The 72,089-nt window shown below is 38.9% G+C and overlaps 1 pseudogene; it reads left to right on the top strand.

The window, feature by feature from the left end:
* Window positions 1–17,929: 17,929 nt before the first annotated feature.
* On the top strand, window positions 17,930–44,871 carry LOC120225440 (annotated as a pseudogene).
* Window positions 44,872–72,089: the final 27,218 nt, after the last annotated feature.

Below are 72,089 nucleotides of genomic sequence, written 5' to 3' on the forward strand. Positions count from 1 at the left end.
TCGTGCTGGTATCAGAGCTACACTCATGAACGTGATCAATGCCAGTTCTATCAGAACCAAATATGGCCTCATGCTTGTTGACATATTTGAAGTAAAAAACTGAACAAGAATTCAAAAATATTTCTACTCAAGATTTTTTTAAAAAAATCCTTCTATTTTTCTTTCCTTTTGCACCTAAAACTACTCTGAAGGTACGAGAGCCATTTAGGTAAAAGTAAAGTTTATAAAATTCTTAATTTTCTGTATTAATATTTTTCCCCAATGGCTTGACACACAATAAATGCATATGACCAGGCAAATTTCCAGGGGAGGTGTGCTCCTTGTGGTGGCTCAGCAATTCACATTGCTTTAATATTGTCTACCAACTCCATACAGGACCGTCACATTCTTGGATGGAGACACAAAGAAGCAAATGGGATGTGAAGAGGTTTTTCATGGCATTAGCCTGAAAGTGACACATATCATTTCTGCTGCCATTTCTTTAGCTAGAAATTTCCGTGTGACTCTGTGTAGGAGTCTGGGGAGCACAGTCTTCATGTGCCCAGAAAGAAGAAGAGGACTAGGTATTGGTGAACACTAAAATGGCAGCCATATACCTGATATCCAATCAAGGTCACCAGACATCAGCATAATCCAAACGGTACATAGTCCAAATGAACATATTAAACCCTCAAGGTTGCTGCCATCCAAACTAACAAAGTGAAACTCCTCCCATTTGTGAAGTCCACTTCTTGTTTCTATGAAGCCTTTGAGGTTCTCCAAATGAATTTCCTCTCCCACAGAATTTTTTCTCTTTCCCATTTTTCTCCTCTCCTATATTTCAGCCAGAGGAATGTTGCTCAGGTCCTTGGGTAGAATCTGAATTCCTGTAGCCCCAGGAACTGATGTATTTGTCGGTACCTCTAGATATGAATTACTTCAATTCTGATCTTCCATGTACTATTGTAAAGGCATCTAATGTTGTAAAATGCAGTTGGCCTCAATGCCATTAGAAAACTTTTCTAGGCTCCCTGACATGATTGTAGGACTGACCCTTTCCCCATATACCCATTAGGGTGACTGGCTACTTAGTCTCCCAAGGGAAGTGACAAATTTAGGGATGATTGGGGTAAGTACTGGTATTCAAGAGATCTAACATTTACTTATTCCATTTCTAACACACTGTGTTGTTTTGTGTAAATACAGTTTCTGTCTGCTATCGTATTCCTTCCTTGTGAATAATTCTTTTAATATATCTTACAGTGTAGATTTGCTGGCAATGAGTTCTTTCAGTTTTTGTTTGTCTGAGAAAGTCTTTATTTCTCCTTCATCTTTTGAAAGACACCTTTACAGAGACTAGAGAGAGTACTGAGTTGACAGCTTTTTCTTTCAGTACTTTTAAGATATTACCCCCATTGTATTCTGTGTTGCATGTTTTCTGATGAGAAGTCTACTGTAATTTTTTCTTGCTATAAAGAACTGTAAAGGGTCTAAGATTTTACCCTACTTGCTGGATAAAAGTTGAGCCTGCTATAGGTTCATGAAGCTGGCAGAGGATAAAAGACTCCTGAATGAGAAACAAAGAATTGTATTATTTATGGCACAGAAAGCAGCATAAATACCAGCATATTTGCATGTGTTCAGCTTGCTCCCAAGTCCTACAGGACTGAGGCAAATGGTTCCGGATTGCATTGTAGCAGAGGAAGCCTGAGCTCAGGGGAACCAAATCTTTTATAATGAGCAGTAAGCATGGCTGCCCTTTGTTCTGGAGACAGACATTGTTTCTACTATAACTGTAGGCAGACCTGCTCTTTGCCCAGGCAGGAGACAGCAATTCTATCTTTTAGCTGTTTTATACACAATTATATGTGTATAGATAGTCTATAACAATAGGCAATCACTGTCTCCCTTTGTGAGACGTTCAGAAATGTGAGAGACACATGGAGACTTGTCTCCCAATAGAAAGTATCTCTCCCTTTTTTTTTCTGATTGTCATTAAGATTTCCTATTTGTGTTTCGTTTTTAGCAGTTTGAATACGAAGCACCTCGGTGTGCTTTGTGTGTACACCCATGTATGTTTTGTTATTTATTTATTTATTCCTTCTTAGTGTTCGCTGAGCTATTTAGATCTGAGGTTTGGGGTCTGTCAGTGATTCTGTGACACTCTTGGTTATCATTTTGTCAAATATTTCTTCTATATTGTTTTTTCTCTCTCTTCTTCTGGGATTCCAGTGGTACATACCTTAGATTATTTGATATTATCTCAAAGCTCCTGGATGCTCTTTTCTTCCTCTCCCTGTTCCAACCTTTTTTATTTTGTGTTTTGGCATAGGTAATTTCTATCGACCTGTCTTTAAGTTCACTGATCCTTTTCCTTTTGTTGAGTCTTGATAAGGCTGTACAACATATTCTTCATCTTTAATCCTGTGTTTTTACTATCTAGGATTTGAATTTGATTGCTTTTGCCCCCACCCCTACTGCCTGAGATATAATTGACATATAACATTGAGTTTAAGGTGTATAATGTGATGATTTGATACATGTATGTATTGTGAAATGATTACCACAGTAGGGTTAATTAACACCTTTATCATCTCACATAGTTACCATCTGTGTGTGTGTGTGTGTGTGTATGTGTTGGAAAAGAACATTTAAGACCTACTTGCTTAGGAATGTCAAGTATACAATATAGTATAGTTAACTTTAGTCACCATGCTGTACATTAGATCCTCAGAATTTATAAATCTTGTACTGGATGTGTATACCCTTTGACCACTATCTCCCCACTTCCCTTACCTCTCAGCTTTTAGTAACCACCATTCTACCCTTTTTCTGTAACTCTGGCTTTTTTACCTTCCAAATAGAAGTGATATTACACAGTATTTTTCTTTCTTTATCTCATTATTTTATATAGCTTAGTACCCTCAAGATTCATCCATGGTTCAACATTTATGCACACATACACCCTATATACATGTACATAGATATGTACGTAGATATATACATGTACATAAATATACATGTACATTGGACAAAGATGAAATTTTGTCCAATAATCTTGTTAAGTAATTTCTTTCACTGCCTCAGAGGTACCTTTATATATAATGTAGATGCCTTTATATACAATGCCATATGTAAATTGCCTTTGGGCCTGTCATGGATTGAAATAGTATGTACTTCAATAATTCATATGTTAAAATCTCAACCTCTACTACCTCTGAATGTGGCTGTATTTGGAGACAGGTCTTTATAGAGGTAATCATGTTACAATGAGCTCGTTAAGATGGACCCTATTACAATATGACTAATGTCCTCATATAAAGGGAAGATTTAAGCAAGGACAGGCAGGGAGGAAAAATAATGTAAAGACTCAGGCAGGAGACAGGCATCTTTAAGCCAAAGAGGCCTGATATAGATCCTTTCTTGACATTCAGAAGGAAACAACCCTGCTGATACCTTGATCTTGGACTTCTGAAACACCAGAACTGTGAGACATGGATTTCATCCACCCAGTTTATGGTGCTTTTTTATAGCATCCCTAGAACACTAATGTAGGAGCTGTAGGCATAGACTTTTTTTTTAGTTACTAGTGCTGCATAACAAATTATTTTCAAAGTTGGAAGCTTAGAATAACGATTTATTATGTTTATTGATTCCTTAGGCTAAACATTCAGACTGGAAAATGAAGATGGCTTGTCTCTACTGCATGATACCTGGGTCTTCAGCCGGGAAGACTAAAAAGATAGGTGCATGGAGTCATCTGAGGACTACTTCCTTCACATGTCTGATCCAGGGCTGGGACAATGGAAACATTGGAGCTACTCAGTGAAGCTCATACAAGTGGCCTTTCCATGTGGTTTGGTTTCCTCCTCCATATGGCCTTTCTGCATCCTAAAGCCATCATGGTTGCCCTTCTCACATGGTGGCTCCGACTTCAAGCATGCATGTTCCAGTGTATGAGAAATTGCATTACCTTTCATGATCCATTTTGAGAGCCATCCAGTCACTTCAGCCACACCCCTTTGGTCTAAGTAGTCATAGACCTGTCCAGGCTCAAGGTTGGATGGGGAGGAGGGTGATGTGAACAATTTTTTAAAACCTTCAAAATTTCCCGGAACTGTTTCTTCTGGAGGACAGGTATGTTTAATCCAAAACATTTTATTCCCTAATAGTTGTCTTTGCAAATCTTACTCCACATGAGGTTAGAGAAATAGGGTAAGGTCAGATTAAGTCATGTTTAAAAGCCAAGTGGAGAAATCTAGATGTGATTAGCTAAGAAAATAAAGATTGGTTTAGCTTTTTAGAAATAATATGTAAAGTGCAGTGAATGGAACACTCCATCTCCTTTTTAAGAAGAAGATCAAATACACCAAAGCTATTCTCTGAGAATGCTAAGGTGGGAGAGATTTCAGATCAACATGTTAATCAAAGCCTCATGCGCTAATCTAAGTGAGAGTTTGCCTGAGCCAGAAGCTCACTTGACAGAATCCGAAATACTGAAACTCAATGTCAAAAATATGGTTACATCTTGCAGTTTTATATGAAAGTCAATGCCAGACAGATGCAGTCTTTTCTTTCTGATGAAAATGAATACGTGATATACCCAACATGAGAAAAAGGACTCCTAATGTAGCTGTAAATCAACTGAACACCTGGTAGGTTGCTATGCTAGGTGTTATTGGAGGTATTGAGATAGGTTAGGGTGTTTATTTTGTTATAACTTAGCTGGGACAATTCGCATAGAAAGCTGAAATAAAAGTACAGAAAGGTGAAGTATTTTAGCTAATATAAAGGCTAGAGCTACATTCAGATTCTTCTGTTTATTCTAAGCAAGAGCTCTTTCTTGTGCTAATTAATGCCTCTTTAATGAGAAATCAAAATTTACTTTGGACTTTTCTTTGAAAGACAAGAATCAATTTTATCAATGGCTTTTGATTGGAAAGCCAGGAGGCAGGTACAAAGAGGAAGAGTTTTCATGGGAGGCCATCTCTCTAAAGTTGGAATGTACCAACCCCGATTTTGAGTGAGATTAGTGTGAGAGTTTCTGACCTTCAGAAAAAGGATCTCAGGCATACCAGAGACATTTAATGCTCTTTACGTACTCACAGGTCACAGTTTCCGTTCCAGTTAGATTGAAGCTACGTCATTTGTACTGGCTGAGGCTAAATGTACAAGCCATTCATGTGACCTCTGAGATGAAGCATAGGCTGATTCTTGTTTGCTCTTCCCCTCTTTTAATAGTGAAGTCACATGTTGAGGTATGACAAAGATTGTCTTCCTGAGTAACTAGATCAAGTAGAGCCCCCACAAACCTATACTGGATTTAAGTGAGAAATACATCTTTAGTGTGTTAAGCCCCTGTGATTTCAGGGGGTAATTTGCTATCATAGGAAAACATGGCTTATCATGACTAAATATACCAAAGATTTCTACGAAAGGTCTGAGGAGCAAAACTAGGGTTGAGAATAAGTGGTGACCAACAGCTATATGTATCTACCTCTAACTAGATTAAACAATATCTTTCAAGTTATAATTTATTATAAGATAATATAAAATTATAAGTGGTTAACAGTTAATCAATATGATATATTTCAAATAAAGAACTTGGTTTTTATAGATGAACCTCAGGGAAATGTCTGGTTCTTGTGTTTCAGCTCATCTCTCAAATTTTCTCTTTTCCCTACAAAGTAGACATTATTGGGCTCTTGTTGTATAACCCAAAGCATAAGGACCTGGCTGGTGCAGCCCCCTGACTTGCAGGAACACAAAGAGGAGAGTCTAATCAGCCCCAAAGAGTGTGCCTTGTTAATTCAACCTAATTTTTAGGGAAGGAACATTCACAATTTCAGGGGAAAAAATTTTAAATGATTCATGCAGCTCTGCTTTTCAGAATTTCTTTCCCAGACTATTTCCACATTCCTATTACGAATAAAAGTTTAGTGCATTTAAAAATAAGTGAAGGAAAAAGAATAGCTTTCTTTCCCATTGAAGGGTAGTCAAAAGTCCATTTCCCTGCCTTTCTATTCTACCAAGAAAGAATACAAGACATAAATGTATTCCAATTTTGCAAATTTGCTGTACAGTGCAATTTGATGTTTGAAAGGTCTTCCTTGGGATTGCATCCAAAGGGCTGAGTGACTATTTTATTAAAATGATCTCTTCTCTCAGGTGGTCTTTTGAGTGGATCTTGAGGACACTGGGGCATTGTAAGTCTCTTTTTATAAAAGTCCTGGATTGGCACACCCATATTTTCCTACTTCTAGGGATTATCAGAAGCTTGAAAATAAGCCTTTCTCTATATAGACAGATATACAAATGCATACGCCATTAAATTATAAGTAATGTAGAAATGTTGCCTGGCTGTTTATGAACTTCTCCAACAGGGCTGACTTCTGGATTTATAATTTAAGGAGAGATATGCATCAAATATATGTTAACTCAGGTAGATAAAAGGAAAGTTTAGATTTGTGTTTATGTATTATTCTCTGTGGTGAAATATTTCTTTTCAACATATGTTTTGTTAGTACTTGAAAATGCTGGGTTTGTACAGTGGTATATTGACAAGTCAATACTCCTAAAAATATTATATTACCATTTGCTCAGAAAAACACATGGACACAAGATGCTCCCCCCAAAAAAATATTGTCAGTCTTTGAAAGGCAATGTGTCTTTGTTCATAATGTTATGTATGTGAAGGCATGACACCAAAGATGTCACAGTAATAATTTCTGTTTGCTAATGCAAATGCCTGGTGCTGCTGCTGTCGCATTGGCAAGTAAATAAATCAGCACTAGCAAATCCAAAATCATTCTCCAGGCAGGGATTCTACTAAACTAATCACCTGGGAAAACAAACAAACACACGACAAAGAGTAATGAAGAAGCCCCTGAAATCTGGGGGAGTTGGGAGTGTTTTCTGGGAAGCAGGGAGGGAAGCAAAATCGACACATGATAGGTCACCCTTTATTAAACATGGAAGATAGGTCAAAGCTCCGTTCCAGCCTCATTAGATCAAACAAGGTGCTATTTGTATTCGTTTCTGAAAGACAACTAAGTTTATGCTGAAATATCTTGGTAATATATTTGGAGAGACAGGATGCTTCGGATGCTGAATGTTGGCAAGGACTAAGTTGTGGTAATATTACATTATCGATCTTGGGCAGGGCTTTTTAATACTATAATGAATTCAGGAAAGAATAAAATGAGATTGCCTTCTACAACGCATGATGTGACTGGGTGAGCATTACTTCAGCGTTCCAAAGATGGGGGACACGTAGCCAAGGATAAGCCAAGAGATGGAACAATTTCTGTGGTTAAACATCATCTCTTTCTCACTTGCGCCAATGGCAATTCTTCTCTCTCCTTCAGACCCCGTGGTTTTATTTATTTAGTTAGTTTTACAGTAATGTGCTCAGCAGCAGTTTTTGGTGATGTATTCACATTCTTTACACAGAATATAAATCCTGCAGGTTTTAAAAAACTGTGTTTAATACTACAGACTTATTTCTATCCAGATAAAAATATCAATGTTCATTTAAGGCATTCCTTTGTCAGCTGGTGCTTGATTTTTATCCTACCTTTTGAGATATGAGGGGTGGCTCAACTACAGAGCCCATATTATTAGTCAGCCTGACCAGCAATGGGTGCTCTAGTGAGATTTGGCTATGTTTGGGTGAAAGCAGTATCATGATGTCTTTCGAAGCCCACTGGGGATTCTAGTCTTGGCTGTTTCTTGAGGCAAATAGACCTGGCTGAGGTTTCTTATATCTAAAGTAAGGACACTGAACTAGGTGTTCTTAAAGCTTCTTTCATCTCCTATAACCATGCTGGGATCATGACAGTGACCTCCTGTTTATTTCCCCTTATGTCCTAACCACTTAGAAAAGGCTTACATAATAATGGTTTTAAAAGTGTGGGACTGGAAGGGACCTGGGGAAGAATCTAGTCCTGAATTTAAGCACTTCAGATAGATGAAGTATTGATCACATTTCAGGGTAATGGGGGAGATAGAAATTACTGAACACTTACCACACCAGTTGATCCTCAGAACAACAGTGGGTTGGTTCTGCTCTTTGGCCCCAGGAATCTCGGGGTTGGAGCTGTGCAGGATTATTTAGTGGGCAAGGGGCAGACCTGGGGTATGTAACCAGCTCCGTCTACTTCTAGGGTCAGAGCTCTTTACCCTAAACAGCCCCTTAAAAAATACTAATTGAAATAAGTTCTTCTCGGTACCGAAACTTTGCTAATAAATATACTTCATTTGAATGACTATGAAGTGAGAAATATGTGGGACTGATGCTGTTTCCATTGTACAGATGTAGAAACTGAGGCTTGGAAAGGTTATGATTTGTCCCAGGTTACACGTAAATCAGTGACTACATGGAGGGTGAAGCTCCATATATTTTCTCCTTGACTTTCCTTTCTCTACTGAGTGTAGAGGAGTCTATACACTAAGCAGACTCTGAAGCCTGAGTTGGAAGGGTCCAGTGGCAAATGCCAGCAGTCCTTTCTATATGTGTGCTTTGGGACACTCCTCTCAGCTCTGAGTTGTATGTAGCAATGTGCCCTTCATTGTATCGCTGTGAGATTCTGTGAGATAATGCTTGGGCAGAGAAGAGGCACAGTAAATGTTTCCCTCATTTTCCAAATCTGCTGGGTTCGGATGGAAACAGACATCAGTGGCTCATCTTTGTAGTGATGTTATTATGGCTGGAAATTGGATACACGGATTCTTCAGTTTATTGAATACAGAAGGTCTTCACAGGGCTGCATTTTGGGTTTCCGGGCCACTGTCATTGTATAGCCATGATCACAGACCCAATATGATTTTCAAAATAATTCAACACCATTGAATTTAAAAAAATGTTAACATACAGTGTTATATTAGTTCCAGGCATACAATATAGTGATTTGGCAATTCTAGTGATTTGGCAATTCTGTACATTACTCAGTGCTCATCATGGTAAGTGTGCTCTTAATCCCCTTCTACTTCATCCACCTGCCCCACTCCCCTCAGATAACCATCAATTATCTATAGTTAAGAGTCATTCTTTTCTTTTTGTTTGTTTGCACCTTTTTATCTTCATTTGCTTTATTTCTTAAATTCCACATGAGTGGAATTTGTCTTTTTCTAACTGACTTATTTCACTTAGCATTATATTCTCTAACTCCATCCATGTTGCTGCAAATGGCAAGAGATTATTCTTTTTTATGGCTGAGTAGTATTGCATTATATATATATACCATACCTATATCACATCTTCTTTACCCATTCATCTATTGATGGCATATGGGCAGCTTCAATAATTTGGCTATTGTAAAAAAATGCTGCAATAAACATAGGGGTGCATATATCTATTCAAATTAGTGTTTTCATATACTTTGAGTAAATACCCAGTAGTGGAATTGCTGGATCATATGGTAATTCTGTTTAAAAATTTTTCAGAAGCCTCTGTACTATTTTCCAGTGTGGCTGTACCAGTTTGTATTCCCACCAACAATGCATGAGGGTTCCTTTTTCTTGACATCCTTGCCAATAATTGTTTCTTGTGTATGGTTTTTAAGAGACTCTTTTTTCAAGTTTGTTTATTTATTTTTGAGAGAGAGAGAGAGAAAATGCATCTGAGTGGGGGAAGGATGGAGAGAATGAGAGGGAGAGAGAGAGAGAATCCTAAGAAGGTTTTATCGTGTCAGCACAGAGTCTGATGTGGGGCTCAATCTCATGAACCCTGAGATCATGACCTGAACCAAAATCAAGAGTCAGACACTTAACTGACAGAACCACCCAGGTGCCCCTGTTTCTTGTGTTTTTGACTTCAGCCATTCTGACAGATGTGAGGTGCTTTCTCATTGTGTTTGGTTTGCATTTCCCTGATTGTAAGTGAGTTGAGCATCTTTTCATGTGTCTCTTGGCCTCCTGTATGGAGGAGAGACATTTCTTTCCAGAAATGTCTTTCAGCCCCATTGAAATTTAAGCATAAAAAAAAACATTTAAAGAAAGTTTTAGTTTCAAAAACAACAATGACTCAAAATCTGTAAACAGCAAACACAAATAAATGTCCTTAATGGTTTGTATAATGTTGCTGACCTGTGAAATAGAAGTGTTAGCATTCTTGGCATTCATGCTGGTGTCTCCATTTCTTTTGACATATGGTGGTGGTGATTATTTCATACTGAGCATAAATGTCAATAGGCACCTTTCACCTTGACAAAAATTTTTCTTAAATGTATAAGAACCACTTAAGATGAACAAGTTAAATATTTTAAAAATCACTCCTTGAAGAGCCTAAGTGTCCATCAACTGATGAATGGATCAAGATGTGGTTTATCTATACAATGAAATTACTACATGGCAATGAGAAAGAATGAAATCTGGCATTTGTAGCAACATGGATGGAACTTGAGGGTGTTATGTTCAGCAAAATAAGTCAGGCAAAGAAGGACAGATACCATATGTTTGCACATATAGGTGGATTGGGAGGAACTTAACAGAGGACCATGGGGGAGGAAAGGGGGAAAATAGTTGGGGAGAGGGAGGGAGGCAAACCATGAGAGACTCTGAGAACAAACTGAGGGGTGATGGGGGTGGGGGAGAGGGGAAGGGGGGGTGATGGGCACAGAGGAAGGCACTTGTGGGGATGAGGACTGGGTGTTATGTGGAAACCAACTTGACCATAAACTAAGAAAAAAAGAGAAAAAAAAATCACTCCTTGATTTTAATAGTAACTTGGTTTGATGTAGCTGAATGTCCACTGGATTATTCAATCTGTCAAAAGGGTGATGCATACATGTCATGAATTAAGCATTGTGTGCTCACGATTGCTCATTTTAAGGAAAGTGCCCCCAGCCACATACTATACACAGTACTTCCCAAAAATCTTCTAAAGATAATGCAAAGATTGTCCTTAGCCTGGGTATCCAGCAGAGGACAGTAGAGTCCCAGTTTTCTTTTCTGACTGATCATTCCTTTCAGATGACTCCACTTGTATAGTGTTCTGAAGCTCTCAGGTGGCTGACATGTAATTGCAGACATTAAACATTTCAGAGGAGAAACATAAAATGTATTGTGAGGTCAATGAAATTCTTTGTCAAGATTTCTCTGCAGATCTGACCCCTAACATGACAGTGCAGAACTGGAAGATCTGCCCAGCACTCATTGGCTGGCAGTATCATGCATACAGTGAACTTCATGGGTCAAACATTTTTGTGTTATGTTAATAACAACAGCATTCTCTGTGACTGTATTAGGGTAAGATCTTACCTGGCTGCCTATAAAGGAGTTATGTCATTTTCATATTTTTTCCCATTGCTTTTGAGCTTTGACTTTCTCTTGAGCAACAGAGTCCTGGGATTTTATAAGCCAGAAGGAGGTTTATGTTCTTTCTCCTTAGACCTCCAATTTCCTTTCTCCCTCCCAGTTTTTCCTGGAAGTTGCCTGGCATTTTGGCTTAAATGCAAAACAAAGATCTTTTTTCTTTTTTGCAAGAGAAATCCTCAAAGGTCAGAAAGGAAAATAGAGAATCTTGGTGGGTGTCTGGAGGTGCATTCTCTTGGTGTTTTACGTGTCAGTCTGGGTAGATGGAAATGCTATGTGTTATTTATCAAAGAGGTGCTGTCTAATTCAGGCACCATAATAAACTATTTGTATAGTCAAGTTGAAATAAGATGTTATGGGCATAAGTAGTTCAGAACCACTAATTCATATGGTTTGGTTTGGTTTTGTTTTAGAGAAAATCATGAAAAATCTTGGGCAGTAACAGAGTGTGGCTTTCTGCAGTCATTCTACTGTTTATGGTCTGTGCTGCAGCTGACCAGGAGGCAGTCACATTACAGAACATACCAAACACCTAGTAAATAAACGGAGAAAAATGCACAAAGGACTACACACACACACACACACACACACACACACACACTCTTAATTTAGAAATTCTTTAAATGACCTGTTATGGATTGTAGCACCAACTCAGTGACCACATGGTTCTATGGCATCAGGAAACCCTTGAAAGTTACGGTTAAGGATTTTGTTCCTCTTGGAGACTTCCTCAAACAGAAGCTCTTCAAACCAGACTTACTTCATGAAGGAAATACTAGCACTTAGCCCATAGTAGGTCCTCAGTACAAAATCATTGCATGAATGAATGGCATGGATAATTATTTTTTTAAAAATCAGGACCAAATGAATTGATTATTTTCACTAGACATATGAGACCTATTTTTTCCCATTGCACACTACACTTTTTTTTACTGTTTAAAATCATATTTCAGTCCATTGATTAAGTTTTCATATCAGTCTTTCAGAAATGATTGAAATCTAATCTTTATGACATGAGTATATTATACTATAAGATTAAATAAAATACAAATGTCTTTATTAATCACATGCTATGCTAGGTAAGGTGAAATAAGCAAAGAAACCGGAACACATTATCCTTGCCCTTGAACTTTACAATATAAACAGGGAGATGAGGCCATCTCACGTGGACATACAAGGATAGTATGAAGACAGTTTATCATTCAGAGTTGGATTTCTTTATTGTAGCAATTCTTATAATTTACATTAGGAGTAGAGAACACTGGAGACAGATGTGGTTGAGGATAACTACATGAATGAGGTAGGACTTGAACCAGATATTGAAAGTGGAATGCCATGGGGCAGGAAGGTGAAGGGTATTCAAGGCAGTAACTCTACTTGGACCCTGAAACAGACTTTGCTTATATCCTTTTTAGAGTGCCTGTTGTACTCTCATAATTATTTCCATGGATGTCCCATCTCCTCTATTAGAAGTATGAGCTACTGAGGGGCAGGGACCCTGTCTTAAATATCTGAGAGTCTTCCACTTTGCCTGGCCCATAGTAGAAAGTTAAAAAGCACTGACTGCATGAAAGAACAAGGTTGAGAGCTGGAAGTGAGCTTGGCATGTGTGTAAGATGTAAGATGTGCAAGGTGTAAAGTGAAGAAGAGAAAATGGGCTCAGTAAGAAAATTCCATTGGTTGGAGCAGAGAGTTTGTGTGAAGTGTATTAGAAATAAGTTCAAGGCATCAGTGGATAGTACCATCAGGGTAATCAAGGAAGACTTTCAATGAAATATGGTAGGAATAGGGAACCACTTAAGCAGGAATGTGATATAAAGGTAGTGCTATAGGAAATTTTTCTGGCTGTGATGCACAAATTATCATCAAAACTGTAAAGCAATAGAATTTGACAATACAAATGCTTCTAAATCAGCCATTCTTTTTCTCTAATCTAAAATGACGGGAAGGCATCTGGGTGGCTCAGTCCGTTAAGCATATGACTTTGGCTCAAGTCGTGATCTCACAGTTTATGGGTTCCATCCCTGCATCAGGCTCTGTGCTGACAGTTCAAAGCCTGGGGGCTGCTTCAAATTCTGTGTCTCCCTCTCTCTCTTCCCTTTTCCAACTTACACTCTTTCTCTCTCTCAAAAATAAATATTAAAAAAATTTTAAATGATGCAGATACACGTGTAAGTGATTGGTCAACACAGAGACAAAGCAGAAGAAAAAAATGATCCCTAAAAGACACAATAAAGTCAGAAGAGGAACCTTGAAACAATGTAGAACTTCTTTCTTGAGCATGTTCCAAGTAGATTCATATTTCTTTACTATTCCTAATTTTAGCAGTGAACTAGGGGGTAATAAATGACAGTCATTAACATGTAATGAATAGACTTATGTGGAACATGGGGGAAGTTTTGTCTGAAGCAAGAGCTGGTTATCCTAACAGGGTGATATTGAAAGTTCAGGGGGAAAGTTCCTTTGATATGAAGATGTTCTTACTAGGAACAGCTCCTACTGCCTGGAGAAAAGCATTTTTTTTTTTTCCCCAGAGGGATGTATTGTAAACAGGAAGTGTTAGAGAATGAGATTAGCAAATTACCTGTTTGACTTGTGACATGTGTGTATAATGTTGCTCAAAATGAGCAAAGCAGCCACAGGTATGGGGGGTTAGGCACTGAAACGGGGGTTAGGCACTTGACTTCAGGCATCAGGAACTGTAGTGGAAAGACATGTGTTTGGTTGGCAAGGGCTTATTAGTTTAGCCTTTTCACTTCATTTGTAAATGTGGGGAAAAATCATCATTCAAGTCACATTTGGGGATTATTCATTCTTTAAGGTCAATTCAGATATTCTATCCCCAGGTGTAATTTTCTCTCTGTTCCTTTGACTGCCCCTCCTCTGTGTTCCTGTGGATTTTATATCTATCCTATTTATACTGATCATATTGTATTTTTAGTACATCCAATTTTAATGGCTTTTATGCCTCTCTCCTACTACTAGAGCCTGGTTTTATTTTTTTGGGGAGGGGGGAGGTCTACATTTCATTATAATTATTTTTGTATGCTCAGAACAACTACCCTGGCAATGGACAAAAATGAGTACTTTACTGGTGCACCTGGGTGGCTCAGTTGGTGAAGCATCTGACTGCAGCTCAGGTCATGATCCCTTGGTTCATGGGTTTGAGCCCTGCATTGGACTCTGTGCTGAGCTTAGAGCCTGGAATCTGCTTCAGATTCTGTGTCTCTGTCCCTCCCCCACTCTCTCTGTCTCAAAAATAAATAAATATTAAAAATTTTTTAAATGAACACTTTACTGAGGACAGCACGGTGTGGTGGCCAGAATGTAAGCTTTGGGCTCAGATTTATGTTTAAATGTCAACCTAGACAAGAGTTGAGAATTTAGGCAAATAACATAACATTAAACAAATTTTTTAATGTTTTATTTATTTTTGAGAGAGAGATAGAGACAGCATGAGCAGGGGAGGGTCATAGAGAGAGGGAGACACAGAATCGAAAGACAAGCTCCAAGCTCTGAGCCAGCTGTCAGCACAAAGCCTGACACGGGGATCAAACCCACAAACCGTGAGATCATGACCTGAGCTGAAGTTGAACGCCTGAATGACTGAGCCACCCAGGTGCCCCCAACATAACATTTTAGAGCCTTGTTTTTCATCTCTGAAAAATGAGGTTAACAATACATACCGCACACACCTGAAAAGAATTAGAAGAGATGATGGTGTGTAATCATTGCAAAGATTAGGGCCACCAAAATGATCTCTGTTTTTTTATAATTTATTTTTTTAATGTATTTTTTATTTTTGAGAGGGCGGGAGAGAGAGAGAGAGAGAGAGAGAATGAACCGGGTAGGGTCAGAGAGAGGAAGATACAGAATCTGAAGACAGGCTCCAGGCTCTGAACTGGCTGTCAGCACAGAGCCCAACAAGGGGCTTGAACCCACGAACCGTGAGATCATGACCTGAGCCAAAGTCGGCTGCTTAACAGAATGAGCCAGAGGCACCCCAGATCTCTGATTTTTTCTGAGCCCTCAGTGTGGTCCAAAAATTCTTTGTTTTCCTAATAACATCTCTTTCCCCATTACTACAGCCGTCCTACATCTTCACATGCTCATTGCTTATTTATAGCGAGGTGGCATATATACATGTAAAGCTCATGTGTCTAAGGTAGAACTCATTATCCTAAACCTGTTCTTCTTCTTGTGTCCTCCACCTCAGTAAATGAAATTGCCATCCACTCAGTAGGTCAGTCTATGGTCTGGGAATTCGTTCTTGATTTCTTACCCCTCTTTGCTCTCCACTCCTTATTAACCACTGAGCCTTGTCAATTAATCCACTACTCCAGCCTGTACTGTCAACATTCTTGAATTGTTCTCCATGATAATCTGTAAATGGGAATCCCACCTCCACAGCTGTATCCCTTTCTCATCGATTCATATTTACAACACATTAATGTGAAGACTTCCAGACCATCCATGTTTGACTGTGTCTGTCTACTTGTGTTTATCTACTTGTGTTTCCTTATCATAGTACTTATTGTGCTATATTAGGATACACGCTTATTTGTAATTATTCCTACCCTGTGAACTCTCTGATGAGAGGGAAATCATGTTTGCCTTGATAGCACTGTATACAAACAGTATACATGTTTGTATACAAACTGTATACAAACAGTAGATGGTAAGGATGCTTGAAACATTTATTGAAAGAATCAAGGAACAAGGCTACTAGCCTAGCTACTAGTATATCATAACTCTTCTTCTTCTGCTCTTTACTTTCACTCTGTTTTCTCTTCTACTTATTATAGTTACTGGATATAATTGCCATCATTATTATCAGCATCATCACCATCATAATTACAACCATCAAACATCACCTAATATTACCTCTAGAATAGCAGGGAAGTGCTAGTAACAATTGCAACCTGGATGGTAGACCAGAAGAAGAGGCTTCAGGGGCACGAGGAAAGTTATTCGGAAGACTTTGGGATAAAGAAGGGCATTTAGGACTCCTCTCAGACCTCTTGTTTCATTAATTTCTTTTTGAAGGAATCTTTGGGAGGAAGAGTAGCAGGTACTCTTCTCACACTGATCTTCCTGGATCACTAGCCTGACTGCTCTCAGTGGAAACAGAAATGTTGACCACATCTCTAGCAGCCTAGCCAGTGGACTCCATCTAGGCTAGAGTTTTGAATGAATTAAATGAACTTCATTCTTCATTTCTATACTTTGGTTCTCATTTTTTTCTCTTTCAGTGTTTTCTTGCTCTCTTTGTCCCCAGAGACCCAGGACTATCATGCCTGGAAGTGTTTAGGTCTTCACCCTTAAATACAGAGATTAAGTGAAGAAAGATTAGGCAAGTTGCTAAAAGTCACATACAACTAGCTGTTTGCACAATCAAGGTTAGAATTTCAGTTTTCTGAATTCCAGGCTAGTCTTTTCTACCATATTTATTTGCCCACTGATAATTCACTGGCTGAAATATATAAATGAGTTTGGAAAGGAGCAAGAAGATTGTGTGTGTGTGTGTGTGTGTGTGTGTGTGTGTGTGCGCGCGTGCGTGTGTGTGTGTATGTGAGTGGGAATGTGAACATATGTGTTTTGCAGGTGAGCAAGTGTCTTCTGTTGCTTATTCCCTTCTTTTTGCCATCTCGCACCGTCATGACTCTTCGTATTCTCTTCCATTTTCCTATCTTCTCCTCCATTTGCTCCATTCTCTGCCTATATTCTTCTCTCTCCATAAATTGCCCCTTTTGTAAAACACCCTTCACTCCTCCCCAAATTCTTATCCCCTTCATCTTTTGACTTCTTATTTCTCCTTCCCCTGACTCTGATGGCTCTGAAGCTTCCATGGATCCCTAAAAAATGTAAAATGCTGGATTTTTAAAGGACATTAAAGATATATAATCTTGATTCATTTATACTATAGCCAGTTTTATAAGGACTATTTGATGGCCAATGAGCCTTTGAAAAGCCTTAACACCTTTTTTTTTTTCCTGAAGTGGTAATGTTACATTTTTTGAGCAAAATTATCTCAAACACCGGAAGAATAAACTTTTCTCGGGAACTCTATTTCTTTGCTCACAAAAAGGTACACATGCCTATCTTTGTGTTATGGAAGCTACATGAAATTTGTAAATTTGTGAAGCAGGAGAAAACTTTATAGTGTGTATCTATTTCCTGTCCTTGAGGAGCACTGGCAGGTTTGGGAGGGCAAGAATTTGAACATGAATTAAGTAGACTGTTGTCAAGGTAGAGTCTGATAATGGCAGGAATCTGGAAAGGCAAGATAGCTGGATGGAGGGAAACTTAAGGAATGGCCGAGGGGCTTGGGATCTTGGTTGACCACTATGGGCCGAGATGAAGGCTGGTGCAGCTGTGGGGCAGGGTGTCCTGCTGAGGTTCAAGGTCGACTACGAGTAAGGCATCTTCCTCTCCTGGCATCCTGGAGCGCTTGTTGCCCCATTAACATGGGCAGTTCATGTCTTCCTCCACTCCTCATGGTAGAGCCTCCTAAAGGGCCAGTCTTAGAAAAGCAGAATCTGAACATGTGTAAAAGTCAACTTGTTCTTTATGGTGGACCACTGATTGTCAATTGTGGATGGCTATACATCCAAGGAAATTAATGCTCCCGGTCCTCATGTTCTCTTTTAGTAATCCATCCACCCTGATCATCCAGCTATCAACATCCTCTTTTAGCAATCCATCATCTTCTGGGGTCCAGCACTTTCCGGGAACCAGGAGGAAGGACATGGACAGGAAGCCCTTACTTTTCCCTCTATCTTGGTTCCCTTTTGGCAGGAGATTAAGGTACTGGGCTTAGTGAGATATCAGAACATCTGAATTGGAGGACACCTGGCTAAGGGTAAACATTCTAGGCCTGCCTGCATCTTCTGGTCTGGACAGTCTGGAGTGCAGGTTTTTCTGTGATTTCCATTTATAATACATAGAAATTAATATCACAAATTGTGGAGGCAGATTATTCTACCACTTTCTCACTGTGTCATCTGGGACACATTATTTCACCTCTCTGTTTCTTAGTTTCTTCAACTTTAAAATTAGAATAATAATAGCAAAAGTAAGTGCATGTTAATATTAGCCATTTATATTTGCTGTGTTTACAGCTTGGGTACAGTTTTGTTTTCAGGCTGGCACAGGGAAGATAGTTTTTGTGGAGTATTGAATATACTTTGAGGCTGTTGGGAAAATAATGTTTTCAGGCCCATGTGGTAAATTAGATAAATTAGATTAATGATCTAATCTGAGGTAGATTAAGGTTGAGCACACATTCCTTCCTTCTACTGTGCTTTCCTATACTATAGAGACTGCAAAACCCAAAACTACGTTTCTCAGGTATCTTTCTGTCTGAAGGCCTAGATGCAAATTGGCCTTCCCAATTGGGTTTTCTCATGTAAAGTTTGGAAGGCAGAAATGGGAAGGAGGTCATCACCCTGCTAGGAAGCTCACTGTCGGAGAGAAGGTTTTTCTGTGGCAGTATTTGAGAGTCTGGTCACTAGCTACAATGGGTATCCAATGGCACTTGCTTCCTCATTCCCTAACTTCCCTGATTGGGCTGCTCCCAGTGGATCGCCATCTCTGCAGGGCTGTTCTGGGAGTCCTTTCTGGAGACTCAGCACTGAACTCCTTTCAATGTTGTTAGTACCCAGTTTCTTATATCTCACTCTTTCTGCTGATTGGTTGTGGTTTATGTTTTCTACAACTGAGCATTAATTTTAGTCTAGAGAAGCATAAAGGAAAGGGCAATCTTGTCTGATTTTCCAAAGCTGGAAGAGCACAGCTTTTTAATTATATGGTTTCATTTGATGCCCTATATGCAAGTACTTTGCTAAGGCTCTTCATTTTTATCAACTAGGGCTCTGAGGACTTCCTTAGCTCTTGTAAGGTATGTTTAGAGGTTTTCCTGTATTTACTCATATTTTTCTCAAGTTGACTACAAGAGAGATAGCTGACTCTTAATCATGGTATTGCTAAGACCTGTAATCGTGTGATGGGACTTGGGTGTTGTGTCAGGTAATAATTTACTTCAACGTGGAAAGATTAAGGTCTAATTGTTCTGCTGAAACAATATATCCTGTCTAATGTTTTACGGTTGCCATATTAAGTGAATTGAATGAATTTATAGGGTGGTAATGGAGGAGTTACTTAGATTGGGACTATGTTTTGTCTTTATATTCTGAGAAGTTGTCAACTTTGATCTTGAGTGGTGGGGAAGAGATTATGCTAGAAGGGTTAAATGAATAGATGCCCATGGTTGAAAATCTGGCTGAGGATTAAAATATTAGATAGAATTTGAAAGGCTACTCCTGCTATGGGGTTCCTATGTAATAGAACATGGTGAGCACAGCTCTGCTGATTCCTTGCAGGCTTGAGTCTGATTATCCATCCTGACTGTGCGGAGGGCTCTTTTCTTTTTCTTTTTAATAATGTTTTATTTATTTCTAGGAGAGAGAGAGAGACAGAGAGAGACAGCGTGAGCAGGGGAGGGTCAGAGAGAGAGGGAGTCACAGACTCTGAAACAGGCTCCAGGCTCTGAGCTGGCAATCAGCACAGAGCCCGACGCGGGGCTCGAACCCACGAACCGCGAGATTATGACCTAAGCGAAAGTCGGATGCTTAACCGACTAAGCCACCCAGGCGGCGGAGGGCTCTTTTCCATAGTGTATGTCAATGGTAGCTTAGAGTAGTCCAAATGTACAAGCTAAACAATGAGCATATGTATTTGTATCTTCAAAATCTAGGCTCAATAGTAGTGCTTAAATAGAATAAGGCCCTGCAAAATGTTAAAAGCTAACTGCTGGTCCAAGAGGAGGGAGGGGATTGAATGTAGAGAAATGTGCTATGAAATTACAAGACATCTTCACAAATTGAGGTTCAAAGTCCTGTGGGTCTCCTTGTTGGAAGGCTAATTAGTGTCTATATGTGAGGGGGAGGATTAGGTGGCCAAGACTTTTAGTTATACACACTGGGTTTGTGTGGGAGTTGCCAGAACCCAGCTTAGCAGAGTCTATTCCTGTTGTGGTTTGTTGGTTTTGTTTTTTAGATTCCTCATGTAAGTGAGATATTATGGTATTTGTCTTTCTCTGACTTGTTTCACTTAGCATAATACACTCTAGATCTATCCATGCAGTTGTGAATAGCAAGATTTTATTTTTTTATGGCTGAGTAATATTCCATTGTCTGTACATACATACAATATCTTCCATATCCATTCATGTCAGAAGATTCTTAGGTTGCTTCCATATCTTGGCTATTATAAATAATGCTGTGATTAACACAGGGGTGCATATAACTATTTGAATTAGTGTTTTCATTTTCTTTTGGGTAAATACCCAGAAATGGAATTGCTAGGTTATATAGTACTTCTTTTTTAAATTTTTGAGGAATTTCCATAAGTTTTTCATAGTGGTGTACAAATTTACACTTCTACCAACAGAGTATAAAGGTTCCTTTTTCTCTATGTCCTCATCAAGACTTGTCATTTCTTGTCTTTTATCTACTCAGTCTGATAGGCATGAGGTAGTATCTCATTGCAGTTTTATTCTATTATTATTTTTTTCTTTCTATATTTTACTTATTTATTTAATTTTAATTTTAATTTTTTTTTACAAATAGTTTATTGTCAAGTTGGTTTCCATGTAACACCCAGTGCTCATCCCCACAGGTGCCCTCCCCCATGCCCATCTCCCCCCTCCCCCCACACCCATCAGTCCTCAGTTTGTTCTCATCATTCAAGAGTCTCTCATGGTTTGCCTCTTTCCCTTTCCCCCACTATTTCCCCCCTTCTTCTCCCCCACGGTCCTCCGTTAAGTTCCTCCTAATCCTCCTATATGTGCAAACATATGATATTTGTCCTTCTCTGCCTGACTTATTTCGCTCAGTATAACACCCTCAAGGTCCATCCATGTTGGTACACGTGGCCAGAATTCATTCTTTCTCATTTTCGTTGCAGTTTTAATTTGCATTTCCCTGATGATTAGTGATGTTGAATAGATTTCATTCTTTCTCATGGCCATGTAGTATTCCATCATATAGATAAACCACATCTTCTTGATCCATTCGTCCATTGATGGACACTTAAGCTCTTTCCATGTTTTGGCTATTGTTGAGAGTGCTGCCATGAACATTGGGGTACATGTGCTCCTGTGCATCAACACTCAGCAATAGCACTGCTAGGAATTTACTCAAGGGATATTATTATTTTTTACAGTTCATTGTCAAGTTGGTTTCCATATAACACCCAGTGCTCATCCCAACAAGTGCCCTTCTTCATGCCCATCACCGTCTTTCCCTCTCCCCCACCCCCATCAGCCTTCAGTTTATTCTCAGTATTCAAGAGTCTCTTCCTCCCCCCAACTATGTTTCCCCTTCTCCTTCCCCTCCCCCATGGTCCTCTGTTAAGTTTCTCCTGTTCCACTTATAAGTGAAAACATATGGTATCTGTCCTTCTCTGCCTGACTTATTTCACTTAGCATAACACCCTTGAGTTCCTTCCATGTTGGTACAAATGGCCAGAATTCATTCTTTCTCATTTTCGTTGCAGTTTAAATTTGCATTTCCCCGATGATTAGTGACGTTGAATATCTTGTGCCTTTTGGCTATCTGTATGTCTTTGCTTTGGAAAAATGTCTATTAAGGTCCTCTACCCACTTTTTAATTGGATGTTTTATTTTGTGTTATTGAGTTGTAGGAGTTCTTTATGTATATTGGATATCAACCCCTTATCAGTTATATTATTTGCAACTATCATCTCCCATTCAGTGGTTGGCATTTTAGTTTTGTTGATTTCCTTCACTGTGCAAAGGCTTTTTAGTTTGATATAGTCTTTTTTGTTTATTTTTGCTTTTGCTTTAGGAGACATATCCAAAAAATATGGCTAACATAGATATCAGAGACCTTATTACTTTTGTTTTCTCCTTGGAGTTTCACAGTTTCAGGTCTTACATTTAGGTCTTTAATACATTGTAAGTTTATTTTTGTATTTACTATAAACAAGTGGTCCAGTTTCACTGTTTTCCATGTAGCTATCTAGTTTTCCAAACAGTATTTATTGAAGTGATTATTTCCATTGTATTTCATGTCTCCTTTATCATAGATTAATTGGCCATTTAAATGTGGGTTTATTTCTAAACTCTCTATTCTGTTCCAATGATCTATGTATATGGTTTAGTGCCAGTACCATATTGTTTTGATTACTATAGCTTTGTTGAAATCGGATTATGATACCTCCAGATTTGTTCTTTCTCAAGATTGCTTTGGCTATTTAGAGTCTTTTGTGGTTCCATACAAATTTTAGGATTATTTATTGTAGTGAAAAGTGTCATTGGTATTCTAATAGGGATTGTATTGAATCTGTAGGTTGCTTTGGGTAGTATGAACATTTTAACAATATTATTTCTTCCAATCCATTAGCTTGGTATGTCTTTCCATTTATTTGTGTTGTATTCAATTTCCTTCATCAGTGTCCTCTGGTTTTCAGAGCACAGGTCTTTTGCCACCTTATTTATATTTATTACTAAGTAATTTAATTCTTTTTGGTACAATCATATATGGGATTGTTTTCTTAAATTTCCTTTTTGATAGCTCATTATTAGTGAGACAACATATTTCTATAAATTGATTTTGTATTTTATAATTTTAATGAATTCATTTATTAGTGCTAATAGTTTTTTTTTCATAGTCTTTAGACCTTTCTACATATAGTATCATATAATCTGCAAGTAGTGACAGTTTTACTTCTCTTTTACCAATTTGGATGTCTTTAATTTATTTTTCTTGCCTAATTGTTGAGGCTAGGATTGTCAATTCTATGTTGAGTTACAGTAGTGAGAGTGGGGATCTTTATCTTTTTCCTAATCTTAGGAGAAAGGATTTTAGATTTTCACAATTGAGTATGATGTTAGCTGTGTGTTGGTCATAAATGACCTTTATTATGTTGAGGCACATTCCTTCTATATCCACTTTAAGAGTTCTTGAATGGATTTCGAATAGTTTCAAATACTTTTTCTAAATCTATTGAGATGATTATATGATTTTTATCCTTTGTTTTTTTTAAGTGGTATATCATATTGATTGATATGCAGATGTTAAACCTCCTTGCATTCCTGGAATGAATTCACTTGGTCATAATGTTTGATCCTTTTAATGTATTCTGAGTTTGGTTTGGTAATTTTTTATTTTATTTTATTTTTTTCTGAGGATTTTTGCATTTGTATTCATCAGTGATAATGGCCTATAACTTTTCCTTCTTTGCTTTCTTTTTCTTCCTTCCTTCCTTCCTTCCTTCCTTTTTTCTTTCTTTCTTTCTCTTTCTTTCTTTCTTTCTTTCTTTCTTTCTTTCTTTCTTTCTTTCTTTCCTTTTTTCTTTCTTTCCTTTCTTTCTTTGCTTTATGATTTCTTGATATGATTTCAATTGCTTTTAATTTATTGAGACCTGTTTTGTGGCCTAATATATCAACTATCCTGGAGTGTGTTTCTTGTGCACTTGAAAAGAATATATTCTGCGGTTTTTAGATGGGGTGTCCTGTATGTATCTCTTAAGTCCATTGGTATAATGAGTTGTTTAAGGCCAATGTTTCCTTACTGATTTTCTCTCTAGACGATCCACCCATTGATGTAAGTTAGGTATTGAAGTCCCTAGTATTATTGTATTGCTTTTTATTTCACTCTTTATTTTTGTTATTATTTGTTTTATATATTTAGTTGCTGGCATGTTGTATGCATAAATGCTACAATTGTTATATCTACTTGTTGAATTCACACCTTTATCATTGTTATATTCTTTGTTTTAAAGTGTGTTTGATATAAGTATTGATATCCCAGCTTTCTTTTAATTTTTATTTGTGTTGTATATCTTTTCCATTCCTTCACATTCAGCCTGTGAATGTCTTTAAGTTTGAAGTAAGTCTATTGTAAGATTTTTAAAAAATTTTTGTTTACTTGTTTATTTTTAAAGCTTATTTATTTATTTTGAGACAGAGACAGCATGAGGGGGTGTAGACAGAGATCGAGAAAGAGAGAGAGAGAGAGAGAGAGAATAGCAAGCATGTTCTGCACTGACACTGCAGAACTGGATGCGGGGCTTGAACCCACGAACTGTGAGATTATGACCTGAGCCAAAACCAAGAGTTGGATACTCAACTGAATGAGCCACCCAGGTGCCCCAGTTTTTTTTTTAAATCTATTCATCTTTCCTGTGTCTTTTAATGGGAGCATTTAGTTCACTTACATTTAAAGTAATTTTTGATAGGTATGTGCTTTTATTGCCATTTCGTTTATTGTTTTCTGACTATTTTGTAGTTCTTCTCTGTTCCTTTATTCTTCTCTTTGTCTCTTTCCTTGTGGTTTGATTGTGTTTTCTTTAGTGATTAATTTAGATTCCTTTTTCTTTTTCTTTTGTGTATTTAGTATAAGCTTTTTCATTGTGCTTACCATGTGGCTCACATATAATATTTTATGTATGTACTGCTCTCTTTTAAGTTGATAGTAACTTAATTTTGGAAACATTCCAAAGCTTTAGATTTTGACTTCTCCCTGTTTTATATTTTTGATGACACATTTTGCACCTTTAATTTCATATATTCCTTAATAATTATTCTATTTTTAACTAATTTTCCACTTTTGTCTTTTACCCTTCCATATTTGCTTTCTAAGTTGTTGATCCACTACCTTTATGGTGAGATTTTTAATTTTATATGTTTTCTTATTATTAATCAGTAGCTTTTCTTTTTAATGTAGAGAAATCTCTTTAATATTTCTTGTGAGGCAGGTTTAGTGGTGATAAACTATTTTAGCTTTTGCTTATCTGGAAAACTCTTACTCTCTACTTCAATTCTGAATGATAACCTTGCTGAATAGAGATTCCTTGGTTTTTCCTTTTACCACTTTAAATAAGTCATGCCGTTCCTTTATGGCCTATAAAGTTTCTGCTGTGAAATCTGCCTATAGCCTCATAGGGTTTCCTTTTATGTAATATGTTGATCTTCTCTTGCATTTGAAATTCTTTTTACCCTTAACTTCTATCATTTTGTTTTATTTTTAATTTTTAACAATTATTTATTTATTTATTTATTTGAGAGAAAGAGAGAGAGCACACAAACAGAGCAGAAGGGCAGAGGGAGACAGATAGAAAATCTTAAGAAGTCTCCATGCCCAGCATGAAGGCTGATGTGGGGCTCAATCTCATGACTCAAAGATCATGACCTGAGCCAAAATCAAGAGTTGGACATTCAACTGACTAAGCCACCCAGGGTCCCCCTTAATATTTTAATTATGATGTTTTTCAGTGTCTGTCTTTTTGGGGCCATCTTATTTAGAACTCTTTGGGATTCCTGGATCTAGATGTTTGTTCCCTTTTCCAGATTAGAAAAAGGATCAACCATTATATTTTCTAATAACTTGTCTGGCCTTTTCTCTCTCTCTTTTTTATGACCACTATAATGTGGAAGTTAGTTCACTGTTGTCCCACAGGTCCCCTAAGGTATTCTTAATTCTTTTAATTCTTTTTTTCTTTTGCTACTGAGTGTTTTCTATTGTTGTGTCTTCCAACTCACTGATTTGTGTTTCTATTTCATCTATTCTGCTGTTGAACCCCTCTAGTGTATGTTTCAGTCCGATTATAATTTCTGTTTGGTACTTTCTTATATATTCTACCTCTATGTTGAAGTTCTTACTGTGTTCATCCATTCTTCTTCAAGATCAGTAAGCATCTTTATGACCATTACTTGTAGCTTTTATACAGGCTGGTTGCTTATCTCATTTCATTAAGAGTTTATTTGTTTGTTTCTTTTCTTCAGGGAATTTGCCTATTCTTTGGCTTGGAACATATTCTTCTGTCTCCTCATTTTGCATGTCTCTCTGTTTGTCTATATGTATTAGGTAAAGCAGCTATCTCCCTCAGTCTTGAAACAGTCTTGTGTAGAAGCTTTTATGTGTGCACAATCTCCCTGGCCACCAGAGCTAGGCATTCGATAAGAGTCCTTTGGGTTCATGTGCTCACCAGGCTGTGATAGCACTGTGGCTAGTATACTGGGCAGTATACTGGCTTGGAGTGCTCATCTGTTTCAGTTGTGGCTTGGGTGCTGTGTAGTGTTGGCACAATGCAGAGTGCTCAGTCAGCCCAGTTATGGAATGGGGTATGCAGAGCATGCCTGCCCTCTAGCCTGCTAGAGTGGCACTCATTTGCTCTGTCACCAACAAGTTAGGATAAGATTGCAAAAATGGCATCTACCAGTGCTTTTGTCCCCATGTTAAGTCCCTGTAGGTTCCTATCCCTCTGGCAGCCACTTTAAAATAAGTTAAGTGGGTCTCCTGTGATTATGATTAGGTGCTTTTCAGTCTATTGCTTTTGTACTAGATCCAAGGGTAAATGGGTTTGTGCTTGAGCCTTTTAAGGATAGAGTCTTCATTCCCTGTGATTCTGTTGGTCTTCATCCTATTGATTTTCAAAAGCAGACATTTTGGGCACTTGTCTTTTCAGTGCTGACCACCAGTATGAGGTGCTTATTAGAGCACAATCTCTTTGTTCCTTGAGGGAAAGTTCTATATTTTGAGATCTCTTTCGATTGTAAAGGTTACCACATCTGGAGTAAAGTCCTGGGCAAGCCTGTGTCTCTGCCTCTCCTACGCTTCTTGATGAGTCTCCTTTGTCTTTTGTTGTGGAGAGATGGTTACCTAGTTCTTAGATCCTTTTCAGAGGAAAACTATTGTATGTAACTATAGATTTGTTGTATCTGTGGGACGAGGTGAGTTTAGCATTTCCCCATGCTGCCATCTTGAACCCCCTACTATCACATTTGTATATTTGGTTTTCTCAAAAGACTGAATTACCGTTTTCTTGTTTGAGTGAGACTCTAGACATCTATCTGTTTTTAGATAGGCTTCCAAACATTCCTTCATCTTCCCTTCTCTTCAGAGGTATTTGGGAACTTTAAGGATATTGCAGTTTTTCTGATGAGGAGGGATGCTGAGCATCATTTCATGTGTTTGTTGGCCATCTGGATGTCCTCTTTGGAGAAGTGTCTGTTCATATCTTCTGCCCATTTCTTCACTGGGTTGTGTGTTATTCGGGTGTGGAGTTTGGTGAGTTCCTTATAGATTTTGGATATTAACCCTTTATCTGATATGTCATTTGCAACTATCTTTTCCCATTCCATTGGTTCCTTAGGAAAATAACAATAGAACTCCCCTATGACCCAGCAATAACACTGCTAGGAATTTACCCAAGGGATACAGAAATGTTGATGCATAGGAGCACATGTACCCCAATGTTCATAGCAGTACTCTCAACAATAGCTAAAACATGGAAAGAGCCTAAGTGTCCATCAACGGACGAATGGATCAAGAAGATGTGGTTTATCTATACCATGGAATACTCCATGGCAGTGAGAAAGAATGAAATCTGGCCATGTGTAGCAACATGGATGGACCTTGAGGGTGTTATGCTGAGCAAAATAAGTCAGGCAGAGAAGGACAAATATCATATGTGTGCACGTATAGGAGGATTAGGAGGAACTTAACGGAGGACCATGGGGGGAGAAGATGGGGAGAAATTGTGGGAGAGAGGGAGGGAGACAAACCATGAGAGACTCTTGAATGCTGAGAAACAAACTGAGGACTGATGGGTGTGGGGGGGAGGGGGGAGATGGGCATGGAGGAGGGCACTTGTGGGGATGAGCACTGGGTGTTATATGGAAACCAACTTGACAATAAACTATTTGTAAAAAATAAAAAAAAAGAATGTTTATTTATTTTTGAGAGACAGATAGAGAGACAGAGCATAAGCAAGGGAGGGGCAGAGAGAGAGGGAGACACAGAATTTGAACCAGGCTCCAGGCCCTGAGCTGTTAGCACAGAGCCCGATGTGGGGCTTGAACCCGTGAACCAGGAAATCATGACTTGAGCTGAAGTCAGGCACTTAACTGACTGAGCCACCACGCACCCTAAGGATATTGCAGTTTTAATCAAGTTGTTTATTGGCTTTTTAAAATATTACTGACTGAGGAATTGTCTTTCTTTGGTCCACCAAGCAATAACCACATGTCTTTCTGCTTTGAAGCTCTGGTTTCTTTGCCCATTCTCTCCATCCTTGTGGGTTTCAGCCCTGAAAAGTTCCTGTTGTGATATTTTAGTGGAATTTTGCAAGAGAATGAAATTAGATGTGTGGAAGTCTTAGTCTCTTTCCTAAGGCAGTTTTCACGTCCTGAAAGGAGGTGGCTACATCTTCTTTCACTCAGAAAACCTCCTTTCCATCCTGGGGAATGTGGGGTTCCTATAAGGATTTGGCTACCTTTCAGTTGGTGAAGAATCAGGTAGTTGTTCACAGCTCTATTGTTCTCTGAGGTGTAGTGTACCTTCTGGGCACAAGACAAAGTTTCCAACAACACGGGCCCTGCCCCAAACCTTGGCACTGTCTTCTCTTTCTCTTTTTTTCAGTATCCCACCCTTTATTCTATGACCACGTGCAACCCCAGTAAGTTCCCTGTCTCAGATAACCTGAGTTAAGTGCATGCCTCCCTGAGTCCTCAGAGCTCATTTTCTGGAGGGCCTCATTGGGGCTAGAACTCCCAGAAATTTTCTTATGCCACTATCATATTTCTCATTCTTTTACTGCCCCTCCAGATGATGGATTAGCTACTTTGCTAGGTATTTGTCAAAAACTAATAATGGCGCAATGCATTCATTATACCTTAAAACCGTTTTGCTTTCAAGCACTAGCTCTCTGACACCTTAGCTCATAGAGTACTAAAGGTAGGATATTCAGGCAGTATTTTTGACTGAGTTTTTTTTTTGTTAGAATCTGTTTATGTAAAGCCACCCTAGTGAAAACATTTTTGTGTCTTTGTTTTCATTGGGAGCTAACCTGACTAACTCTACTAGCGGTAAAGTAAGGTAAGAATAGAGTCTTTTTGTGTTCCAAAGAGAAGATGCTGCCTGGACCATTTGTTTCTGGAGGGTTCAATGTACAAATATTCCAATCTTGCAGAAATCAACTGGATTTCATGGAATTTGAAGTCAATTGAAAAACAATCAGACAGAATCATTTCAAGAATTCAAAGCATTCAAAGAAAAAGTGTTTGCTCAGCTACGGTGATTGAGAAATTGAAGGAAGGTAGAATGATATGTCATGGTTGGTTATGTGCTGCTCTGATGCCAGTTTGGAATAAAAGCTGAACTTTGTTGTTGAAAGCCACCGTGGAAAGTGGAAACATTGATTGTGGATTGCTGAGTGGTGGAGTATTATTTTCTTATCCAGAAATAGGAGCTTCCTTGCTTCAATGGGATGGAGAGATAGCATCAATCCTTACTACTGCAATAGAGCCCAGTTGCTTTCTTTTTAATTTCGAAAGAGTAAATATTTAAATAGGTAATACAGAAAAGTTATTGCCAGTTTTCCTCCGTGGGTCATGGCTAGGAGTTAAAAGAGAGAGTCAGGCAGAATTCACATATGGAGAAAAAAATATTAGAGAAATTATATGTAATCCTTTTGCAGCAAGGACATCAGAATTCTTGATTTGCAATTGGCCAAATTGAGCAAATTTTTCTCTGGAAAGCCATCTTAAGAGAAAAAAAAATTATGAATTTTCTTAAGCCCTGTGATTAGAATGTAATATGTATTTATGTTCCCCCCCAGGCACCACACAATAAAAATGGTTAAAACCTTTAGTCCTTTTAGTAGTTCACAGTTTTATTGCCAAAGTTATTTTGTAGATTTTATGCTTAAAGCAAGGTCAGTGTATTGCACTGTATAAATTATTCTAAGTAATTGCTCAGTTATTTTATAGCTTAGTCACAGGATTTTTTCATTATTAAATGTAGCCTTTCCTTTAAAGTTGGGATGAGAAGGGCAATATAAATCACAGGGCCGCTTGCCATTGGGGGTTTCAGCTTTACCTGTGATAAGAGTTTAATAACAATCTGGCCCAGACACCAGTTCCCTCTCAATTACCTTTCCACATGGGCATTAGTTCACACTGTTTATTAAAAACTCCCCTTGTAGTTTTTAAATGGAGTGTTTCAGATTAATGGCCCTCATGGAGTTTAACTTCATTGCACTTCATTAAAGCTAGATTGTACAAAAGGTTACTTCAATTAAATCCAGAACACGACCTTAAATCTGTATAGATTTTTTCAGAAAATGTGATAAAATTGCTCTGCCAATCCTTGGAGATTAACAAGGCAACATCCCTTTCAGTAAGTGAAGTGCAAAACTTGTGAGCCTGTTCTGAATTTTCATATTGCTGTGCATTTGGATTTTACAAAATTAGAAGCCAATCCATGGAAAGAGTCTGGAGTTATAAATGGATCAAGTTACTGGAGAACAGACCCACCACGTTGGACTAGAGAGTTTGTGAAACCTTTAGTATAGCATCTACTGGAGTAGATGCTATAAGTTTGGTACGTTAGAAAAAAAGATTTTTGTTTTCCATGTAATAAAAATATCTTTCTGAATAGCTTGGTTTATGTCTTCCAGCACGGAAAGTGGTACAAAATTTTCTGAGATGTTTTCCCCCTTGGCTACTCCAAACTGTAAAGCATAGCTTGTGGCAGTTCCTAACCATTGTTTCCTCTGAAAACTCATGATAATTGGAAGCATTAATTACCAACCCTACACCCTGAGAATGTAGCCTCATTATCTTGAGGCAATGCGTGAATTGATGCTCATTAACACTGTAAGTCAATAGCTCAGTTTTATCTTTTTGTGAGTTTCAAGTGACTCAGTGAAACCAATCCAGATCTATTTTCTCCTCTTTTTGGATAGATGAGATGTCAAAGCAGTACATTCTCCCAGCCAGTAGTTGTATCTTGTTTATAACCTTAAGAGCTCTTATGTTGTAAATATTTTTTTTAGCTGCTATTGATTTTTATTCTTATAAAAAAGGTTAAGCTGAAAATTGTTAAGTGTTTAAGTACCCGATACTATTATTCTTTGTCTCTGTATGTCAGAGCTTCAGCATTTCTTCCATCTGAATGTGTATTTTTGTTGTTGTCCTGCTTTATGAAGCTGGTATCTTTATCTTTTTGTCTAGGTTTTGTCTACTTTCTATGACCAAAAGTAGCACTTACAAAGGGATGCAAAAATAATCTAAGCATTTATTCAAAAAGCTCACATATACACCTGACAATATTCATAGCACACTTGTGCACAAGGTCAGTACAAAGCATAAGGAGAAGAGGTGATAGAATCTGAAGAAAGTGACACCCAAGCCCTCCCACCAGATACACTCACATAGAAGTAACTTCTCTGGGTCAAGACACTGAAGCCCTGAGTTTAAATATGATAGTTTATGAAGGATGGCTAAGCCATTGTATGATTACCACTAATTAAAAACTTAATTAAACTAGCATGTTACCTGTTTGGACCCTCAGGGAATAATCAGATAATTGAATATATATATATTAAAAAATTTTTTTTACATTTTATTTATTTTTTAGAGACAGAGAGAGACTGAGCACAAGTCAGGGAGGGGCAGAGAGAGGAGACACAGAATGTGAAACAGGCTCCAGGCTCTGAGCTGTGAGCACAGACCCTGACTCGGGGCTCGAACCCACAAACTGTGAGATCATGACCTGAACCAAAGTCAGAGCCTGACTTTGACTGACTGAGCCACCCAGGTGCCCCGAGAATTGAATATATTTTGAGTTAAAGAAATTGACAAGTCAACAACATGGAGTACTACAGAAAGAGAAGTCCCACCTTATATCACAGTGGGATAAGGATTTCTGAGCAACCAAAAGATACATGAGGACCTTGCGTACCAGGTATTTGAAGTACTTAAGTAATGGTTAGGAATTTGAGCTGAAAGGAAACCTTTCTTCTTTTAGAATTTGGTTATGCTTAAGTAGATGCTGTAAGTGTGGTGTGTGTGGGTTGTCCACACATACTATTAGTTGGCTATTCTTAAAGTTGAAGAACCTTGGAAATTCTTTTTTGAAAAAAATTTTTAATAGTTTTTATTTATTTTTGAGACAGAGAGAGACAGAGCATGAGCAAGGGAGGGGCAAAGAGAGAGGGAGACAGAATCTGAAACGGGCTCCAGGCTCTGAGCTGCCAGCACAGAACCCCATGCGAGGCTCAAACCTGCTAACCGTGAGATCATGACCTGAGCCAAAGTTGGACACTTAACCAACTGAGCCACCCAGGCGCTCTAGAACCTTGGAAATTCTTTTTTTTTTTTTAATTAATTTTTTTTTTTTAAATTTCTAGGAGAGAGAGAGAGACAGCGTGAGCAGAGAGACAGCGTGAGCAGAGGAGGGTCAGAGAGGGAGGGATTCACAGACTGAAACAGGCTCCAGGCTCCGAGGTGGCAGTCAGCACAGAGCCCGACGCGGGGCTCGAACCCACAAACCGCGAGATCATGACCTAAGCGAAAGTCGGACGCTTAAACGACTAAGCCACCCAAGCGGCCCTAGAACCTTGGAAAGTCTTGAGACCCTTTCAGTTGATCCAATAAGTCAAAATTTTCACAATAACATCTAAAGTTGATTTGCCTTTTTTTGTTTTACTCTGGTTCTCTTCCAAGTATACAGTGGAGTGGTAGCATAACAGACTGAATGGAGAAGCAGATAGGAGGGTCTAGATGTCTTCTGCTAAGAAAGATATTAAAGAAATGTGGAAAATGTGAAAATAATGGGCTCCTCTCACTACACTCCTTTTGTTTTGGAATATATTTTTCATAAAAATATGTTGCTTGTATTAATATGTAATGAATTTATTATTGTTACAAACTGAATATTTAAAAAGTTATTAATTTTATTTATTTCTATTATTTGAGAGAGAGAGAGACCATGAGCAGGGAAGAGGGGCAGAGGGAGAAAATTAGAGGATCTTAAGCAGGCTCCATGCTGTGTGGAGATTGACATGGAGTTTGATCCAATGATCATGACCTGAGCTGAAATCAAAAGTTGTATGCTCAACTGACCGAGCCATCCAGGCACCCTTAGCTTTAGTTTTTAATTTTAATTTTTAATATGGTAAATACAATAGGTATAAGTCAAATAAACAAAGGCTCTTGAAAAGTACTTAACTTTTGAGCATAATGGGCTTCTGTCCAAAATGTTTGTGAGACTCTCTTATAGGTGTAAGTAGACACCTGCATACCATAGCTTGTCATGGATTCAGGAACTTCCTGTGTGGAACGCTGGCACTCAGAATTTTGAAGTCCCAGAATATCTCTATCTGTGTATTTCTCCAAATGTGGCTGGGGAGGAAAAAAATTGCTAAACAGCTTTCTCTCATCATTAGAGCAAATACAAAGAAAGATGTTTGTCGCTGTGGGAGTGGTAGTGAATAAGTTAAGAAATAGAACAAACAGGAAGAATTCGAGGGTGTCAAAACAAGCTTACTCCTCACTTTCCTTTGGCGTCATAATTAGAATATTTAGACACTGGAAAGATTGTATAATGAAATATCAATTTCTTGTAGACCGAACTGAACCTGGGAAGGAATCTTTGGAACTATCGTCTCTCAAATGAGTATGGATGAGTAGTTGCAAGTTGTGACCTGTCCGGTGAGAACTGGAATTCCCTGTATTAGGATGAGGCAAGGAGGGGGGAGTTGTGTAATGATGTGCGCAGTAATTGGAGCAGACAGCAAATGGATGAAAAACAGCTCATACAATGGAGGATTAGAATTCAGCAGTACTATCAAGAAAATTTTGCCATATGATTAAGCTGCCCCATTCCACTATCACTAGGAGATGACTGGCTATATTTTAGGTAGGAATCATTTGGAAAATCCCACTGAAGGACTCTGAATGCCTTCGTCAGGATCATATGCCCAGCCCTTGACCAATGGGCAGAAACCAGGGATGGAGTACCACTAAAACAACCTACTAGGCATACAGGATGGAGAGGCAGGAGAAATAGTTCTCCACATGAAGTGATAACCTGATTCCCAGAAGAAAGAAGAAGCACTGGGCAGAAAACGAACAGCCTTAGTCAAGTCCTGAATAACTTTGTGACTGAATTCTTACAATATCTTCCTCAGTGGTCTCTTCTCTTTAGTTATTCCCATCACTGCCAGATCAATAATCTTTCTAAACCCATGAAGTCATAACAACTTTGAGGTTTATATGGTGTACATTAGATCTCCAGGGCTTATCAATCATCTATCTACTGGCTGTAAGTCTGTACCCATAAACAACATCTCTCCAATTCCCTCACCATCATTCTATTCTCTGTTTTTACCAGTTCAGCTTTGTGAGATTCCACACATAAGGGATACAATATCCTTGGAGAGTGGTCTTAATTTTCTCGTTTCCAAGTGTTTAGAAGAACATTTTATTGTTTCATTGGCAACAATTATTATTTGACCTTCATAGCAACCCTGTTAGGCAGACAGGGCAAATGAACATCACCTCCAGTAGATAAGGGAATTGAGACTTAAAGCATTAGGAAATCTTTCCAAATTCACAGAGTGATTAGATAAACTAGCATTCAAATTAAAATATTCCTAATATAGGCCTGCATGATGGAAGACCATTTCTTTATATCAACTAGAACACATAGCAAACTTCTGGAATCATTCCAGGTGCTGAATATATATTTATTTAAAAATGAATGAAAACCCCTCTGTGAAAACAAATTGAAACAAATTATTAGTATCATGATGTGCTATTCGCTATGAAAGACTAGGATACAGGCTTTTTTTTTGTTCCTTACTGATAACTCTGTCAAACTACTAAACTAATTTCAGTTTTATGATTTGTAAAATGAATGTCATAATTCTTCCTGATGTGAATTAGTCAGTGTGACTGGACCATGAAGATTCAAGAGTTTACTGGAATGGTCATGAGTCATAGTCATATGGATGAAAGTTTAGGAAGATAAAAAGCAGGAAGATTAGGATCACAACCAAAGCTTTCAAGGTCATAGAGTTAAAGTGGAGGTAAGAACCTTGGGTAGATCTCTGATCTACAGTAACTGTAATTGTGAGATTATCTTTTATTTAGATTTAGGCTTTTCTGAGTGAACTCTCACCCAGATAGAATTCTCTAGCTTGGGTGTTAATTTCTGAGTTCGGAGGAAGAGCATATCACTGATCTGCATGATGAGAACCATGCTGCAGTCAAGAAGAAGTTAACTTTTCTTAATGAAAACTAGAAGATCAATGGGAGGGTATTGTTTCCATTCCTATAACTGGTAGTTTAAATTTGGTCACTTCTCACTAAGTTTTAAAAAGTGTCGTTAATAGAGTGTATTGATGAAGAAAAACACAATTCATTATGTTGTCACATTTTCTGCCATAATGGCTTCAGAGGAGCCCTTGACTCAACTCCCGTCTCTCTAAGTCTCCTGTTGGATGTGTCTTTGTAGGCATGCTGTCTTATGTGAGCCTTAACTGCCATGCCAACTCTATGTGCCTCTGTTTCTCTTATGCTATATTTTGGAAAGTTATTGTAAGACTTAAAATAGTCATAAAACTTTTAGGTTTGTTAATGCTAATGGATACAATATACTGATTCTAAGGTAGGATTGATTTTTCATGGTTCTGCCATTTAAATGATATGATCAACTTGAGCAGCACGCAACATACAGGATTAAATTGCACTGTTGAAACTGCCAGAGGTCAAATAAATACCCCTTTCTCCCTGTAATATGTGCAATCATGTTTCATTTAACCGGCAATATAGGAACATATAAATGACTTTGTCAGGTAACTGAAAGTTACCCCTTAAAAAACTTTAACTTCTTAAAATTTTAACTTGTTTGAATGGAAAGCATTAAGAATTGCATTGCCTACCTCCTGAATTGAATGATAAAAGTATTGAAAAGTATAAAGACTAATCAAATCCATGTTTCCATCACAGATTTTCTTTCTTTATAAATAGAGGATATTGAGTTCAATTTAATGTTTATAAAATCACCTCACGTTATTAGCACAAGTTTTATTATTACATCATTCTGTGTGATGAAAAATACTCAGAAGTTTGGAGAGTATATGGATAGATCAAAATTTTATTTATGTGCTTATAGAAAATGTGGAAAACATAGAGAAGAAAATAAAATGTCTATAACCTCACTAGGTAGACATAATCATTATTTTTTAATAAAGTTAACATGTGACTATCTATATGCCTTTCTGGTACTTCCTTAACTTTTTAATATATTGTGAGCATTTCTCATAGCCTTAGATTGTCTTAATAACTTACATTTCTAATGGTCACATAATTTTCCATTGTGTGGTGGTACCTTTATTTTCTTAATCAGTCTCCCATCAGTAGACACTTATATTTTCCCAATTTTAAGCTATTGTAAGCAATGCTGAAGTGAACATCTTTGTACATAAATCTCAATGGACATCTTATTAATTAACATATTCATCAAGAATTCATGGAGCATTTCCAATGTGTAGGGCAACGTTTATGTGCTGGCGATACAAAAGGGAATAATCTTTGCCCACAAAGAATTTATATTCTCGTAGACAGAGGCTGACACTGAAAACTGTAATCCATGGTAACCACTTTTAGATGATAGTGACATGTTTTGTGAAGCAGTGGTTCACAAACTCATTGTTTGCAAGATTCCTTTATATACCTTAAAATTACCAAGGACCCTTAAGAGCCTTTGCACTTTCTGGTTATATATATCTGTATTCACGATATTAGAAAATAGGTCGAGAAATTGTAAACATATTTAATAACTCATTAAAAATTATAATATTTTATATTAATATATTTTATATAAATAAAATTAATAATATTTTAATATAAGTAACTATATTTCCCCAAACCCAAAAAATATTAGTGAGAAAAATGAAATTGTTTTACATTTTTGTAAAATTTTTTGATGTCTGAATAACAGATGGGAGCTGGTCTCATCTCTGTATGAACTATGTTGTGATAAATGGTTTTGGTTGTCTAAGAGAAAACTTGGCTTCATATAGACGTACAATTAGAAAAAGAGTATTTTAATAACCTTTTCACCTAATTTAGGACATTGGTCTTTGATAATTCACCAAAACCTTACTAGTGGAAGCTTCTTTAAAGTTAGTTGCAATGTGGAATCTAAAGATTTAGCAATTAGCTTTCATACTGTTATGTTCTATCTTGAACTTTGAATGGAACTGTCATACATGCATGATTATATAATATTAGACATTGCATTTTGAAAATATTGGTTTGTAACTTATGCATATCTTCCAAATATTGCCCCACCTTAAAATTTAATACTCTAAAATCACATTAATTTCTATCATGACTTAACTCATTAGAAAAGTCTTGAGGAGGGTGTCTGGGTGGCTCAGTCGGTTAAGCATCTGACTCTTGGTCTTGGCTCAGGTCATGATCTCACAGTTCTTGGGTTCAAGCCCTGCTTTGGGCTCAGAACCTGCTTGGGATTCTGTCTCCCTCTCTCTATGCCCCTTCCCCCATTCTCTCTCTCTCTCAAAATAAAAGTAAATAAACATTAAAAAAAAAAAGAAAAATCTTGAAATATTAGGAAGCTTTCATGCTGGAAATTTATTGTTGGCAATAAACACTTTCCTTGAACTGAGACACCCACTTCATTCGATTTTTGTGAACATGTGTGTGAAATGTCCAAATCTGAACAACTATACTTTGCCATTCTCTCAACTAAAAATAATGTTTCCCTGGAAAACACTGGCTAGCTAAGCTCACAATTCAAACAATCACACATTTCTTCAAAGGAACTATCTGAATTCGATGTACAATAGAAGTGCTTTGTGCATGCTTCTCATTTCATCAAGGATAGACTTTGGTAAAATCGATAACGTATTTTGCTTAAGGCGATCCTTATGTCTACTGAACATGTTTTCCATTATGAGTGGTTGGAGGTGAAAAATACAGTGACTATTGGCAGATTTTGCTGCCTCTAAGTTACCCAGCAGTTTACCTGTCACTGCTATTGTAACATCAATGTAACTGTCAACAAAGTGGAAAAAGCAAATAAGTCTAAGTATGAAATAATAATAGCTGCTTACCCCTGAAAGGGTCTTGTGGCCATCCATGAGTTGGTGGACCCCACACTGAAAACTGCTGTCCTGAAGAGCAGCCATAGTCTATCTCTTCCTTTCAAGGAAGTTTTGTTGTTGTTTTTGTTTTTGTTTTTCTTTTTTGAAGATCAAGAGAGACATTATTCAAGCATTTAACTTTTGCAACTCTAACACTAAAAAGAGCTTTTGATAATTATCTCTGTTGGAGTTTAAAAAACAAAATATGCAATAATGGATATTTAAAAGAAAAAGTGTAGCAATAATATGATTTATTGCATCCTTACTATGCTCCAGACACTGTTGTCAAACTTTGCATACACTTCACTTAACACACACAGCAACCTTAATACGTAGGTACTATTTTTGTTTCCATCGTATGATAAGGAATTTAGGTAGCAGTGGGGTTAAATAATTTACCCAAGTTTCTCTTAGCTAGGAAGTGGAAAAACCAAGCATCCAACACAGTTCTTTTTAACTCAAAGTCCAACTCTATTCATCACTCCCTAAAATTACCAATAAATTTTCTGGGGCGCCTGGGTGGCTCAGTCAGTTAGACATCCCACCCTTGGCTTTGGCTCAGTTCATGATCTCACAGTTCATGGGTTTGAGCCCCGTGTCCGACTCTGTGCTGCCAGTATGGTTCTGGTTAGGATTCTCTCTCTCTCCCTCTCTCTTTGCCCATACCCCACTTTCTCTCTTGCTCTCCCTCTCTCTCTCAAAATAAATATTAAAGTTTAAATAAACTTAAAAAATATTTTCTATCCTAATTACGTAAATGAAAATTTGGTATTCTTCCAGGCATTCATATTAGTTTATCATGGACTTCTCTAACTATAATCATCCAAATGTTAGGTCTTCCAGGAAGTCTTACTGTCCACTTGACCCAATTTAAATTTCCCATTTTAGGGCTTTCATGGCTTCACTTATTGCATGTACCACTGTTTCCCATTATTGCTGTTATTCTTATCCCTCCCTTAGTCTCACTAACTGTAAGCTCCTTTAGGTCAAGAGTAACATCTTATTCACCTTTTATAGTCTATCCGGCAAATTAACCACTGCAGCAATGGTCCCCCCTCTATGAACACTCTGTGAGCTTCAACGCAGCTGTGTGGTAGATTGCAAATTGCCACAATCTCTTTGCACTTCCTGTCATCAGGAAGCAGAGCATGCTTTGCTCCCTCCTAGATATGGTCTAACCTTACAGTCACTTTGGACAACACAATGCAGCAGAAGTGACTTGTGAAATTTCCAGGCTGTGGACTTCAGAGGCTTTGCAGGCTTCTGTTTTCTCTAGGAAGGCTGCCCAGCCACCATGTGAATAAGCTCTATTTAGCCTGCTGGAGGCTGTGAGCCCATGCGGAACGAAGCTGAGTCTTCCCTGGTAAGCCATCCTAAACCAGTCAGCCCCTCACCCCGCCAACCACGCAGCTGACTGCACTTGTATGAGTGTCAGCCAAATCAGCCATGTCTGGCCAGGGTTGTCGGACCTACCCTGATGAAGGTAGCTCAGAGAGCCAACTCACAAACTGTAAGCTAATTAAAGGTTGTTGTATAAATCAAGGTTCTTCTGAGAAACAGAATCAATAGGATGTATAGTATATATTATATGTGTGTGTATTTGTATATGTATGTGTGTGTGTATATGTAATTTGTTCTTATATATATTATTTGTTTCATACATATGTGAAAGAGAGAAGGATTTATTTATTTTAGGGAATTGGCTCATGTGATGGGGAGGTGGCTAGTTTGAAATCTGCAGAACAGGCTGGAAGGCTGGAGACCCAGGGAAGAGCTGATGTTACAGCCTGAGTGCAAAGGTAGTCTAGAGGCAGAATTCCCTCTTCTTTAGGTCTCAGACTTGTTTTTCAGCTTTCAGTTAATTGATTGGTGCCCACCAAATTTATGGAGTGTAATCTGCTTTGCTCGGTGTCTACAGATTAATGTTAATATTAATCTTATCTAAAAAATAGCTTCACAGTGACAGGCTGGTGTTTGATAATATCTGGGTCCACTACTTAGCCATGTTGACACAAATGTGACCATTGAAATCACCAGGTTTAAATTTTTAAATATATTTTTATTTGAAAGAGTGCCTATGTGAACAAGGGAAAAGGGGCAGAGGGAAAGATATATATACATATATACAATAGATATATCAATCTATCTATCTATATATATATAAAGAGAGAGAGAGAGAGAAAGAAAGAGAAAGAGAGAGAGCACAAGCCTCTTAAGCAGGCTCCATGTGGGACTTGATCTTACAACCCTGGGATCATGACCTGAGCTGAAATCAAGAGTCTGATGCTCAGCCGACTGAGCCACCTATGTGTCCCAAACACCAGGTTTACATTGGTTTGTTAGGGAACAAAAACTATCTGATCTACTTAGTAACCATCATCTCTGCTGATTTCTCTGCACACTCAGCAGTCGTAAGAATTATTCAGGGGTGCCTGGGTGGCTCAGTCGGTTAGGCGGCCGACTTCAGCTCAGGTCATGATCTCGCGGTCTGTGGGTTCGAGCCCCGCACCAGGATCTGTGCTGACAGCTCAGAGCCTGGAGCCTGATTCTGTGTCTCTCTCTCTCTCTGACCCTCCCCTGCTCACACTCTGTCTCTCTCTGTCTCAAAAATAAATAAACGTTAAAAAAAAAAAAAGAATTATTCAGCAAAGATGCAAAGTTTACTAATTTCAAAAGAGAAAATAATTTTCTTCTCCATGAAATTCTAAGCTTTCAAATACATATTAATAGAGAAAATAGTTTAAAATGTTGGCAATAGCTTTCTGTAAACAAACTACTTCTCTTTGTGACTGTAGTTGAATGAGACATGCATCCCAAGAGCAAATCAAAGTGAATACACACTTGTCTTTCCTGAAAGAAGGTTTTGGTTGTTGTGTAGAAAATTCTTCTCTTCCTCATCTAGTAAATGTTAATTGACCTCCTTACCTATTCCACGCCAGGCCCTGAGCTAGACATTCCCTCAGCATTAATTTCTGCTCTCCTGGCACAAAAGTAAACAAGAGCATCTTTTTCCCATAGGGGTTCACTCTTTCCTTTAGACAATTTGCTGTTTTTTATGTTCTGTCTCTATTCTGTGTGTTTAAGTACTTTCACTAGAATAATATGCATTGGCTGTTCCTATGGAAGAAATTACTCTTTTTTTCCCCACTCCAAAAACAGTGTAGTATTGAACTGGTCCAGTACAGTCCTCCTTGCCAGTTCTTTGTTTCTTCATTTTGTTCACAGATCTCTTGAGGCAAGGATTACAAGCAGTGTGTTGTTTGTGTTTCTGCCTTCTGGCAGCAAAAAAAAAAAAAAAAAAAAAAAAGAGTTTGAAAACACTCCAGCAAGGGTATTTCCTGTGCCCTCAAATAAAAGAACTAGATAAAAGTGCTACTCACTTGAGATCTACAAAACTTTCCAACTACAGCTAAATCTTGGCTTTTGACTCTTCTTCAGTTCTGAAGCAAGGAATCTGCCTTCTTCCTTGGAAGTTTCTCATCTGGCTGTAAGCATTCTAAATGCATTCTACTATCTTTGAGGACAAAATTTATGTTAGAAAGTAGATATAATTCTAATAGGAACCATTTACAGGAGTCTCAGTGTGTGGTTACACTGGCTGAATGCTTTGCAAGCATTATCTAATTTAACCCTCATGACAATCATGTAAGTGAGGTATGAGATTAAGGCAAAGATATTTGCTTAGTAAAGTAGTTTAAGGATACTCAGCCAGTAAGTGGGCAGGCTAGGCATCAATGCCGGGATCTGACATGATGGCTCATGGTCCTGATCACTATGTTTAGTCTAATGGGATTAATAAACTGGATCAGTGTTTGCAGGGTGATGGTACAGTTCCAGTTTATGGGTCAATAATGCAGGTCTCAGATCAAGCCTGCCTCAGATCAATTATTTGCTGCTTTACTAATTAGCTTTTATTTAATTGTTCTGTGACTCAGTTTCTTTCTCTTTAAAATGGGGATAATGAGGGGTGCCTGCGCAGGTCCGTCAGTTAAGCATCCAACTCTTGATTTTGGCTCAGGTCATGATCTCACGTTTCATGAGTTTGAGCTCCGCATCTTGCTCTATGCTGACAATGTGGAGCTTGCTTCAGATTCTCTGTCTCCACCCTCTCTGCCCCTCCACTGCTTTCTCTCTCTAAACAAACAAACATTTAAAAAGATAAATAACATGAGGATAATGATATTTCTTTTCCTCAGGTTGCTATAGGGATTATATGAGTTAATACATGGAAAGAGCTAATACCATTCGGCACATCCTAAATGCTCTCTAAGTGTTACCTAGTCTTATAAAAATGTATGAATCTTTTTCATCGGGATGTCAATTTTTGGGTTTCCTGTCCAGCTACAAGATTAAAGTTGTTTCTACATTATGCCAAAGTACAAAAAAAGCCAATTTGGAAACAAGTCAATCTAATTGCCAGTGTTCAATGCAAATAATAGACTCATTATTTGGTGTTCTGTGGAACAAAAGAGCAGTACTTTTTATCACATAGCTTTTTAAAAGTCTTTTCATTAGTCGCATAATTAAGATGAAGGCAGGGGCTCCTGGGTGGCTCAGTCGGTTAAGCGTCTGACCTCAGCTCAGGTCATGGTCTTATGGTCTGTGGGTTTGAGCCCCATGTGGGGGCGTCTGACCTCAGCTCAGGTCATGGTCTTATGGTCTGTGGGTTTGAGCCCCATGTGGGGCTCTGTGTTGACAGCTCAGAGCCTGGAGCCTGCTTCAGATTCTGTGTCTCCCTCTCTCTCAGCTCCTCCCCCCTTCATGCTGTATCTTTCTCTGTGTCTCAAAAAATAAATTTAAAAGTTAAAAAAAATAAGATGAAGGCAAACTTCAAATTGTTAAGAAAAAGGAAGGAAAACTGATGGGGAAGTTAAGACTTTTTCACAGTGGTTCCATACCATGCCCTCTCTAATGGTGATGTGGAAGGTTCTGGAGCAAAATGTGGAGTGGTCAAAATAATAGGAGTTACACATGGTTCCTCCCCCCCCCCCACCTCAGGAGTGCCCAAGAGAACCTGCCCATCTTAGACAAACCATCAATTGTTCTATAATTCAGTTTTTTCTGTTATAATTAGTGAATTCAAGTTTTTTATTTCACTGCTATCTGAGGAGATCTAGAGCACTTGTTTACTGATCACCTTCTAAGTGGGTTTGACATATAGAATAGAAACATGGTGGCCTGTTAGGACTTTCGTCTTTTTCCTAGAATGCTCCATACACTAGTCATTTCATATTATTAAATGTATATATTTTCAAATGGCAGTTACAGTTTCCATAACAACTTTTCTTTATACTGTAGAAAATTGGGAAAATGCAGAAAAGCATCAAGAATAAAATAAAAATCAATGTAACCCCACCATAATATATAGGTGCCTTCATCTGCAGTAAAGGTGGTTGTTTTAAAAATTTTTTTTAATGTTTTTATTTATTTCTGAGAGAGAGAGAGAGAGAGACAGCATGAGCAGGGGAGGGTCAGAGAGAGAGGGAGACACGGAATCTGAAAGAGGCTCCAGGCTCTGAGCTGGCAGTCAGCACAGAGCCCGACGCGGGGCCCGAACCCACGAACCGTGAGATCATTACCTAAGCGAAAGTCGGACGCTTAACTGACTAAGCCACCCAGGCGCCCCTCAAGGGGTTGTTTTCAAGTGTTCACATGATCTGGTGATTTCTGAAGATATAAGATAAAATGAAAATTTGATTATTCATGCCAGCCCCAGGAATGGAGTTATATGATACTTGATACTACTCATTTTACCCTACCTTAAAAAATAATTTTTTTTGAGCTGAAATAAAGGTAGAATTTGTTAGCCTGAGAGAACACCTCTGAGAGTTATATGTCAAAATAAGGCTGTATTGGCAGTTTCCGCGTGGAAGTTGCCAGAAGACTGGACTCCCAAGGACACTTCACTGGAGCCAGGATTGGAGCTGGGGGAGGGTGGGCAAGGTGAGCAAAGTGGCAGCCCCGAGGCTCCAATAGGAGGCGCTGCTGAGCCCGGCGGTCTCCGAGGACCAAGGGCCGACAGGTGGTTCATCATGGGTGGCTTTTTCTGAGTGTCTTGTCCAGTCTGTTTGGAACCCAGGAAATGAAGATTTTAATTTTGGGATTAGATGGGACAGGAAAAACTATAATTTTGTACAGATTGCAGGTCGGAGAAGTTGTAACTACTATTCCTACTATTGGATGTTAAGATGAGATGGTAATATACAAGAGCCTTAAATTCCGAGTCTGGGATTTAGGAGGACACACAAGTATCAGGCCATCCTGGAGACATTATTATTCAAACACAGAGGTAGTTATTTCTGTACTGGTCAGTTGTGATGGAGATTGCATTGGAATTGAGAATTAGGTGCCATGTTGGGGCAGGAAGAGATGAGAAAAGCCATTTTAGTCGTGTTTGCAAGTAAGCCAGACATGGAACGGCCATGACTCTCTCAGAGAGGACAAATTCACTCGGGTTGCCTTGTGAAAGGACTTAAATGGAAAATATTCAAAACTTGAGCAACCAAAGGCATTGGCCTTGATGAGACAATGAAATGGCTAGTTAGAACATTAAAGAGCAGACAGTTATTCAATCACTTCTGCCCTCTGAAATGACGACTACATCACATATCCCTTTGGAAGCAGCTAAGTGTGCTTCATGCTAGTAAATATTAAAAAATTTGTGATTGTTGGCATATACTGAACTGACTGCAATATTTATAATAAATATAAAAAGTAAGTGTTTGGTTGGAAGGGTCATTCACCATGATTGAACCAACTGAATGTTCTGTATAATGTAAAATCCTTCCTTGCTTTCTTGTGTTAAGTATATATCCTATTTGTATGGAATTGTTACACAAATAATGTCCTTGTAAAGAATGTACTCTTGGGGTGCATGGGTGGCTCAGTAGGTTAGGCATCTGACTTTTGGTTTTGGCTCAGGTCATGATCTCATGGGTTGTGGGTTTGAGCCCCACGTTGGGCTTTGTGCAGACAGGGTGGAACCTGCTCGGAACTCTCTTTCTCTCCCTCTCTCTGCCCCTCTACTGCTTGCACACTCATGGTGCACAATCTCTCAAAATAACTTAATTAATTAAAAAAATGGTGGTGCCTGGGTGGCTCAGTCAGTTAAGTGTCCAACTTTGGCTCACATCATGATCTAGCGGTTTGTGAGTTTGAGCCCCACGTTGTGTTCTGTGCTGACAGCTCAGTGCCTGGAGCCTGCTTCAGATTCTGTGTTTTCCCCTCTCTCTGCCGCTCCTATGCTCATGCTCTGTCTCTCAATAATAAAGAAAAACATTTAAAGAAGAAGAAAAAAATGAATGTACTCTTATTGAGGAAAAAAACCTTCCTATTTTGGGGGTGCCTGGGTCACTCAGTCTGTTAAGTGTCCAGCTACCACTTAGGTCATGCATGATCTCATGGTTCCTGACTTTGAGCTCCACACTGGGCTCTGTGCTGATAGCTCAGGGCCTTGAGCCTACTTCAGAGTCTGTCTCTCTCTCACTGCCCCTCCCCCACTCTCTCTCTCTCTCTCTCAAAAATAAATAAAACATTAAAAAAAAAACCCTCCTATTTTTAATTAGCAGTTGCAGCTTGTTTGTATAAATACTAGTATCTTAACTCAGAAAAAAATAAGGCTGTATTATCAAACACTTTAAATAATAATGTGAAGATAATTTGCAATTATGTGTTAAAAAAATGTGATTGGTTTACCCTTGGTCAGGCAGTTTCCTGCTTGCAGTGGGACTTTTAGAGTTGGTGATTTTTGAGGACTAACAGCTCTGTGATAAAGCAAGGGCATGAAGCTTGAAGATGGATCTAGAAGTTCCAGTGCCCCTGGATGCCATCTGTCAGCCCTTGGGGTAATGTCTTATTAACCCTATGCTGCCTAAGGTTAGATTATTGAGAAAGAATTCACCTCATGTCTTTTTCCCAGAGGCGAAAACTCTCCTAGGGAGTCCATGGAGAGGCTAACAACTGAGATTTAGAAGAGGCAAGGTGGTATCGAACTTCCTGCTTTGGGGCAATCTGTGATGAAGTTGATTATGCCAGCTGGCATTTACCACCCCTACTTTCTCTCTCAGAGCAAGCCAAATCCTTCACTTACCACAACCATAGCCAACCAGCCTATCCATGATGTTTCTAAGATGTCTGAGGAGTTCAGGGACACTGTGCTCTTCACAGTACATTTCATGTCCATGATTTGGGATGTCTGAGATACTCTCAGAGGCAAATAATTTACAGTGTGAAGTTAATGGGCTATTCCTGAGGAGAATAAGCTGGAGGGTCAGAGCAACAGGGGTGGGCTATCATTGCATTCAATAGGTTATGCTTCCTTACACAGTGCCTCAATATTGAAATGTAAATTTCTGAATACTGGACATGATAAAGGAGAACACATAGCTTTTTGTTTGTTGAAGGAGAGAAATAGACCAAGAAAATGTTTTTTTCTACAAGTGTGTCTAATTCTTCCAATCATCCTGACTTACAGAAGGAAGGAAAGCAGGATGGTAGAGACCGTAAGCAAAAGGAGAGCATGGTCTTCTGTCCTCGTACCTTCCCTGTGCGTCTTTAGCCTTCTTTTCTATTTATGGGATGAACTACAGATAGAGTCCTAGGAACTATTTGGCAGCAAGTTCAAAGCAAAGTGTATTAACTTTGCAAGACATGTAAGAAAATACCTGATTTAACACCCAGTTCACCAAGAGGCAGGTTCTAACTCAGGAGCAATCGATGACTGGACTGAAGAACTACTAACTTCCAGACCACTAGGCTTTCCATTATGTTGTCCCATCTTTTTGGGATTTAAGCAGGAATGCATTTATTTTTCAGTTCAGTTATTGTGTTCTTCAGCGCTGTGATTCTATTTGGCACCTATATTTTCTCTCCGTTTGAGTTCTCATTGTGTTCATTCATTCTTCTCCTGAGTTCAGTGAGCATCTTTAAAAAAATTTTAATGTTTTATTTATTTTTGAGAGAGAGAGAGAGACAGTGTGAGAAAGGGAGGGTCAGAGAGAGAGGGAGACACAGAATCTGTAGACAGACTCCAGACTCTGAGCTGTCAGCACAGAGCCCAATGTAGGGCTTAAACCCACAAACTGTGAGATCATGACCTGAGCTGAAGTTGGATGCTCAACCGACGGAGCCACCCAGGTGCCCCTCAGTGAGCATCTTTATGATAATTTCTTTGAGCCTTTTTTAAAAATCAGGTAAATTAATCATCTCTATTAATTAAGGTTGTCCCCTAGGCTTTTCTCTTATTCTTTCCTTTTGGCACATATCCCTCTGTTTCTTCATTTTTCTTGATTCTCTCTGTTGGTTTCTATGCATTAGATGAGATGAAATAGCCACCTCTCAGCTTAAAGGAGTGGCCTTGTATAGGAGATGGACCTCATCATTTGACCCTGCCCTAGCTCTAGGTCTTCTCTCAAACATTTGTGATTGTCTAAGAAGTCTATCATATCTTTAATATGCTCTCATCCCTGTAGCTAAGAGTGTGCCAAGCCCATTCAGTGTCCCAAAGGGAAGAATGACATTCAGCATCTAGAGTCAGACTGTTTGAAGCCAGACCCTGAGGTAGTAGCTTTTAAAGTATGAAGATGTATACAGTCCTGTAGCACCACAAGTGTCAACTCTGCTGTCTACCAGAGGCAGGTGATCTGGAGTTCCCTGAGTAGCAGTGTCAACAACTGGGGCTCCAGGAGACTGCATACACTCCTATCTGGGAGACATGAGCAAGCTGTAGTGAGGCAGAGGACACAAAGATGGTATCCACTAGCCTTCATTCACTAAGAGAGTCTCTGTAACCCCCTATAAGTGTGCCAGACCTAAAACCTGCCCCTAAGGCTGAAACTTCTGGACAAGCAAATAGGCGTCTTTCACAGGTAGATTGGGAGTGTGTTCTTTCTGTTGTGTGTGTCATGCCCTGGGGGTGGAGCCTGCCAAGAACTCTCTTTGGTTCTTATAGTCTCATGAGGCCTAGGAACACAAGCCCAACTTCCTTCCCTGGCATCCAGAGCCAGATGATTAAGGGGCATCACCTAGGCAGCAGCCACAGAAACCAAGGCAGTGGACATCAAACCTGGAGTACCAGATGTATGTAAAGGCCTCCCTCTGGCGGGTACTGGCACTCCGGAGCTTTGGAGAGTGGAAAGAGAGTGCCCGCACTCCCAGTGTTCTCAAAAGGCTACTTAGGGCAATTAAACAGGGTTAATTATGCCCCACTGGCCCCACATGATCAACAGGGTGTCCCCTGGGCAGCAGATGCAGATACCAGGCACCAGAAGAAGGTAGAAGATCCCTTCTGGGAGATCACAGCACTCGGGAAAGAGGCAGAGGGGATAGACAAAGATGGCCCCCATTGCATGCAATTAAGGTAAAGGGATAGAATGTAGATGGTGCCAGGCAGGAGAAAGAAAAAAAAAGCGGGGTGGGGGGAAGAAGATGATACCTGTCTGCTGGGCCGAGACAAAGGGGGAGGTACAGAGGATGCTTGAAAGAACAAGAAAAAGCTGGTCCCTGCCACCTAGCAGGGGTGTGTGCTAATTTAGATGCCTGCCTTTCAGGTGTGATCCCTTAAAACTGGCAAATGAGGGGCTCCTGGGTGGCTCAGTCACTTAATTGGTTTCAGCTCAGGTCCTAATCTCCCGGAGCTGAAATCAAGCCCCGCCTTGCGATCCGCTCAGAGTGTGGAGCCTTCTTAAGGGTCTCCTTCTCCGTCTTCTTCTGCCCCTCCCCCCTCGCTTGCGAGCACGCGGAAGTGTGCTCTCCCCCTCTCCCCCTCTCCCCCTCTCCCCCTCTCCCCCTCCTCCCTTCCTCTCTCTCTTTCAAATAAATAAGCAAATAGGTAAATAAGTAGCAAATGAACCTCATTCGCGTCAAGTTTCCAAGTGCCCCTCAGTCAGCTGCTTCAGCGCGGAGTCCAGGAGGCAGGTGAGTTGGAGGGCGGGAGCCCCTTCCGAGCTGATGTCTCAGATGTTTCAGCCTTGGGGACAGGAGCCCTGTTTGCAAAGCTACATGTTTTGAGGGCTCAGGTGCAGGTTTTAAAAGTTATGGTGTGTGAGTTCCCTCCTGACCGGGCGTTGCCGCCCCAGGGGTGGCTGATGAAGAAACTGAGCCCTAGACTCTCCTACCTGCGTCCATGTGGGCTTTGTGGTGTTTGCCAGATGCTTACGAGTTGCTTAGACAGCTTTTAGGTTTCTTTCAAAGGAAGTTTTTCAATATGTAGCTGTAGATGAGGTGCATCCATGGGAGGGAGAGTTCACGATCTTCCTACTGTTGCCATGTTGAACCAGAACTTGCAGGGTTATAGGAATGGATTTATAACAAGCACAAATTGTTATTTTATATTTCTCTGCACAGTCATTTCACATGCCTTGAAACATAAAAGAAATGCACCGTTCAGAATTTTTCTCACAGGGTAATCAAAGGACCTGGATACATTTGGGAGTCCAAAGGTTATTATTTACGTAGGTATCTTATTGAATTATTTCCTTTTTAAAAAAATTTTTAATGTTTTATTTATTTCTGAGAGAGACAGCATAAGCAGGGGAGAGTCAGAGAGAGAGAGGGAGATACAGAATCTGAAACAGGCTCCAGGCTCTGAGCTGTCAGCACAGAGCCGGATGTAGGGCTCGAACCCACAAATGGTGAGATCATGACCTGAGCCGAAGTCGGAGCCTTAACCGACTGAGCCACCCAGGCGCCCCTTATTGAATTATTTTGTAAAGAATTAAATATAGGAAGTTATAGGGCCTGTCTCTAACCTTTTGAGACTGATTATATTTATTTTAATTTTTTCCTTAGTTTATGGTCAAGTTGGTTTCCATATAACACCCAGTGCTCGTTCCAACAAGTGCCTCCTCCATGACCATCAGCCTCCTCCCCTCTCCCCCCACCCCCATCAACCCTCAGTTCTCAGCATTCAAGAGTGAAACCGATTTTATTTGAGATAATTATACCTGATCATTTTTGGAATCATTTTCAGAGGGAGAAGCTTGGAGGTGGAGAGGGTAAATTCAGTTCTTGTTTTGCTTCTTTTTTATTACTATTGCCCCAGCACACAAGTTGTATACATCGGCATTTGCATATATATCTTTGTGGAAACATGTTGTATTTTCTTAAATTTTCTCTATAGAACAAACAAAAACAATACTAGTTTTCCGAAGGGCTTCATAAATCAATGCTTTTGTGTTCCTTGGAGCAATACTTGGCTATTAGAGAAATCTGTGACCCACAGGGTCCTTAATTTGCCTCATTACAAAACACAAACCCTACATGTATGTCAGAGAAAAATGTCCACAAAGGAACCTTTAAAAAGTTTGAGGTTTTAGGGGCGCCTGAGTGGCTTAGTCGGTTAAGAATCCGACTTTCGCTTAGGTCATGATCTCGCGGTTCGTGGGTTCAAGCCCCGCGTCGGGCTCTGTGCTGACTACCAGCTCAGAGCCTGGAGCCTCTTTCAGATTCCGTGTCTCCCTCTCTCACTGACCCTCCCCTGCTCACGCTGTCTCTCTCTCTCTCTCTCTCTCTCCTAGAAATAAATAAAACATTAAAATTTAAAAAAAAGTTTGAGTTTTTAAATTTTCATTACAGTATAGTGAACATACAGTGTACAATATAGTGATTGGATAATTCCATACATTGTTCAGTACTAATGGTAAATTTATGCTTTGATCCCTATCACCTGTTTCACCTGTCTGACCACTCACTTCCCCTCTGGTTCATAAAATAACCTCTATGGTGAAGTCAGCTTCCTGAACTCTGCTACTCTGGCAAATCACTTCTGGATAGGAAGGAAACTGGTGACAAGATGTCTCCCCCTCAATTCATGCAATGACCTGATTCATAGTGGGGAGGAGTGGTGGTGGGAATAACGGTTCAAACGTCAACAAGAAGAGGGAAGAAAACGAAAAACAGCTACTAATCTCCTAAGCAGTTTGCTTTGTGGGAACAATTAACGGCTGTGTAAGTTTTATGGTTCTGTCTGCACACTCAGGATCCTGCTGTTTCTGGTGTTTCCTTAGATTTGCACGCTCATGGTTCAGTTGAGCTACGTGATTTTGTCACTCATGGCATACATGGAAAAAATTGCCACTCTTCAGGTGAAATGGTTATAGTATTTAGAAGCATAAGGCATACAGACAATAATTTTTGGAAAGGGTGCCTATTTAGCGTGTTGATTGGGGAACTGAAAGGCAGAGCTGTCTATGAAGGACTCACGTGCAAAATTATCAGAGGTGTTGAGTGTCAGCTCAACAGTCTTCCGGTGGGTCCTTTTCATTCACGTCTCTGCACGTGGTGTATTTATGTTGAATTTGTTAAGAGTTTGATGCAAAATGTGGAGAGCAATTCTTAGGGCCAGTGACGACCCACATATGTGGAGTTTTGAGGGCTTTTGCAGATTTTATGGATTTGGTACAGTTCCATAGCAAACTATAAAATGATTATGGCAGCCCAGAAGGTTGTAAAAGTTAAAACACAAATAACTGAATTAGGGGGCCTAGTGAGGCATGCAAGCAGCAGTTAAGTCATCATGTACATCCCCATCACTTCGTCATCTAATGGGTCATTTGGGTAAATATTTTTATCAGCTCTTTGCCATAATAATTCCTTGAAATAGACTGATAATTTTATTCTCAAAGTTGGTGATTGTATATGGACCAAGAGTATGAAGTAGAATGAGATCTCTACTTTTAAGATCAAGAAGTTGGCATATTTTTTTAGTTCTACTTCATTAGTTACATTACTTTTTTTTTTTTTTTTTGGGGGGGGTGTCCTTGTTTGATTTTTGAGTTTGGGATCTGTTATACGTTGGTAGCAGCAGATTGAAAACCTCAATTTCTGCCATCTGTATGGTTTTGATTTATATACTTTGAGGCTCTTTTAGTTGGCATCTTAAAATTTATAAATGTCATCTTTACTATTAGTTGATTTGATTTAACATAACCCAGTGTTTGTTCGATTTAAAATGTTTAAATACTATGTTGCCTGAAGTAATAATGCCAAACTTGCTCCCCTTTTGTGTAAGTTAGATTAGTTAAAATGTACCCAGCCCTTAATTGGTTACCTTTTCTTGAAGCTTCCTTTGTGTTTCTAGAAGGCTCTGTCTCCCTGTGTTGTTGGATTTCATTTTAATTCAACTTGAGATGCTGCAAATGTGGTAGAGGAATCTAGGTCTTTAACACCCAATACCAATTGATTTTAAGCTGTTTAAGCTCATGATCATTTATTGTCTATCTTCTGTCATAGCTTTATGGCTAGAGATGTGGGAACAGTGCTAAGATTTACAAATGAAGCCGGAGTATCTCTGAACTCTGCTTAGAGCCTTCATAGTGATGAAAAAGAGGCCAGATCTGGTCCTCCTTTTGTCTGCAAGACTGTCACCCATACTTGATGTTCCGGAATGTTCTTGCTCTTGTACTGTCAAACTCCCTTCACACCTTCATATCCCATATACTCTCATACTTAACACTTTCTGGTTTCACAGCATTTAAAACTTAGCCTTTAGGGGTGATGGATGCTTCCTATGTAGGCTGCTGAGCAGTGTTACGTGATGAGAGGAACTCAAATGCCAGATTTGGAGAGAAGTGGAGCGATTTTGGAGCTGGTGCTTTGGTGAATGTCGTACATTTGGGTTTGCATCTTGGTGATGCACGGATAGATGGACTAATGTGCCCAGAGCAAGACGAGCCTTTCCTAATACACTTACTCATTCATATAACCAGTAAACAGGGCTTTATCATTATCATCTGTTCTGTGGATTAAAAAGCTTTATTTCTGGGGTACCTGGGTGGCTCAGTCGGTTATATCTGACTCCTGATTTCCGCTCAGGTCATGATCTCATAGTTGGGGAGATTGAGCCCCAGGATGGGCTCTGCACTGTCAGATTCTTGAGATTCTCTCCCTCTCTTTCTGTCCCTCCCCTGCTCTCTGTCTTTCTCTCTCTCTCTCTCAAAGTAAATAAGCTTAAAAAACGTTTTATTTCTATGTAATACATCCAATTGTACATTTCAGTTACATTTAAAAAACTATTCAAAAGTTTTGAATGGAAGCTAGCATTTACTGAGTTTCCTTAATGTGCCTACTGTAACCATTTACTTAGGATACATTATCACCTGTGCTTAGAATCTGGGATAGGTAGGGGCGCCTGGGTGGCTTAGTCGGTTGAGCGTCCAACTTTTGCTTAGGTCACGATCTGGCGGTTCGTGGGTTCGAGCCCCACGTCGGGCTCTGTGCTGACTGCCAGCTCAGAGCCTGGAGCCTATTTCAGAGTCTGTATCTCCCTCTCTCTCTGACCCTCTTCTGCTCACGCTGTCTCTCTCTCTCTCCTAGAAATAAATTAAAAAAAAAAAAAAAAGAATCTGGGATAGGTATTATTTCTCCATGGTAGATGGAGAAACTGAAGCTCCTATAACAAATGAGCATCAGAGCACACACATTTGGCCCAGTGTTTGGCTCTGAAGTCCTCAATTTTTCTTGTCCAAGGAGAGTCTGATCCTGGGTCACTCCATGTCATGCACCAGGTTAGAGTGCGACATTGGTTAGGGCATCTGTTGTGTTGAGGGAAGGGAGTCACTTCCAAAGTCATAGAGGAGAAAAGGCAAGAGTCTCCCACCCTCCCACTTTCCCCCATGGAGACCATACTAGGGCCAAAGTGCGTTGTTGACAAGTGGCATGTTTGCTTTCTAATGGGGGAATTTTGTCCTTCTAATAGGATGAGCCTGAAAGCAAACTTAAAAGTGGGGAATAATCAGCCTTTTGGAGCACCAGGCAGCCTGGATGTGGGTGTCCGTGATTCGTGAGTGTTACAGTGTTAACTGCTCCTGGAGATGGTGAAGTCTGTGGGATGTTCCTGTAAGGATAGGGAGATGAGGCCGCAAGTCATGTGGGAAGCCGAGCTTGGAGACAGCCCCTCCTTGCTGCGAGAAAGTAGAAAGGAAAGTAGCCTTAGCAAGCAGTTGTCCAGGCAAGTCAGAGTGAGCATCTGGGACCACTTTGGGACAATTTGCTTAGTGTTCCGCACTCTTTCCATAATACTGCACTGTTTTCATGTTTGGCAAGTTTTATTTTTTAAAATATCTCTGCAGGAGAATGTGTGTTTTGTGGGAGAAATGATCAACCAGTAGAAAACCTTCCATTTGTAATAAAAATCCTTGCCAGGTTTGAGTTAATAGCCTCCAAGGAAGGGCTGTTGAGAAGAGAACTGGCCAAAGTGCTAAATAATATATTGTTCACCATAATCTACTACCCTTGAGGGAGAGAACCAAGGGACTCAATATATGTTTTCCATCTTCAATTTCAATAACCTGATGTCAGGATTAAATTGCGGAGCATGCAGGCTGCCTCAGCACCTCCCTGTATTTGAGGTGCCTTTCCCATGGTCACTTGTGCTCCCGTGGGCCATCCCCAAGCAGCCTAAAGTGCATCTACAAAGAAATCTTCCTAGTAGTGTTGTGAAGTGAAGGGAAGACCGTGATGCTCCAAGGAAATGCAATTAAGTTTCGACCATGGAGTGATGAGCAATTAGTAGTACAGATTGAGTTGCAGTTGTTTGATTTAATAGGGATCTTATGTATACTTAGGTCATTTGTACTAGCATGGGGTGGAAAATAAGACGGTTTTTCTTTTCTTTCTTTTTTTTTTTTTTTTTCAGTTCAATATTCTAGATGTTTTCAGGATGTACTGTAGAATGCATGCCTTCATGATCCTCTCCTCTTTTAGGCAAGCAGTTTAGTTTTAGGTGCCCTGGAGCTTTCAAAACTAGTCAGGCTGGAAACAGCATCCCTTGTGATTACACAACAGGGAAAAACTTGAACCCAGCTGCGGGGGAAATTTCTGTGTGTCAGAAAGCTATGTTCTGGGGTAGAATTTGGGGGGAAGATCTATTATCTTACAGGTACTGTATATAAAAGCAAATTGATCTTTGTTCTAAATGAACAACTTGTTTTTTTTTTGTTTTTTCTTTTTTTGTTTTTTTGTTTTTTGTTTTGTTTTTGCAGTAATTTTGATGCTGATAGGAATAGTTAGAGCAGAGAGGACAGGATAATACATAAACCCACAACATTTTCCAGCAAGTGGCTCTAGCCAGCCTCACTCAGACAAATTTAATTATTCATGCTTTTAAAAAATCTTTTATCTGCTGTTTGAAGAAAATACTTAATTATGTATTTTACAATATACAGTAGATAACTAGATCTTTACATTGGAGAGGGAGATATTCAGAAGCATGTACACTTCACTGGGGCTCCAGTATACTGGGAGGAAAGGAGGCTGAATGATCTTCAACCAAAGCAGGACATGCTTCTGACCCTTTGTCACTAGTATAGTGAAGGTCTTTGGCCCTTTCTTAAGGGTCTAGGAGATAAAAATCAGGCTCACTTTTCATGTAAAAGGAAGGATTTTCCAGCTTACTCCATTTTTTAAAAATACAGTCTACGAAGCTCCTTTTGGTAAGTATTCTAGTGGGTACTTCAAGGCTGACACCTTTCTATTAGATTTTATAAATGGCCAATGACTGAATGAGGGCCTCATCTACCTCAGGCTAGCCTACTGAGCAAATTTAAAAATTAGTCTTCTGGTCTCCTCTTCTTCAGTAAAACCAGATGCTTGTGAAGAAGTGCAATTAGAGTTTAATCCATCATTGCTCTCTCTAATGATGTTTTGCATTGATGGTATTTTAGGACAGTTTGATATTTCATATTTACAGAATGATTGTGAACTTAGAAGACCAGGAGTTTACATTTACTCCTCAGCATGTTCCTTATTACTGACCTCTTAATACATTCTGTTGTTACAGTGTGTCTGTTGTAGTTAATGAACCAATATTGATACATTATTATTGACTAAACTTCATATTTAGATTTATGTAGTTTTCACTGAATGTGCTTTATCTGTTCTAGGATCTCCTCCAGGAACCCACATTATATTTAGTTTTCCAGCCTCTTCAGGCTCCTCTTGGCTGTGACTGTTTCTCAGGCTTTCTTTGCTATGGATGGCTTGAAAGTTTTGAGGATTACTAATCAGGAATGTTATAGCATGCCTTTCTCTTGGACTTAATTGTTGGTGTTTCTTTCATGATTAGACTGTTCTTATGGGTTTTGGGGAGAGGAAATTTAGAGGTGAAGTGCCATTGTCCTCACATCACATCAAGAGTATATGTTATCAATGTGACTATCACTGTTGATGTTGACCTTGATCATTTGGGTAAGGTAGTATTTGTCAGATTAACTTTTTTTTCCTTCCTTTCTGGGGTGTACTCATTGGAATGAAGTCACTTGGCACAGCTCACACTTCTTGAGGGTAGAGTAACTACATACATTATTTGGAATTCTTCCACATGGGAGAATTCTCTTATCTCCAAATTAGTGATTCAATCATTTATTTATATCAACATGAACTTACAAATATTATATAACTTTTCCCAAAGTTACTGTATATATTTTGCTCAAATTGTTTTAGCTTTGGCTAGCTTTGGAATTCTTGTGTCCCTTTGACATAACCTCACTTTTTTGAGCATTTTCTTAACCTTTGGTATCCTAAGATGCTCTTGGATCATCTTGTCTCTATTTTGCCCTGGCCCTAAAATCCACCATTTCTTCAAGAGAATGGTACTAGAGGCCAACCTCGGAGTGCTAGCTGTGCTTACTCCTCATGGACTATAACTGGTTCTAGGCCCTTTGAACTGATAGAGCAAGGGAATGTATGTGTGCATGCAAATCCATGTGTACACTCCGTGTCTAAAGATTTCTACATGTAATCATTTATATCCGTATTAAACTAAATGTAGTGATACCAAAATGTGTCCAACTATAATCCATTACAACATGGGTCTTTCTAGCCTCTTCCCTTTGCTTATCTTTAAGTTCCCTCTTCTACAGTAAGCACCCTGGTTCCCACCATCTGTGATTGATTTAACTAATTGTTCAATTTCAGTATATCTGCATAGAAAAATTAGAATGTTTAGCCTGTAGTCCTGTGGGAAACCACTTTATTGACTAGAGTACAGTACTTAGATGAAGTTTAGTTTGCCTTAATTCTTAGACTCCACTCCTGTCCAAAAATACTTAGGTCAGCACCATATCTACCCATCCTTTTCAGTAAGGTTATTCCATGTGTTTATAATACAGTTAGTGGTGTTTTTTTTTTCTTTTCCCCAGTCCACAGGGTTTGCTCTTCATTCTCTCAAGTTCTGTGAGTTTTGACATGCAAATTGCCATGTATCCTCCATTACTGTGTTAAACTTAAGTTTGACTGACCTATGAAGTTCTGATTCACTTCTTCAACCCCCCCCAAACCTCTGGTAACCATTGCTCTTTTAGCTATTGATAGAGTTTTGCTTTTTCCCAGGCTGTCATGTAATTAGAATCCTAGAGTATGTTCCTTTCAGACTAGCTTCTTCCACTCAGCCAGGTCTTTATTGATAGCTCATTTATTTTTATTGTGAAATACTATTTCCTTGCATAAATGCACTGCAGTTTGTTTACTCATTCACATTTGAAGGATATCTTTTAAGTTTTTGGAAATTGTGAATAAAGCCGTAGAAACATTTGCCTGCAGATTTTTTGAGGGCTTAAGTTTTCAAACCAATTGGGTAAGTATTAGGAGTGTGATTGCTGGATCATATGGTAAGACTATGTTTAGCTTTATAAGAAACTGTCGAGCTGTCTTCCAAAGTGGCTGTGCCATTTTGCATTTCCACCAGCAATGAATGAGAGCGGTCATAGCTATACATTTTTGTCAAGAATTGGTATTGTCAGTTAAAAAGTTTTGCTCATTTTAATAGGTTGGTAATGGTATCTCACTGCTCTTAAAATTTGCAGTGTTCTAATGATGACTGATTTTGGCCATCTTTTCATACGCTTATTTGGCATCTGTATACTTTCTTGGGATGTTTATTTAGATCTTACATATTAAATGGGGTTATTGTTGGGGCACCTGGGTGGCTCAATAGGTTAAGTGTCCAACTTCAGCTCAGGTCATGATCTCATGGTTCCTGGGTTTGAGCCCCGTGTCAGGCTCTGTGCTGACAGCTAGCTCAGAGCCTGGAGCCTGTTTCAGATTGCGTGTCTCCCTCTCTCTCTTGCCCTCCCCCACTCATGCTCTGTCTCTCTCTGTTTCAAAAATAAATAATAACTATTAAAAAAATTTAAAAATGGGGTTAACGTTGAGCTTTAAGAATTCTATGCATACTTACCTGGCAGGGGAGATACCATGATCAAAAAACAATTCCATGCATATTTTAGGTGGAAGTTCTTAAGCAGGTATGTTTTAAAACTCTTTCTTTCCCAGTTTGTGGCTTGCATGTGATTCTGTTTTTAAATACGTTTTCACACTCTAACGGGACCCTTGAAGAAGAGGATAATGGTAGAAGAGAAGTTTCTGGATGAGGGAACAGGAGAGTCCAGGAAAGTGACATGACTTGCCCAGAATCAAATAGTCAGCAAAGATGGAGCCTTGTCTAGACCCCTAGCTTATATCTCCTGACTTCAGGTTCTATTACGTGCATTACGCTAGAATCCTATCTTGTTAGCCAAAAGACCATTAGTGTTGTGGTTTAAACTGCAAACTCAATAATAGTCCACGTATTTAACAATTTATTTTTCTGATCTACCTGAGCAATGGCAATGTTAGATAAATAACTCATTTAAATCAGAATCCGTTAAAATGCAGTATGAACTTTCAATTCTGCCTTTGCTTTCTTTTTTTTCCATTTGAATTTTTTATTTGAATTCTGGTTAGTTAATACATATGATAAAATTAGGCGCGCCTGGGTGGCTTAGCCAGTTAAGCGTCCGACTTTCGCTTGGGTCATGATCTCGCAGTTCGTGGGTTTGAGTCCCGCATCGGGCTCTGTGCTGACTGCCAGCTCAGAGCCTGGAGCCTGTTTCAGTCTGTGACTCCCTCTCTCTCTGACCCTCCCCTGCTCACGCTGTCTCTCTCTCTCTCTCTCCTAGAAATAAATAAAACATTAAAAAAAATACATATGGTAAAAATAGTTTCAGGTTTAGAATTTAGTGATTCATCACTTACATAACACTCAGTGCTCATCACAAGTGCCCTCCTTGTTTATTTTTTTTTTTAAGGCTTGTTTTTATTTATATTGAGAGAGAAAGAGCTCACAAATGTAAGCATGGGAGGGACAGAGAGAGAGGGAGACAGAATCCCAAGCAGGTTCCATACTGTCAGGGCAGAGCCCCATGAATCGTGAGGTCATGACCTGAGCTTAAGTCGAGAGTTAGAAGCTTAACTGACTGAACCACTCGGGGACCCTTGTTGTCTTGATGTTTTGTGCCTGTTGTAGATTCTTCATATTCTGCCATCTGATTCTTCCAAAAAATCTTCTATTGTATTCAACTTTTGCATGGAGATAGTCTTTGGTATTTGCAAATATTTTCTTCAAGAGTTGCACGGAAAATATCTGTTATTTAAGTATTGGGTCAGTTTTAAAATTGGAAGTTCCTTTACTGAAGCATTTTTCAACGTTGAAACTGGCAAATTCTGGACTAGGGACTTTCTTGTTGTGAAGAGGTCTTGTGTAGGGAGTTTAGTAGCGTTCCAGGACTCTGCCCACTAGGTACCGGTAGCGTTCCTTCCACTTGTCAAAAAACTGTCTCCAGATATTTCCAGAAGTCCCTAGTTGTGGAAGTCTGTTCTTTTGAGAACTACTGCTCTAGTGTTGATATTTTTTATTAATTTTTTTTAATGTTTATTCATTTTTGGGAGAAAGAGAGAGCACAGGAGGGGCAGAGAGAGAGGGAGACAGACTCCAAAGCAGTCTCCAGGCTTGAACTCACAAACCATGAGAAATCATGACCTGTGCCAAAGTTGGATCATTAACTGGCCGAGCCACCCAGGTGCCCCTGTTCTACTGTTAAAACTAGCGATGAATGCTTTAGGCAGCAGTGGGTCGTATTAGGTTACTATCCAAAAGTTTTAGTGTAAGCAGAATCTATTGTTGTATATTTTTATTACCTTGTTTGTACAGTAACTTGATACAGGAAAACAAACTCAAAGGTTATTTCAAAGTGGATAATAAAATGGAAGAAATAAGGCTAAACTATAGGAGGGCTAGAAAAGATGAAATAGAGGTCAACTGGGGTTAACTAGATTTTTTAGCAAAATGAAACAATTGACCCAAGGAAAATTCCATATGGAAACATCTTTTGCCTTTTCACGTAGAATCACAAAATAGTTCCTGGGGCCCATAGAGATTATGTAGGTAAGTGGTAGAAGAGAGAAGGGTAAAGCATTGTTGATGGATTCATGTTTCACTTGAACATGGTCTAGCAGTTAGGGGACTATACTACACATGGCTTAATTATAGAAAATCTATAGTTAATTATAGCATTAAATATAGCATAGAAATAATCTAGGGATTGCAATAATAACACATGGAAACTAACTTTAAAAATTGTATCTTCTGAACTAGAATTCCCCAGAGAAATGGTTAATTCTAGGGAATCAGGGCAGGGAAAATTCACGATGAGGAGCATTTTGTGGGAGGGGAGGGGGGAGGGAAAAGGGCACCTCAAAAGAACATAGGAGCAGACTTGTAAGAGCTCCTGATGGTCAAAGCTGGAACAATTAAAGCAACAAAATAACTACTACTGAATTACAAGCCAAAGAATAGGACAAATACACATTGAGTTCATATTGATATAAATAAATGATTGGTCACTTATCCACCACTTAAGTATTCAGTCTTCCAAGTAGTAAATACAGAAGGAATGAGGGAAGTGGAGAAAGACCATTGGATTAAAATAGTAATAGTAGTTGCAGGCAAGATTCATTGGTAAATGTCAATGAGTGGCTGAAATATTTAAGAGCAACAGGATATCTCCTTAAATATCTTCCTCAAAATAATTTCCAATTCCTGTGGTGAATTTAACACATGTCTGTCCATAAATTCTTTGATAATCATCCAAGAGGTGGAGGTTAACTTCCCTCCCTGTGACAGGGGGTGGAGTTGAGTAACTTGTTGTAATGAGTAGAAAATGAGAATGGGAAACATGGTAACTTTATAGTGGAAAAACCTGGTAGATAGAAACTTAACAAAGTGTTAAGGTTAACATCACCAGTGATAGGTCATGTTAACAACTTTTACCACGGATATGATGCAATGAAAAGGGTAATTCACTTCTGTGGTATATTCTTTCCAAATCCACATGAGAAAATACCAGTAAATATAAGTTGAAGAGTGTTCTGCAAAATATCTTACTTGGGTTTTCCAAAAGTGTCAAGGTTATGAGTAACAAGGAAAGACAGAAACTGTTACAGCTTGGAAGAGACTAGGAAGACATGATAGCTAGATGTAATGTGGTATTCTGGATTGGATTCTCAAGAAGAAAAAAAGACATAATAGAAAAACTGGTGAAACCCTACTCTAATACGTAGTTTAGCTAATATCCTTGGACCACTGTTAATTGCCTAGTTTTGATAAATGTATCACGGTTATATAAGATGCTAACATTTGTAGAAGCTGGATGGAGGGCATAGGGAAATACCTTACACTATCATTACAGCTTTCCTGTAAATTTATTATCTCAAAGTTAAATAGAACATTTGAGAATTTCCCTTTTCAAATATTGTATGTGTCTGTGTTCAGAATGCCTAGGAATGTAAATCACCTTGGAGAGCAGTAAACATTATCCAGCAAAACTGAGTCTGTGCATTCTCCATGACCCAGTAATTTCATTCTCTGATACTTAAAAAAATAACTTGTTACATATTTTCACAGTATCCATTCAGAATAAGTTTCTTATTTTCTTAGTGTATTAATAGGATATAGACATGTAAATGAATGAGTTATAGCTGCAAAGAAAAATGAGGATGAATCTCAGAAACCAAATAGAGATTGAAAGCAAGCAATGGATAGAAAAATACATATAGTTTGATTCAATTAGTATGAATATCCAAACCATGCTAAATTAAATAATGTGTTATATGAGAATAAAATTAGAAAAATTGTTTTCTCTGGATGGTGACAATGCTAGACACATTTTTTCTAATGATGAGATGGGTACAAATGGGCTCATTTTAAGGTCATTTAAAAATATACATATTAAATATACTAAAAATGTATGGAATATTACATAATCATAAAAGATGATTTTACTTACATTTATCCATTACTCTGTTAATCCTATTTTGTCCATGACCTCATCCTTTGCCCTCTGCTCTATCCAACCTGATCTCCTTGCCTGTTCATGTACCCAAAGGATCATCCTGCAAATGGCCTTTGTTCTAGCTGTTCCCTCTGGATTCAAGTCTTCGCTTACCCTGAGCACCCTATTTAATACTGCATACCACCTGACCCTTTAGTGTCTTTCCCCACAATAGAACAGAAGATTCATAGGACTGAGATCTTTGTTGGTTTTGTCCACTAGTGTATCCTCAATACCAGAACAGTTCCTGGCACATAGATGATGAATACATATCAGTTGAATAAATGAATGAGTAGAAGGGGTGTAGTGTAATAAGAAAGTCTGGCCATTGGGGTCACATAGACCTAGATTTACCTACCGCCTGTGTGTTAGGTAGTAGCCCTATGAGTTTGGCAGGTTATTTTCTCTTTGAGCCTAAGTCTTCTTATCTATAAAATGAAGATGCTGTGGAATGATTATCATGAGATGAGACCATGTATGGAAAGCACTTACTGTAGCACACCAAGTAGTAGGCACTAAATACTAGGCACATAGTAGGTACTAAATGGCTCTAAACTCTTGTCAGTATGATGGAAGTATTGATAGAAAAATGAATCAGATGTGAACTTGTTGAGCTTAAAGATTGGAAGGGGAAGAAAAAAACTGCATAAAAAACAAATGTACGTCGTAGGAAAAGGTACCATAAGAAAGTGCTGTGGTTTTTGGAGGAGTGGAACCTCAGGGATGCCATTAAGCAGAATTTAAAAATGAATTAATTAAAGAATTAATTAGAACAAACTAATTAACTAATTAGAACAAACTAAACTGAAAGCTAACAAAAGGAAGACAATAAAAAAGGTTAGGTCATAGATAAATGAAATAGAGAATAGAAAAACAAAACAAAGTTAGTTTTTCAAAAAGATTAACAAAATTGATACACCTTTAGCTAGATTAAGAAATATATTTACTAAATTTACTAAAATCTGAACAATTGCACTGTACTATATAAAATCTGTACTATGAACAATTATGTGCCAAAGAATCAATAACCTAGATGAAATGGACAAATTCCTAGATAATCAAAACCTACAAAGACTGAATCACAAAGACAAAGAAAACCTAAATAAATTTATAATTAGTAAAGACATTGAGTCAATAACTAGAAAACTTTCAATAAAGAAAATCTCTGGGGTGCCTCGGTAGCTCAGTCGGTTGAACCTCCGACTTTGGCTCAGGTCATGATCTCCCCATTTGTGAGTTCAAGCCCTGTGTTGGGCTCTGTGCTGACAGCTCAGAGCCTGGAACCTTCTTCAGATTCTGTGTCTCCCTCTCCCTGCCCATGCCTCAGCCGCTCTCATACATGTGCGTGCATGCTCTCTCTCTCAAAAATAAACATAAAAAAATTTTTTTTAAATCTCTAGGCTTAGACACTAATCCTTTTCAAACTCCCCCATAAAATTAAAGAGAACACTTCCAAACTCCTCCTTTTTTTTTTTCTTTTTAAATGTTTTATTTATTTCTAGGAGAGAGAGAGAGAGACAGCGTGAGCAGGGGAAGGTCAGAGAGAGAAGGAGTCACAGACTGAAACAGGCTCCAGGCTCTGAGCTGGCAGTCAGCACAGAGCCTGATGCGAGGCTCGAACCCACGAACCGCGAGATCATGACCTAAGCGAAAGTCGGACGCTTAATCGACTAAGCCACCCAGGCGCCCCGCTTCCAAACTCATTCTATGAGACCAGTATAACCCTGATACCAAAGTCAAAGACTCTACAGTAAAAGGAAACTACAGACCAATATCCCTGGTGAATATTGATGTACAAGTCATTAATCAAATACTAGCAAAGAATCCAGCAGCATATTAAAAGGGTTATATACGGTGATGAAGTGGGAGTTACTTCTGGAATGCAAGAATGGTTCAACACACAGAATTGATTCATGTAATATAGCACATTAACATAATGAGTGGGAAGTATCATGTGACTATCTCAATTGATGCAGAAGAAAGCATTTGATAAAATTTAACACTCCTTCATGATAGAAACTTTCAACAAACCCAGAATAGCAGAAAACTAGGTCAACATAATAAAAGCTATAAATCAAAACCCCACAGTTAACATTATATTCCATGGTAAGAATGGAAGTTTTTCTTCTAAGATCAAGAATAAGACAGGGGTGCCTAGGTGGTGCAGTGGGTTGAGCATATGATTTTTGGTTTCCATTCAGGTCACAATCCCATGGATTGTGGGACAGAGCCCCACACTGGGCTCTACACTGTCAGCACGGAGCCTACCTGGGGTTCTTTCTCTGATTCTTTGCCCCTCGCCTGCTCATGCTTGTTCTCTTTATCTCTCTAAAAAAAAAAAAAAAAAAAAAAAAAAAAAAAAAAAAAAAAAAAAAAAAACTAAGGCAGAGATGCTCACTTTTGATATTAAGTTCAACATAGCATTGGAAGCTATAGCCAGAGTAAGGAGACAAAAAACAAAGCAAGCATCTGGTGTGGAAAAGGAGAAATTAGTAGCATTTCTATGTACTGACAACAAACAATTTGAAAGGAAAATTAAGGAAATAACAAGAGGGAGGCACGGGAAGTTATTGTTCAATGGACACAAGGTTTTAGTATGGGATGATGAAGTTCTGGAGAAATGTGGTGAAGTTTATGCCATAACATGAATGTACTTAATGCCATTGAATTGTTTACTTAAGAATGATTAAAATAATATGTATATTTTAGCACAATAAAAAATCAGTTGGGGAAAAAAAACTTACTCATAGGCCATATATAATCCTGTTCTCTGTTTATAACTACTAGTATATCATGAACTACCACAAATGGAAATTCTTAGGATTAATGCTTTATAAAATGTTCTTGTAGAATAGTATATAACCTCAAGTAGTGGATTATTAGTGTGTCTAGTTTAAGGTATGTTTTCCTAACTACTGTTCAGCTGTCTGTTGACCAGAACATTGGAGAAAATGTAGATCCAAATGGAGCCCTGTGATGCTAATCTAATTTCCATTTGATTGGTTTTCACTGGTAAAATGATGCTTGTGAAATGCCAGAGACTGGATAGTAGCTGGTATTTTATGTTTGTGAACGGAATCCTGGGTCATAGTTAGCATTCAGATCCCACAGACCTTGTTCTGACAATGTTGGTGACATGAAAATGATGTTACGTCAGCATCCAGCAGCTGGAAGGCTAGAATGCACCCCAGCCTTTTCTGGCTGCCACAGGGAAAACCACCCCCCCACCCACTCCCATCCCTCTTGAGCGCATCACCAACTACCAACTATGGTATAGGCCTGATGCTGGTATAGTGCCATCCATTTTCAAGGCCATTTGATTCGGCAGGTGAGTTGTTACACACTCCTTAGCAGATTCCGACTTCCATGGCCACCATCCTGCTGTTTGTATCAACCAACACCTTTTCTGGGGTCTGATGAGCATTGGCATCAGGCGCCTTAACCCAGTGTTTGGTACATCCTGCAGTGCCATTTCTGCCTCCCCAAAGTGGCCCATTAGGCACTCACATTCCACACCCAGCTCCGTGCCAGCGAGCTGGGCTTCTTACCCATTTAAAGTTTGAGAATAGGTTGAGATCATTTTGGCCCCAAGACCTCTAATCATTTACTTTACCAGATAATGCTGTGGGTCAGCTTTGGCCACTTGTGAGATGAGTTGCTAGCACAAATGAGAATCTGTTCCTCATTCCCATTTTCTGTGTACTTAAACTTTCTGTGTTTATGTTCTTAAAAGTCCAGGAGTAAGCAATGCCCTTTAGTGGACAATATCTACTCTTTGTATATGAACAATTTTTCCTCCATCTTCTTTCTACCTTCTCTCTAAAATGGAAAGAAGGCAGCTATATTTGTTCATGGCCACCTTTGGTGGCTATTGTTGTTTGTCAATGACCTCCTCCTATACTAGACTAGCATAGGCATGACACTTAGTTGGTGCTCAATAAATGACCTCATATAGTGTTATACAGCAATCTGTGAAAAGTCAGTAGAAAGGTAAATCATCTAATAGAGGTTAGCAAACCTTTTTCTGTAAAAGACTAGGTAGTAAAGAGTTCAGACTTTGTGGGACATACAGCTTCAAACTACTCAGCTCTGTTGATACTGTATGAAAGCAGCCACAAACAAGTTATAAATGAATAGGCGTGGCTCTTTCAATAACCCTTTACTTAAAACAGAAGTGGACCAAATCAGGTCATCAGGCAGTAGTTTTCCAGTGCAGTATAACCTTTTGTTTACTTATTCTCCATTGTTGAATCTTGGAATTCACAACGACCTAGAGAAAGGCTTTGAGACCAGAGATGAAACTGAAAAGAAAAAATAAGTTAAACATTTTATTTCCTGGTATACACTCTGAATCTAAAGTTCTTTCTTGGCCAGCAAGAGCGTGGATGCAGGTTTAAAAGCAAGAGATGGCTAATGTCTGGGAAAATATAAGAGCCCCAAATAAGGGTCCTTGCTCTGTTTTTATTAGGATAAGAAGGCTTACAAACAAGGTGGTGGATGTGCACAAAGAGACCATGAAACTGTGAACACTAACTCATAGATGTGAGGGAAGGGGGGTCTTGAAGATATTCAGGGTTAGGGGTTTGGGTTAATATAAAACAAAATCCTGGCACCAGGCAGTCAGGCAGAAGGTTACTTACACTGGACATGAGGCACCACCTCTGTTTACCTAAGCCAGCCTAGGGGATAAGACAAGTAGGACACGTGACCTCAGGGTCAACAAGGCACCTTTTCTTTTGTTATCATCTCAGCCCTGGGTAGCTTCACCTGTAGCACAGAGGTCTATAGCCCAATTTACTTGTTTTATCTAATTTGTTTTTTCCTTCCTGTGAAAGCAGATTTCTGCTGTAGTACTAAATTGAGGGGGTTGCTTTCGCCCTGAATGCCTGACCTTGTTAATTTCATATACCTATATATTGGGGGCCTTTGCCCCTCCTTTATTCTGGGGGCCTTGGCTCACCTACTCTATCCTGGGGGCCTTTGTCCCCCTCTCTATACTGGGATCTCTGCCCTGACTTCTCTGTATTTATCTAGTTTTATTTACCCAAACTTGAATGTGAGCATCCTGTGGCTAGGTGATTCTTTATGCCTTGTTAACTCATTGGTGTGGGCCTGGGGAATTCCTAAGGTTAGTCCCCACAATTCCCAAAATAGAAAGGTAGGAATAATAGAAATAATGACAGATTATAAGGTGTCCATTTTAGCAAAAGACACTTAGAATATAAAATCTACATAAGAGTAACAACTTTCATAACTTAAAAGAAAAAATTCTTTTAATGTTTTGTTTTACAGATAGAAAAAATGATAGTAGGTACTAATTGATGATTTAAATTTCTTTCTGTGTCCTTTATGTTGATTTTGTCTAAATTCCCTAGCTCTTAGGCTCAACATCTCAAATTCCACATGAGTAGAATCTTTGAATATTACCAGTTCTGAGAACTAAAGTGATTATATTCTCCATTAAATATTAGCTCATATCCTGTTGATGCATCCATAAAGGGGCAGAAATGGTGGCTCTAAACGAGGAGGAAGGGCCCTGAGTTTGTCACATGCAAAGATTTGCTTGCCTCCTACAATAAGTCATTTTTCTACTAATGATGGGGCATCTTAATTTTCTTGGTTTATATTCATTATATATTTACTGAACATTAAAGAAGTAGAGTGGTGGGGAATGGTGAATGCTGTACTGTGTGTGTGTGTGTGTGTGTGTGTGTGTGTGTGTGTGTGTGTGAGAGAGAGAGAGAGAGAGAGAGAGAGACCCGATAGATGGAGACAGGGGGGGTTTAATATTAAGTAGGTGCTCAGGGCAGGCTTCATTGATATAAGACTTGAGCAAAGGTTTAAAAAAATGAGGGAATAGATAAAGGGTATCTGGGACAAGATACTTCCTTTCTAGGAAGAGGAAGCAGGTCTAACAAAGATCACAATGTAGACACCTGCTTTTTCATTCCTGAGCAAGCAAGGAGGCCAGTGTGGCTGCAGCAGTGAGTAAGGGTGGGGCTGTAGGAGAGGAGGTTGGACAGGTAAGGGGGCCAGACCAAGGACAGCCTCAAGGGTCACACTGAGGATGCTGGTTTTTACACAAAGTGTAGTGGGGAGCCATGGAGGGTGTTGAGCAGAGGAGTGACAACGTGAAAGTTAAGTTTTAAAAGGATACTTCTGACTCCCATGCCCAGAATGGACTGAAGGAGTCCATTGTAGAAGCAGTTAGACCAGTTGGAATCTCATGCAATATCCAGGTGAAAATGATGGCTGCCTGAACCAGCTTGTCGCTGTGGAAGTGATGAGAAAACTCAGATGCTGGTTCTTTGTTTTCTGCTCTCCTTGGTTCAAAGCCTCAGAAATACTTGGGGTGCCCACAGTGATGAAAACCGTTATTACTAATTGTATCTGTGGATACCCAAGGCATGACTGTGGGCTTAGTAAGATACTTAATGATAAAGCCATGGTGATCTCCATGCTTACTGTTACAGAGCTTACTTCGGGTTAGAAACTGTATCAGGAATCCTGCACATTGTTTTTTTAATCTTCATAGCACCTTGCAAACTATTATGTTTTTCTAACAGATGAAGGCTCTGAAGTCCAGAAAGGTTATTCAACTTGTCTAAGTTCAGATACTGAGGAGTGGGCTGGGCTCCCTGGACTCTAGACCTGTCTGTCTCCAAAGCCAATGTTTATTTTGCTGCTACCCAACCTCAGGGATTTAGATGAATGATGTATTTGTAACAGGTTACTTCAACAAACATATTGATTTAGTGCCTCCTATATGTTAGGAACTGGGTTAGCTTGATAGGGGAGGATAAGAAGATTGACTGATGTAGTTGATTAAATAGCTATTGAATGCCTATGATATGCTATGCAGGGCTATTGGAAGACAAAGATGAATGGTCTTTGCCTTTGAGGAAAGACGCTTCTCCTTGAAGGTCCAGGACAGTGATGTTTGAAGAGTATAAGAAGCAACAGAAACCTAAATGAGGAGGCTTTTGTTTGGGATGGCTACCCTGTTTTATTCGGGCATTCAAAAATGTATTAATCCAAAGAACTTTGTACTTCTGTGAATAAGGAAGTCTTCACAATCATATATATACATTTTTTTCTAACTATAAAAAATTTATTGAATTTAAATCATTTAACTACTCACAATTATATTTTAAGAATGTCTTGAGGTAGAGTTATCTTTTTTCTTACATGGTCTCATTCAAATTGTTGTTTGTTTGTTTTTTTCCCCCCAAAACTTACTACCAATTATATGATGAATAAATATCAGGCGTTCAAATCACTTAAAGATCTGAATGTATCATTTTACAACACAGTTATCTGTACTTGAGAACTTACCTCAGGTGTTCTCTCTAGGAATCCTCTTGGCCCTGCTCTGTAAATCAGGCCCCCTTCCCAGCCACTGTATATTACTTTACACTGTTACATTTTTACAGTACTTTATCACTATCAGACATTATGATCCATTCATCCCTTTATTTATTGCCTGTCTTCCATTACTAGAATGTTTCTCTGAGAAATTTTTATAATAAAGAAAATTAGCTTTACTTACATAAATTAGAAAAGTTGCTTATATAGAAGAATTTGTTAAATGTTTTCATTCTGAACCATGTTCAAGAGTATTTATGTACAAATCATAATAAAATAGAGTTCATCACGTTCAAAGCAAACTATTTTCTCAATTCTGAACTTGGTCCTATCACTTTAGTTTTTAATTTTTAATAAGGTGGCACTTTTTTTTTTTTTTTTTTTTTTGACAAAGTAGTTGATTCACACAGTACAACATTTAACTGGGTGGGAGTAAAGAAGATGATCATCAACAGGATTACAAATATTTTTCATTTGGGCACCTGGGTGGCTCAGTTGGTTGAGCATCCAACTGTTGATTTCAGCTCAGGTTATGATCCCACGGATATGAGATTGAGCCCCATGTTGGACTCTGTGCTGAGCATGTGGCCTGCTTGGGATTCCCTCCTCCCCCTCCCTCCTTCCCTCTCTCTCCTCCTTCCCCCTCTATTCCCCCCTTCTCTCTCTCCCCTACCCTCTTCCCCCCTCAGTTCTGCCCCTCTCCCCTGCTTGTGCACATGCTCTCTCAAAATTTTTTTCAACCAATATGACTTTACCATTAGATTTTTTTTCTATATTAAACTGTTTGTGTTAAAAATCATACCAGTATTCATGAACTATCTAGGTAATTGGGACTAAACTTAAAGCTTACATAAACTCACAGTTGATCTAAATATAACAAATATGAACGTATATATACCTCAAACTCCTTGATATGAGTATTTGCTACAAATAAAAATGAATGACATTTTTAGAACAGAGGAGATTTAGAGGAAGCGTATTTCAGGTAGAGGAAAAGGCAGGAACAAAACTTATGAGAGTGAGAGCATTGGGGAATGTAAAATAGTCACAGAAGGTCAAAGGAGACAACAGAAAGGTGTGGAAGAACCAGACCAGGTAGGGCCTTTTGGGATATACAGTAAGGAGTTGGAATTTAATCTGGGAAGAATGGGAAGCTTCTGGAGGGCTTAAGTGAGGAATGATATGAGTTGGTTTATGCCTTAAAAAGCTTATTGTGGTGATGCCTGATGGTTCAGTTGGTTAGATGTCCAACTCTTGGTTTCAGCTCAGGTCATGATATCACAGGGAGGAGATCAAGCCTCACGTGGGGCTCTACACTGACAATGCGGAGCCCACTTGGGATTCTCTTTCCCCTTCTCTGCCCCTTCCCTTCTCACACACACATGCGCGCTCTCTCTCTCTCTCTCTCTCTCTCAATAAATAAATATTAAAAAAGATAATTGCTATCCCCTGGTGGATAAGGGATTACATAAGATGCAAGAATTAAAACAGGAGGTTCATTAAGAGGCCATCCTAATAGTTGGACAATAGATAACAAGCAGGCCTAGGGTGGTATGATTACATTAGGGAGAATGCAAGAAGGAGTATCCTGCTGGTGGGCTGATGGTGGGGGATAAGGTGAAAAGGATGGGACTTCCAGACTTTTGGCCTGGAGACCTGGGGGCACAGTACCATTTAATCAGATTGGAAGTCAAAAGTCTTGTATGTAAATTTCAGAGACTAGACTTTTAAGTGGAAATATTGAGAGGGCAGCTAGATATACCAATATGCATCTCAGGACTAGAAAAAGTAAATTTGGAGTCATTAGCTTAGTGATAGTATTTAATAGCATGGGCCTAAATTGTCCTGAATAGAAGAGAGGAGCGATAAATAAGGGTAGAAGGCTCAGGGGTTTATAATCCTGGTAGAGGAAGAGAGGTCATCCAGAAAACCTGAAGAGTAGCCAGAGGGGAGGAAAACCAACAGAATATGATGTCATGGAAGCCAACTGAAGGAAAAGTTTCAACAAGAATGTCAAATCTGTCAAACCCTGCTGAGTAGTAGAGTGAGATGGAGAATAAATAGGAATCACAGTATTGGGAAGTACGGAGGTGATTGGTGAAGTTGATAAAAGAGCTTCACGGAAGTGAAGAGGATGTACTGGGGTAAGAGGAAGAGAGAGTGCGGGGCAAGGGAGTAGATTATGAGGGAAGGAGCTAGAGAGAGAGGCAGTTGATCAAGGGAGGGTTTTCAGCGTATTTGCAGTTGGTTCATATGCTAGTGAGAATTATCTAGTAGATAAGATGATGCAACGAGAGGGGGTGA

The sequence above is a fragment of the Hyaena hyaena genome, unplaced genomic scaffold (genome assembly GCF_003009895.1).
Source record: "Hyaena hyaena isolate Hyena2069 unplaced genomic scaffold, ASM300989v1 scaffold_1413, whole genome shotgun sequence".
NCBI classification, from domain to species: Eukaryota; Metazoa; Chordata; class Mammalia; order Carnivora; family Hyaenidae; genus Hyaena; species Hyaena hyaena.